We start from the raw sequence: 72,089 nt of genomic DNA, 5'->3' as shown, positions 1-72,089 counted from the left end.
TTCCATGGTTGGGGGGGAGCGCATGGAGAGTGTGGAGGGGGGTGGTAGTTAGATCTAGTTTGCTCTTATCCTGAGAGGTTCTAGTCGCTCTCTCTTTGATAATCCCTGTGCATTGGCTTCTGCCCTCACCTGCATAGCCCAGGAGCCAGACCCCACATTTCTGAATCAGCAAATGAACTCAGGACATGTACAGCTTTGGGGCTCCAAATATTCTGCTTATCTCATTATAGGCATTCATTGAAAAATTAATTACCCTGAAGTTCTCCTCTGTCTATTAAATTCTCCAAAGCCTGTAAGCACTTTAAGATATTGATGTTTATCTGTTATATGAGTTTACATATAGTTGGTTTTAGAAAAGAGATTAATTCAAATAATTCACCATTAATTATTGAATTTGAAACCTCAATAAATATTACATTTTATTTCAAAATGCACAAGCCAATAACAGCTGCCAAGATTTCTTTTAATAGTAACACTAATAATTTAATAATAATAATGAATATAGTGAGCATTTATACATGCCAGACAGGGGCATAAGTGGTTTTATATGCATTAACTTAGGTAGTCCTCATAATTTAGAAAAATGCCTGGCATATCTTATACACCCAAGAACTATTAGTTATTATAGTTATTTTTACACTCACTGCTCAGGTGAAATTTTTTTCACTCCTACCTTCCAGTACCATAAAGCCGCTGTCCAAGTTTCTATTATCCCAGATTTCTTTAGTAGAATATTTGAGTCAACAAAATATGCTTGATTGTTATAACATAGTTGCTTAAAACGTTGCTTCCCAAATAAATTTTCATTTTTACAGGAGTCTTTGACATCTTAAGTGTGATTTGGGGGTTGGTGCACCCTTAAATTACACTACATGCCACTGACTCACAGGCAGTCTCACCCTTTTTGATGTCTCCCCAAAGAAGGAAGACTCATCTCTGGCTCTCAATTTTCTACTTTTTCTTGTAAAAACCACGTAAAATGTATCATTGGATTAGAATTTGGAGTTTCTCATTTCCATCTCAACCATAGATCTTTGCAAGCATCTTAAAATTTAATTACAACAGGTACAGCCAACAACATTAAGAAAAAAATACCCTTGACTTTGATTCTGTTTGTTTAAGCTAAAACTCAATATCATTTTAACAGAGTTGGGCTAAATAATTTAAGTTCGTGTGCCAAGAACCAATTATCTGTAGCGAGCAAAAAACATGATTTTATTCAGAATGAATCATGCGAGGAGCTTCGAAATTCTCAGCAGGCAAATTGACTCAGATAAGATGTAATACTGTTTGCGTTATAGAGATGAAACAGCCAACTTAAGTTTGCTATTTTTAGGGGCTGAAAGGGGTACAAAACAAATATGTGGAATTTCCCAAATTTCATCATGATGCAGGGATTCTATGTACTTCTCTGATTTGGGCCTAAGTGACTTTTATTCTCAAAGATACTTATTTTTACTTGCCACTCTATTCTCTTATGGTTCTTCTAATTAGTCATCACTAATACTGGTAGTGTCCAATATTGTCTGAGACTAAAGAATGAAATTATATTCCCAAACAAATAATAGATATTTCTTCTGAATTTATGACTCCAGCAGTTCATTAAGTTGGGAGACTTCACTGGTCCTTTGTTTTCATTAACTTCCTAGATTTACTCACACACACACACACACACACACACACACACACACACACAAATCCATATAATGTGGTTTTTAAGCTTATTAAATTATCAACTTTTTTTATAAACCAGTGAAAACTATGACCCGTTTCCTAAAAAATTCTCTCTCACAATATTATACAGACCTACACTTGTACACACAACTTTGCATAGACTTTTAGGAGATTCACAACTCTCTATGAAGCTCAGTTAGACATAAAGTATACCTGAATCTGAGATCGAGAAACTTTGCCACATAAATCTTCTCTGAGAGACCCTAAGGACTGTTGACTTTTAGTTTCAGACCTAGAAGAGTGACATGACAGATTTCAAATAAATACATGTTTACCTAAAATAAGTAATCTCTAAACACACCAGCCACTTTTTATATGTGCATGCACAGGCTTCTTGTTTTAGTTTTCTGTGTTTTGTACTATATCTACCTCACATTGACTCTCCAATTGAAACCTGGCTGACAAAACAAAACAACTATGATGTGACACTTTAACAACATATTTACATGGCAAAATGTCAATAGTGATGGAAATCATTGGTCTCAGTGCGTTTCTTAAAAGTACTCAAGAATCCTATCTGAAGCTAACTAAGGTAACATCTAAATTTAGTTCATCAACACATATTATCGAAATACATTTAATTATTTTGATCAATTGTCAGCTCTATATTTACTTAATCTCTTGGTTGTTTCAGTCTTATCAATAAACATCTTAAAGTACTGATTTTCTGCAAAGAATACCTTTGATTCTTAAAATATGTCATGTCACTTGGGTTTTACACTGAAGAAAAGAATTTTGATTTAACATGGGAGATACTAGTTCCTGTGTTTCAATCTTTTGGAATGGCTCGTATACATGGCCATACTCTGCTTTTATGCAGAGCACCATGGGGTGTTGTCTTGTAGTTGGTTGTGAATTTCCCATACGGTCATGGGTGTTTTCTACTAAAGTTTTGCTGAGGAACAAAAGGTCTGCATTGGCATTCTTCTCATCCATGTGGCTGCTCTGGTGCCAGGCTAGTCTATGCCCCATGACAAGAGCTCATGGGCAATGTCTGGAACTGGTTTGGGGTTATTTAACTCAATAGGCCCATTTTAACTTAAATCAAACACAATTTACACTGAGAAAGAAGGCACCTTCCATTTTCATTTCTTTTTAAGCTCACTTAGTGGAAAAGAAGACAAGCTAACAGGCCTCTATTGTCACTTTTTAGAAAACTATAATATTCTGTTATCCAGGATATATTTTTTCATAAGCATGAAATGCCCTCCTCCATTATTTAATATTTCCAAATTAGGTTGTGAACTGTGAGTCAGAAGAGTTGTGAGGATGAATGAAAGATGCTGCCCTCCTAAGAAACTGGCCACCAAACATGCCGGAAGAAAGAAACCTCTAAACTCACAAAGGAAAACCTAGAAAGCAAGGCAGACACCTACATGTCGTGTTTCCCCGAGAATAAGACTGGGTCTTACATTAAGGCTTATGTTCAGGGGATGTCATCCTGAAAAATCATGCTAGGGCTTATTTTCTGGTTAGGTGTTATTTTCAGGAAACCATGATAATCATCTCCAATCATCTCCAGTTCTCATTTGACCCTAGTGGAGCAAATCATTTATTTTTGTTGTTAATATTTAATGATTTGAGCTTTTCTTAAGGGGGTCCTGGCTTACGGACTTAAATTGAACGGGATTTTTATTAGTCGTGGTGTTTAATGAAAGAGAAGAGCCTCATCAAGCATGTGCTTTGAAGTTGGACTGATCTGGGTTTAATTTCCATCGTGCTTAAACAAACTATGTGACATAGAGCAAATTACTTACCACCCGAGCCTCCATTTTGTTACCTGTGAAAATCCACTCATAAGATTTCTGTGAGGACAACATGAGACAATGCACATATGCCCTGGGCATAATGCATGGCACATATGGCATTCAGGGATAGGCATTCCTATGGGAGGTCTAGAGTCTTTTAGAGTCATCCAAATTATAGATGAGATCTATGGATGGATCTAGGTTGATAAAATCCTTGAATTTAGAACCCAGATATTCTGGGAATCCTTCTGGGCCCAAATATATGCCATTTGTACCCAAGGAACAAACAGTGCAATCTAATTCATTTTACACCTGAAAAATAGATAATGGGACAGAGAAAAACATATTCACTATAGGGCAATAAGATCTTTATTTCATCATTCTTTTTCACTTGTGGTGCTTAAGATGGAGCTCCCAGGGCTCCAGCTCAGGTGCTTGGTGATGGGGGAAAAAACAGAGTTTCTTACTCTTCAGTATCTTGGTGGAAGAGAGGCATTACTAGCAAGTGGATTGAACCCAAAGGATTAATTAATCTCACCAATTAATACCTTTTGAGCGTCCTGTGGTTTGATTTACATATGAAAAGTGAAATGGAATGATCATTAAGATAACATTAATCAAAGAATTTCTTTATCTCAACTAAGATAGCATTTTTTGTACCTGTGATTAATCTAACACTGAAAGAAAATGAGAGTGATTTTCACACACCTCCCCTGATTTAATCAGCTTGTTACAAGACTGTTTTAGTAGCTGTGAAAATCCTGGCTTGATCCTGGAAGAGAATTCAAGGTTCACTAATGAATGTTTACACACACACACACACACACAGGAATAGGAGAAAACAAGCTTACAATTCAGGGTCCTGTTTACAGACGTGATATCAAGACAATTCACTTTGTTTGTTTTTACTAAAAGTAAATGATAATGTACTTGGACTTTTCCCAATCTTGTTTTCCTAGCAAAACCCCAATATTAAGTAACATTTGGTGATACTGACTCCAGTAATGGAGGTAACAGATACGCTTGCCTTCTAGGGTAAGATACAGTCTTGAGGGCAGAAATATCTTCCTTTACTTTGTAAGAATAAATACAAATTAAAAATAGAGGCTTAATTCTCCCCATTGAAAATAAGAAAAAGGATCCACCTCCCCCACCCCCACTCTAACACACACTTTTTTCTTAGAGCATTTACCTCAGAAAACTTGTCATAGTGAGTACCCTTCTCTTTGAAATGTGTATAAATCTTCTTGAAGACTAGGTAGGCCTTTTGTCAGCTTTCTGACCCGGGAATGCCTTTCTCAGGGACCTGGGAGCCATAACTTTGGGATGTAAACCTCACAGGAGCTAGCATCCCTTTTCTCAAGTTTCTGTGAGAGGATAGGAGCCTGCTGTTCTATTCAGTGAGCTGTGAGAAGTTTGCTTTTTACTCTGGATAAAGCCAAGTAAATGACGCAGATGGTCACCCCAAATACAGCAGGGTTAGGATGAAATATGTGTGACAAACAGTGCTGCCAAGTCCTCATCCTAGAGGACCAGTTACTGTTTCTTGACAACAGGTTAAGCAATGGGTTGTGTCTGTTTGGCTTTATAACAGAGTGAGATTTTTCTATTTGGGGGGGATTGTGGATTTCATAGTCCTGTGATCACCATCCCTTTTTGGTTTAATGCTTGTTCAATAATAAAGATGTTTTCTTTCTTTGCTTCCACTGTGGGAAGAATTTCTGCGTTAGAAGAAGATTTTGTTTTTGGTGATATTTCCCCAACAATTTAACAAATGTTTACTAGGTACCTCTTAGGGGCAGTCTTTTAGACATAGGGGATTTGGGAGTAACCAAAATAGACAAAACCCTTGCCATTATGAAGCTAATAGTCCAGTGATGTATTAGCCACAAATCAGTTATTTTAATATTATATAATATTATTCCCTAGCATACACATCTGGGGATGTGAGTTTGCTTTCAGCTGTCACTTTCTGAGTAATTGAAGGCTGTCACCATTTCTCATGTTTTTGATGTATGATCTAAGCTGTTAGGGAACTTGACTACTGTCCCATTTAAGCGACCACTGCCACGTTATATTGGGATGAGTTTTCATGTGGTTTCTGCTGACTTGGAATGACAATGTAGGGGTGCAGAAAAAGTCACCCCTTGTTCTGGAACAGATGTGCCACTGTAGTATGTGAATTATTTCTAGCTGAAACAATCAAAGCCCCAAAGACTCTGGAAGAATCTTTGGCCTTCCCCCTGACTGTCTAAACGAATTTAGATAGAGGACCTGTTCCAGGAAGGAACAGAGCACCATAGATAACTAAATTTGAAAATGAACTATGTATGATACATAGGAAAGAACCTAGTAAGGCTCATTTGATCAAAGTTTTCTCTGTGTCTCACTGTTTCTATATGGCCCAATAAACGTTTGTTTACCAAACATTAACTCTTTTCATCTTCCTGTGAATTGTCTTACTTTCCTTCAAAGTTCCAGATCTTTACCTCCTCCTCCTTAGTCCAGAAGGACATACATACTTCATTTTGCTTAACGGTCTTTGAAATCCTTCATGCATATGCGAGTTCCCAGTATGATTTCTTCCTGTTAAGTTGTCTTATATCATTTTAATTATTTGACTAGCCAAAAAACCAAGAGGGAAAGGGGAAGTTTTCTCTTCCTCAACAATAGAAATAGATTAGTTTATAATTTTCAATGCTACTCAGTACTGTATAGCTTTTATACAGCTCAATGTTTAAACAGCTCAAAGGGTTTTTTTTTTCTTGTCTTTTTAAGGGCTTTTATAGTTCTGAGAAATTGAAAACCTAAGATATCTACTAAAGATGCCCAAAATTGAAACCAATCATGAAAAAAGAATTGTGAAATCTGAAATAATTTAAAGCCACATATAGAATGGCCACCAAAAAAAAAGCAACAATATTATGAGAACAATCACTTTATGAACCAATTAAAAACAAAACAAAAATTCTAGTGAATGTTAAAAATATCCTTTGTAAAAATTTAAAAACATTTCTAAAAGTGGTAAGAAAATTTAATTTGCAATTTAAGAAATGCTTAAATGCTGAGGTGATCACAGACTCCACCCCCTATAATACCTACTGTCCCCCTCAGCAATCCAAAGAAATTTAGATTCAAAAATGACTTTTTTGGAGATTTTTCATCATGCACAACATGAAAATGCACATCATTGTGCTTTTCTTGAGTTTTCTTCTTTTTTGTAATTAAATTTATTGGGGTGACAAGGGTTAGTAAAATTGCAGAGGTCTCAAGTGTACAATTCTATAGTTCATTGTCCGTATATCAATCCCACTGTGTGCTTACCACCCAGAGTCAGTTTTCCTTCCATCACCATATATTGACAGTTTTCTTCTAAATAAAGTTTTTTCAAGTCCCTTTAAAGTGTTTTCAAGTTTACCTAGCAAATGTTTGCATGATCTTAATATATAAACCTATATATTATGAAAAATAGAAAAATCAGTGTTGAGGTTATGAAAGATCATTTTGTAAATCTTATCCTAAATTCTAATTTTAAGAATGCATCTGTGCCATTTGGAGAAGATTGTCTTGAAAATAGGTTGCTTTACCATGAAAGATCATTTTGTAAATTTTATTCTAAATTCTAATTTAAGAATGCATGTGTGCCATTTGGAGAAGATTGTCTTGAAAATAGATTGCTTTACCATTATACTCTTCCATTATCATACGTTTATATTTTTAATATAAAATTTATCAGTGTGTAAATTTACCTACATTTCCCATTTATTTCCTGTAAAATGAAGATGAAGACCAAATTTTACTTGATTTACTCTCACATCAAATGAGAATCAGCTTAACATGCCAAGGGAATCACGTCAATAACCTCTTTGGGATGTTGTCAGCAGGTTGGACAGTGGGTAGGGGATGTCAGTAAACAGTAATTATAATAGGCAGCATGATAAGCATTTCGCATTTAGCATTGTTTTCCATTCTTGAGTAACTCAAAGAAGGAAATGTTATTGTTATCGTCTTCTATAAATAAGAAAATAGGCTTAAAGAGATTGTTCAAGGTGATACAGCTAATAAGTATAGGCAGAGATAGGAGTTGAACCCAGGCAATCTATCTCCAAAAGAATAGGTAGGTGTTTGTATGTGTGTGTGTGTATACCTGTGACATAATAAGAAATATACATTTGGTCTCTACCTCTGGTTCCTGAATGTTAATGGTTATAGGAGCATCTTTTGTTCTAATTTTTGGTCTTTGACTATGGTTCCTGACACAGAGCAACTATATCCCTTGGAATTTTCTAGGTGATGTGAGCATCTTTTATTCTAATGAGGCAACTCTTGATGGGCTCCTGGAAAGCTCCACGATGGGGGTTGGTCACCCATTTATGATGTCACCCATTATGATGAAGCCATAATTAGCAGCTGGGAAATTTCAACCCAGTCCCCATCCTCTTCAGAGGGGAGATGGGCCTGAGATTGAGTTAATCACTGATCATGCCTATATGATGAAGCCTCCTTAAAAATCCTAAACTTCATGGGGACAGAAGGTCCTGTGCTTGGGACACTTCTGGACCTTGCCCCATTTATCTCTTCATCTGGCTGTTCATTTGTAGCTCTTAAAATATTCTTGAAATAAGTTGGTAATAGTAAGTGCTTTCCTGAGTTCTGTGAACTATTTTAGCAAATTATTGAAACCAAAAAAGGGGTTATGGAAACCTCCAGGGAGATAGTGTCAGAATTGAATTCTAGAACACCCATCTGCTGTCAAAGAATTGATCGATGTGGGAAAAAAACCCACACGTTTGGGGTTAGATGTACTAAATGTATAGAGAGAAAACAGTACTTTTTCCTTTTAGTACCCCATTTCAATTGAATCCTCTTAAAAAATAAAACATTTGTAGAGTAGAAAGACCATTAACCATAAAGACGTATAAAGTAAATGAACCACTTTGGGCAAAGGAAAGTTTTAAATGATGCTGGTGAGGTTGAGTCTCCTTTTGATAAGAAATGGGTAGATGTACAGAAAGGATAAATAAATCATAAAAGGATCTACAGGACTTTTTAAAATCCTCACATTTGCTCCTGAATAATCATGCCAGACAGATGACTGAAAAATAAGAAATACTCTGTAAACTTGACTTCCTGTATTTGTATGTCTTTTTAAATCAATCCTCCAACACAAGCTAATGCTTGGCCCTTCAGAAAATCCCATAGAGCAGCTCTTTTCCCAGCTACTCACTGCAAATATTTCTTCCTCCCCCTTCTGTAGGGTCCTCTTATGTCATAGAATCTTAGGGCTGGGGGCTTTTAGGAGCCATCTGGTCCAGGCCTTCAGCCTATGGTTCAATTTAACATGTCAGAGTATGTAATAGATACAATGTCAGATTAAGCCTTCCTTTGCTTTATTCCTACATAAAATGATTTATCAGTGCTTTTTCACTTACCCAATATTAGAAGTATCAGTTTCTACATGTTCATGCATATTTTGAACCTAAGCAAAAAATGATCACAATATTAATGCAATGCTTAATTATCACAGTCATCGTCCCTACATTTGTCTGTGGTTTTATGAACATGCTCCCCACTCTTTATTTTAAACATCAGTGCTTGGGAGCGTTGGGTTGATGTTTTAAATATCAATTGAATTATCCTTGTACCAGGATAGGTATAGATCTGGCAATCCGTTGCCAGAGTAGCTTCTTTTTACACTTGCTGCCCCAGAGATTCCTGTTAAATTCATCCCTGTGACTTTACCTGTCTTCAAACTTGAAATGATTTACATGTTTACTATTCTAGATTCTACAGACCCAGGATCTGAATGCCAAAAGTTAGTCAAATATTAACGTAGAGAGGTCCCTGTGGGTTTTTCTCAACCCATCTGTTTTCCTTTAATATCAATATTTAGGTCTGAAAATCACCTGCATGTTTATCAGCTGGCGTGAAGGTAGAGACAGGGAAGGGCTACAGAGATTGTAAACCACACTTAGCAGTGAAGTTTCAGGGCTTTACAGGGTGTATGTATGTCAGCTGATAAACAGAAAGCCAAAAAAAAAAAAAGATTCAGGTACAGCAGAACTTGTAATCAGGATACTTTGAATATAATTCACATATCAATGCCAATAGGAATTGCTCTAAGATTCAGGTACAGCAGAACTTGTAATCAGGATACTTTGAATATAATTCACATATCAATGCCAATAGGAATTGCTCTGTGTACTTTGTGTAGCAGTGAGCAATGTTATATAGCAGGTAGGCTCCCAATAGAAACACATTCAGTGTAAGGTTAGGAAGAAAGGGAGAGAGGGAGGGAAGAAAGGAGGAAGGAAAAAAAGTAAGAGAAAGATCAATGAAATGAACAGAGAGGATAGAATGGTCAGGAAGGAGAGAAAGTGGAATACTGGGTTTTAGGACTTAAATGATTGTCACACATATTTAATGCTGTGCAAGAAAGGAAAAAGAGCTCTGATAGCTGCAGCTCAGCTAGCTGACCCCTTAGAAGGCCCCAGATTTCTTGTATTCAGTTTCCTGTCTTTACCTTGCTGGAGCCTGAAGGTCAGGGGCATCTTTCCGTTCATCTGCTGTAAGCTGTTGGGGTCCTTCCTACATTCTGGGTTCCAAGTTGTTGAAGAAGGGTTTACAGAGTTGCTGCTAGTTTGCAAATGGAGTCACAGGGGACCTTAAACCCTCCTGGCAAACAGGCTAAACAAACATCCATAACTTGCTCATTTAATCTGGCCAATTGACAGGGCACACTTCCATCTGCACCACTTGCATTACTGGGGTCTCAGCAAAGTAGACAATCCTGAAATCGTCTTGGCTTGACATTCCCATGCCTGTTCATGTGGAAATGTTATTTGTGTTACAGCTAATCAGATACACAGCAGCGCTATTATAAGGCATTGGGCACCAGCCTCGTTTGGGGCTCTCGATACTCTGGCAATCTTTTTATAGCTCCCTATTCATCTCCGACTTCCAATTCTGCAGTAATTCTCCAACCCTCTCTACCTCCCTAGCCCCCGACCCCCTTCCAGCACCAACCCTGAAATGCACCTCTGGTCACACTCTTGTCATCTCCTCCTATGTTTTCAAGGATCTCAGGTTCTCAGGTGAGAACACTCCTGGTTTTCTGCCTCATGACTGTTGGGCAGGAAGATTTTTCCTTCTACCCTTCCAGTTTTTTTGTATGGTCTAATAATCAAATTAACATAGGATAGATTAATAGGAGAAAAAAAGCAAATTTAATTTTCCGTGTAGGGAGGGCTCCATAAGAATATGAGGACCCCAGCAGTCAGGCAATTGGAGCTTATGTGACATTGTGAACTAAGGAGAAGGGCTTAGGGGTCTGGGACTCAAAGGAGAGGAAGGCAGTTCACTTGAAGATGAAAAACAAATGATTGGTAAACAAATGTTTGTTCTGCCATGCAGAAACAATGGGGTATAGAGAGGACAATTTGTCGGGGACAGGGTGAAAAAGTGGAAGGGATTAAGAAGTACAAATTGGTAGGTACAAAATAGTCACAGGGATATAAAGCATAGAGAATATAATCAATAATATGGTAATATCTATGTATAGTGTCAGGCAGGTACTAGACTAGTCGGGGAGGTCACTTCCTAAATTATAGAAATGTTTAATCACTATGCTATATACCTAAAATCAATATGGAATAATATTGTCAAAAAATTAAAATTAAAAAATAAAGAAATAAAATGCACATAACAAGGTAATAATGGGCTCTGTGACAATCATTTCATTCACAAAGGTGGGAAGAGATAGAATACTGATACCAGAATATTAAGCAATCCTATCACTTAACCAAAACACACACTGAAGAACCGATTCTTACTACACTACAGTGTAGGAAGGTGACACTGTAGCCAGAGCTGAGGTGCCTAATTGAGCTGTATTTGCATTTCCAAAACAAACACCTGAGGCCACCTTCAAATTATGCTGCCAGAGGTTACTGTAGGGAATATGAACTTTAGTACATAATTTACAATATAATTTTTTAATCACTTTATCCAAAGAAAAATTTTAATTTACAGCAAATTAAGTAATATTATTTAAAATGATATATGACTGGGTTATGTAATCATTCCCTATCTAAACACTATTACTTTGTAAGCTATCCCAGAAATAAAGTTTGAATATTTGACTTTGGGAAACATCACAATAAATAAATATCCCATCAAAACTCAAACTGATGCTGTCTTAAAAATTAAGCCTCAATAAGTGATTTCAGTACCAAATAAATTCAGTCTGTAATATATTCATACGAGGGTGACACATGATCTATGTACGAGTAAGGTGTGGATTCATGTCTGAGTTGTGTCCATGAATGGAGTGCAGACACATCTAATGATCTGCTAGGCAGCTAACCAAAGACTTTTGGTTAGCACTAAAGACTTTTCAGATTCCTAAGAAAAGAAATGTACTAATGTAGTTGCACGATGTGCCAGCTCTCTTCTAAGCACATCCTGTGTATTAGCCCACAACAACACCATGAGGTGGGTACCATCATAATCCCCATTTTACAGATGGGAAGCTGAGTTTCAGAAAGATTAAGTAAACTGCGTGAAATCATACAGCTAATAATCCTGGCATCTAATCCCAGCAGTCTGGTGTCAGTCTTGCTTTATTTATTTATTTATTTATTTATTTATTTATTTATTTATTTTAAGATTTTTATTAAAATATACCTAGCATACAATATTATATTAGTTTCAGGGGTGCACCATAGTTATTCAATATTCATATACCTAAAGAAGTGGTTGTCATAAATCCAGCAACCATCTGACACAGTACCACGCTATCATGATGTTATTGACTGTATTCCCCATGCTGTACATTACATCCCATGATTTGTTTTATACCTGGAAATTTAGACTTCTTATTCCTCTTCACTTTTCCCCTCCTTTGTAATTTTTCCAATTACAGTTGACATTCAATATTATTGTAAATTAACTTCAGGTGTACAGCACAGTGGTTAGACATTTGTATAATTTAAGAAATGATCCCCCTGACTAATCTAGTACCCACCTGGCACGATACATAGTTATTACCATATTATTGGCAATACTCCCGGTGCTTTATTTTACATCACAATGACTATTTTGTAACTACCAGTTTGTACTTCTTAATCCCCTCCCCTTTTTCACTAACCCCCAACTCCTCTTTCATCTGGTAGCCATCAATAATGTTCTCTGTATCTATGAGTCTGTTTCCGTTTGTTTGTTTGTTTGTTTGTTTGTTTGTTTTGTTCTTTAGATTCCAAATATAAGTGAAATCACATTGCATTTGTCTTTGTCTGACATACCTCAGCACAATATCCTCCAGTTCTAGCTATGCCACCATAGAGGGCAAGAAGCCATTTCCTTCCATGGCCTAGCAATATTCCACTGTATATATGTACCACCTCCTCTTTATCCACTCTTCCATCAACAGACACCCAGGCTGCCTCCACATCTTGGCCATTGTAAGCAATGCTGTAATAAGCATATGGATACACATGTCCTCTCAAAGTAGCATTTTGGGTTTCTTCAGATAATTACCCAGAAGTGGGATTACTGGGTCCTACTTTGTCTCTTGTTATAGCCTTTGTTTTAAAGTATATTTTGTCTGGTATAAGTATTGCTATTCCAGATTTTTGTTTGTTTGATTGTTTCTATTTTCATGAAATATCTATTTCCATCTCTTAACTTTTCATCTGTGTGTCTTTCAATCTGAAGTGATTCTCTTGTAGGCAACATATGTAAAGGTTTTGTTTTCTTATTATTCAGCCAGTCTATGTTCTTGAGTGGAACATTTATTCCATTTACATTGAAAGTAATTGTTGATATATGTGATATATATGTAGCTATTGCTACTTTATTATTTATAATTTTGGTCTTTTTTTTTCCATCTTAAAGAAGTCCCTCTAATATTCCTTGTAATACTGGTTTTGTAGTTATGAACTCCTTTAGCTTTTTCTTTTCTGGGAAGTTCTTTATCTGTCCTTTGATTCTAAATAATGGCTTTGCTGGGTAGAGTAATCTTGGTTGTAGGTCCTTGCTTTTCATTACATTGAATATTCTGTGCCAATCCCTTTTGACCTACAAAGTCTCTGTTGAGAAAACAGCTGACAAATTTGTAGAAGCTCCCTTATAAGTTACTAGTTGTCTTTTTCTGCTTTTAGGATTCTCTTTGTCTTTAACGTGTTCTAATTATGATTTGTCTTGGTGCTGGAACTTCCTGGAACTTTTATGTCTATTTTCTTTGCCAGGTTAAGAAAGTTTTCAGTCATTATTTCTTCGACTCCATTCTCAAACCCTTGTTCTTTCTCTTCTCCTCTGGTACCCCTATAATGCAAATGTTGTTATGCTTAACGTTGTCCCAGAGGTCTCTTAAATTATCCTCAGTTTTTTTTGTTTTTTGTTTGTTTGTTTTTATTCTCTTTTCTTTTTGCTATTCTGATTGGGTGTTTTCTGCTACCTTGTTTTCCAGATCGCCAATTCAGTCCTCTGCTTCAACTAGTCTGCTGGTGATTCCTTCTAGTGCATTTTTATTTCAGTTATTGTATTTTTCACTTCTGACTGGTTCTTTTTTATGGTTTCTATGTCATTTTCTTATGCTTGCTATCTCTCCGTTGAAGTTGTCACTAAGTTTCTTAAGCATCCTTATAACCATTGTTTTGAGCACTGTCTCTGGTAGATTGCTTGCCTCCCTTTCATTTAGTTCTTTTTCTGGAGTTTTCTTCTGTTCTTTCATTTGGGACATATTTCTTTATTTCCTCATTTTAGCTGCATCTCTGTTTGTTTCTCTGTATTAGGTAGGAATGCTAGGTCTCTTAGTTTCAGCGAGGTGGCCTTATGTAGTAGGTGCTCTGTGGGGCCCTGGCACAATCTCCCTGGTCACCTGCTCTGGGTGCTCCGGGACTGTCCCTTGTATGGATTATGTGTGCCCTCATGTTATAGTTGAGTCTTGATTGCTATTGGCACATCAATGGGTGGGATGGACCCTCAGCCTGATTGGCTGTGGGGTTTGGCCGCATCCATAGCTTATAGGCTGCTGTGTAAGGGCCTTACCCCACTGAGTGGGATTGACCCCAACAGGCTCTGGTGACCTTTAAGATTGCCCTCTGGGTGAGGCTAACTGGGTGGTGTTCTCTGTCGTCTGAAGCCAAGTATTTTGGCTTCAAGTATTTTGATTCTGGGGACTCTTGCAAAATGTTCCAGTGCCAGCCTTGGTCAGCCATTGCCTGTGACTGGTTGGGGACTACCTCGTAGGAGCAACAAAGCAATTGCAGTTGGTTGCTGCCTGTGCTAACCCTAGAGGCAAGTGCGAGAGGCCATGCTGTGAACTGAGGACGGCTGCCACTAGTACTAGGCCTGGAGTAGCTCCACTAAAAGCCAAAACACCCCATGGCCTGCTGCCACCTGCTGGCTACCTTCAGGCTCAACCTCTGATAAAGCCTAGTGTAGTACATGAGTTGGGTGAGGCAGGGTCTCAGGGAGTCACTAGAGTGGGAAGAATTGTGGTCAACAGGTTAATTTAGACTCTGGTTTGGTGCCTGCAGCTACTAAGGAAAAGTCTCAGAGCACATGGAGGCTAACTGCCCCATGCTGGGTCCTGCGGACTCTGATAGTTTTTCAAGAAAGAGTACAATGTGGGTGGGGATGGCTGCTGTCAGAGAAAGTGCCTCTGGCATTGGAGGGGTTGGGTAGGGTGGGGTCCCAGTGAGTCAGCAGGGTGCAGCTTCTTGGCTCACCAAGCCAATCAGATTCAGATTTGGCTGTGTGGGGGTGGACTCAATATGGGAAAGATGGTGCCCACCTGCTGGCTACACAGGAGAAGAATCCCACACAGGGAAAATGGCAACTGTTTTGAAACCCTCACTTTGATGCCACATACCTCAGTCTGCCCCCAGTATGCACCTGATGCCTCCCAAGTTACTGTCCCTCTGCTGGAGCCCAATGTGAGTGCCTGCAAGTGAGAGAGTCTGTGTGCTGGCTGTTTAAGAGGACATATGGTTTCCTGTAGCCTTCTGTCCCACCTGGATGGTTGGAATCCCCACTGTTTTTCAGAGCTAGATGTTGTGGTGTCTCCTTTTCCTGGTACTAGTATTCTGGGCTAAGGATGCCAGTGTGGGGCTGGGGTCTCTCATTCCTCAAGGGGGAACCTCCAATGCTGAGATATCCCTTAACCACCACATGGAGGTTTTGGGGCCAACCTGTTTCACATCTCTACCCCTCATACCAGTGTTGACATGGCTCTTTCTTTATATCCTTAGTTATAAAACTTCTGTTCAGCCAGACTTCAGATGGTTCTCCAGGTTGATTGTTCTGTAATTTAGTTGTAATTTTAATGTGTTCATGGAAGGAAGCAGGCCCAGTGTTTATCTACTCTGCCATCTTGGATCTCTCCCAGTCTTGCCTTTTAAACACTAGGCTGTAATGTGCTGAGCTTGATCTACTAACAAAATATGAGTCATCAGAAGAAAGAAGGATTCTTCAGGATGTCAGGAAGCACTATAAAAGGCAATAGTTTTTGTCTATGTTGTCACACAAAATAAAGGACTAATACATAAGATTAGATTGTCAATTGAGACTGGCGTGAAAGCCAAGAAAATGTCCAACATCAAGATTTGCTAATTATTTCAAAGACACAGTCAATCAACAAGCACAGACAATGTAAGGGAGGTCAGGAACACCCACAGGACTTCCCAGGCCCTTATTTCCCTTATTGGACATGTGCTCTCCAGCCCAGAATAACAGGTGAATTCTCCAACTGAGGTTTTGCTGGTTCCTACACACAGTAGGCAACACTTAAGTTATAGCCAAGAGAGGTGCAGAGTGTATGTAACATCCTCCAGGAAGCCCCTTCTCATAGATTTTGGGCTTACATACTGTAAGTCATCATGTAGCCAAGGACATCCAGCTAAAGTCATCCAATAGTTGAGGTCTCTTTTTCCTACTACATATCATTTGTCCATAACTCAGAGGTGTGGGGTGCCTTCAAAGTCTGGGAAGGGAGGCTCCAGGCATGCCTTCAGGGCTGGGCTGATAGCTACACTGCACTGAAGGCATGAATGGCAAATTTCCACCACTCCTTCCACGACACACACTTCACAACTGAGTAGTTTGGAGTCCAGTTACTCATGTAAAGATTGTTTGTAACTTCTTTGGGATTTTCTATGTGTTTTTAATTGCTTGTTAAGCAAGAAAGGAATGACAAAGTTGAAAGGAATCAACTTTGAAGAGATACATGTATGTACTACCACTAACAGCAGCAGATGCTGGAGGCAATGTGAGTGATAGAAAGTCATGTGAATCCATCAGAAAGAGTCCCTGGTCAGGGGGACTGATTTTTCTGGTTTCCTGTTCTTTATCTTCAATAGCTACTGTAGACCACAGATGTCATGTCTGGTGTACAAGGTGACAGTTCACACTTTGAACCAGTCCAAGCAGGCTCCCAGACTGAGTGAACTGACATTCTTATTCACCCATCACACTTTTAAGCCTGCCTCAAATGTCTCCTCTATGAAGCTTTCTGAGAACGTCCCACCTTTAGCATTTCTAGGCAGAATTCCATCTTCTCCTTCCATTGTATTTATTTATGCTTCATATTACTCATCTACAAACAACATGATCAATAAAAAATAATCCTTTAGAAAGCTGATATGAAATGCATCATCTAGTTAGTCTATTTTTATTCTATTTCATTAACTCTCTACAAATAATTTTCAATATCTGAAATATCTGAAATCCCAGTTGTAAGTTTTGCAAAGTAACAGGTAACAGAGATCTACATATTGTATTGATTTATCTCACACTGTATGAGTGGTCCTGTACTCTCTGTGTTAAAGAGATTATCCAGTAAATTTTGTGTGTTTATACATTTCTCTATGTGTGTTTATACATTTCTTCGGGGCTCTTCTCCCCTCCTTTATACCCATTTCCTTCCACCTACCCATCATTAAATCCAAGTTCAAGCTTTACCTTTCAGTCAGCCCTATCTGACTCCCCACTTCCTTTGCAACATCCTATTTCTAGGTGCAGCTACTATATATGCTATGAAAGCATTTGTTATCTACCTCTAATCGCTTGTTTCTCAAGTAGAGTACATTCACCCCCAGGTTACATGATGGAGGGTCCAGACAGAGGTAGTCAAACCAGTGGATTACACAGAATACCTTCCTTCAGTGTCAATTTTACTTGAAGACTTGGGAAACTTTTTCTTTTAATCTCTTAAAAAATTTTGATGCACCTATACTCAAGTACCTATTAGACTTCCAATTTTTCTTTGTTGGTTTTTATCTTAAATTGTATGTCTGCATACGTTTAAATGTGAATGTGACTGCAGTAGACTGCAAAAATGACTATAAGCTCTTCCCCTCCCTGTATCCACACCTTTGTAGTGTAACTTTGTAGCTCTTCTCATGAAGCGGTAGTCTTCTTCCATCCCGTGGGTCTGTGAGGATCCTAATATTCATAAAATGCAATGCTAACATGGATTTTGAAAGTACTGTGTATTAGAACTAAGGCATCCCAATTGTCAGCCAGCCAGCCCCAATTTATCAGCTAACCAGGACACATGAGTGAGCCCCAGAAGAGATTAGTGTAGTCCACATCAGAAAAATTACCCAGCTGGATCGAGCTCCAAATGGCTGATCCAAGAATTGTGCACTAAATCAATGATTGTGGTTTTAAATCTCTGTATTTGGACGTGATTTATCACACAGCAAAAAATAACTGATACAGAGAATAAGAAAGAGAGGGGTAAAGCCCAAGAAGTAAGTCAATTTTATTGGTTAGAAATGACTAGAAAGTGTGTTGTTTTGGGGGGTTATTAGAAATTCCAGTGTTATTGCTTGTCCCAACTATGCTCCTCTACTGTCTCAAACACCCTGAGCAACTGTTGCATGAAACTATCTCTATTGTGGAGATATTTTCCAATCGACATGTGAAATTTTAAAGATTTTAAGAACGTTTACAATGAAAATGAAACAAGTCTTGGCCAGGAGCCATATGTAAAACAATTGAACAAGCACATTAGAAATTATGAAGACTAACTAGTTTCAGACATTTTACAGAATAAGTAGAGTTGGCCCTTGAACAACAGGAGGTGAACGGGTCTACTTACATACAGCTTTATTTTTCAATAAATACTGTAGATATAGTTTCTCTTTCTATGGTTTTCTTAATAACAGTTTCTTTTCTCTAGCTTACTTTATTGTAAGAACACAGTATATAATACATACGACATACAACATATGTGTTAATTGACTGTATATTATCAATGAGGCTTTAGTTCAAGGTGGGGTATTAGTAGTTAAGTTTTTGGGGAGTCAAAAGTTATATGCAGATTTTTGACTGCATGGGGGTGGGTGCCTCTACCTTGGCATTGTTCAAAGGTCAACTGTAATGAAAAAGAGGGAAAAATGATGAAACTGTGGAGCTGATTTAAGCTATTTTAGACTCAAGAAGTAGTAATAAGGTATAAAGGATACCCCTCTACCACCAAATGATCTATTTTGTTGTTCTCCACAGACATATGTAAATGGGTGGAAAAAAATTTAACCTAGTCGTTTATGTTACATTTGAATGAGTCGTGGGTGCAATGAGCTGGCTCATTTATTGGTTTCTTTGTTTCAGATGTTCATAAAGATGATATTTATAGTGTTTGTGTATGTTCAATGAGGTGGACAAAATGATAACTTTTATAAAGGAAAAAAGTGCACTAAATAATCATCTTGTAGATGATCTGCATTATAATGGGAAATAACTTGAAGATTTGCCATTGCAACTGTGTTTCCCCAAAAATAAGATCCAGCAGGACCATCAGCTCTAATGCATCTTTTGGAGCAAAAAATAATATAAGACCCAGTATTGTATTGTATTATATTGTATTGTATTATATTATATTATATTATATTATATTATATTATATTATATTATATTATATTATATTATATTATATTATATTATATTAAAGACCCTGTCTTATGTTATAGTAAAAGAAGACCGGGTCTTATATTAATGTTTGCTCCAAAAGACGCTTTAGAGCTGAATGTCCGGCTAGGTCTTATTTTCGGGGAAACATGGAATATAGCAGCGACTCCTTAATTTAGGCAGTGGGGACCATCTGTCCCAGGGACAAGCAGCAGAGGGATGCCTTGTCTGTAGGGAACTGAAAAATAACTGCGGAGCTTATACAGTTAGGTCTGCTTTTCATTATCGCCACATAGTCTAGCAATTCTAGATAATGTCAGTGATAATGTGTATGGACAGCTCCCCCTACACCCCTCCCGTACCCACTTCTGTGAGATACACCACTGTTATATGTATGAATGCTGCCTTAGCGGGAAGAAGATATTACTCAGAGTTTATGTACTCAAGCTTTCATTGTTATACTTCTTCATGAGACAAAAATTACAATGGGGGAAAACCTGAACAAGGTAAATGAGTTCACTATTAATCATAAGAATAAAGGATAAACCACAAGGTTATAAATGCTCATAAAAATCCTGAGAAAAATTGCTATTAATAGACATATATCTTGGTGGGCCTAGAGTTTAGAAATATTCTGAAATCAAGACAGAGAAAAGAATTTCCTTATCCAGCATCAGCCCCTTTCAATTTAGTCCTATTTTCTGATGATAATAGATGTAATGTAACAATATTTTTGTCCATGAGCCAAAAAGATAAATAACATTTTTATAATGATGACAAGTTATTTAAAACACACGCCACACACACACATATACACACACACACACACACACACACAGATGCCTACAGTTTTTTAAATTACAAATATAAAATAGACCACAGAATTCACATGAATTTTTTTTTTTAATTTAAGGATAGTTGGTATACAATGTTATACTGGTTGTATTAGTTTCAGGTACGTAATATAGTGATTCGCCATTTCTGTACTTTACAATGTGATCACCCCACTAATTCTACTAATCATCTGTCACCGTGTCAACTTATCACAATATGAATTTTAAAGGTAAAACAGGAGATAGCACATGATGTCATTCTTTACAGAGAGCCATTGTAAGCTATACTTCCATTTCTTCCTTGTCTACCGTTCAGGAATATTTTAATGAAAAATTGAGGGCTGTGTTTTTCCAGCATAATATTTACCCTGTTGTCTTATAGTTATTTGTTCATCAGTGTTTCCCTCTTATTAATTCCTTCCAGAACATGCACCAAATCATTTGTCTTTGTATAGTCAGCACCCTAGCACAGCCTGATAAGTGCCCCCACCACCACTTCCCAGCCATTCAAAGGGCTTTAGTCCTGCCATCAGTCTCTGCTTGAAGAGTGTTGAAGTCACTTACGTGTGGTACCACATGACTCTGCTCCCTACCATAGTGCCCCACCACATATTCATTGTTTATACATATTTCATATCTATATTGCATACATACATATACAAATATGTATACATATACATATATACGTACTCATGCAGACACAAATAAAAATACCAAAGAATAAAGATTTTATCAGATGTAAACCATTAGCGCATTGTTTTTAATTTCTTTTCACAGTTCTTTTGTGATACTTTTTGATTTCCTTAAAAAGAGCTATATGATAAGATTATTAGATTTGAGGAGGCCCCTTGTAGATTGGCACTCAACATGCTCCAAATCCTTTCTAGCATAACCTCCTGTGGTGTTGATGCTAGAAAGTTAGAACTACAGTTCCCAGGATCCCTTGAAGTTAGGGTTCAAGATGCAACAGATTTCACTCACCCAAGTGGGAGACTTGACATGGAGGGAAACACACCCTATGTAAGGAGGCCCAGGTAAGGAGGCCAAATGGAGTTCTTCAACCTTATGTGGGCCTCCATTCAATAGGCACGGGTTGTCCTAGAGACAGTGTGGTTTTGTAGTAGGCAGTGGCAGTAACAGCTTCTTTTCCTTTTTGTGCAACAAGCAGAATAGTTCCAGGAGCTGAGAGTTTTTCTTGGAAGCTCAGCCTACAGCCTGCTTCTGCAGACCTTTCAATGATTTGGTAAACCTTCTGTTAGTCTGTAGTGCATTCCTTCCTGTTTAGACCAGCTAGAGTGGATTCTGGCCTTTGCAATTGAACTGTGAACAAAACAGTATAATCGTGTGTGTGTGTTGATTAAGAATAACTGCTGTAAAGTCAAGTTTATAAAATTCTAATAATAACAATCCAGCATAATATCTGGAGATCAGACCTCAAATAACCTCTTTTCAAATGCAGCTTAACATAAAGATAAACGTTAAAAGCTTATGTGCATGTGAAATGATAGTCCAATTTCACATGCCAAAGTCTATTAGCTAAAAAAGTATGTTTTCCAAGTTCATTTTTTATTCATGTCTAAAAACTGATTTCATTTGGGTCATTTGCCCAAAACCAAATCAGAAGAGAATGCAGCTGTTAAAAAAGAGCAGACTTACAGCAAGATGTGTTATCTAACTTTCTGACAGTGAAGAATGAGCCAGGAAATTAAGAAAAATGTAAGAACAAAGAAAGCTTAGTAGCCTGGTCTATTAAGACAGGCCAGGAGGGAACCACGTTCCACACCAGTGGCAAGGACATCTCTAGCTTACAGTTCAACAAATACTGATGTCCCTATAATGATGACACTAAATCAAGGGGGAAAGTTTGAAATTATGTTGCCTTTTCTTTCTTTAATAACAGAGGAATCTGAGTCCCGTACCTATGTATTCTTTTTTTTTTTGTACCTATGTATTCTATCTTCCCAAGAAACTAACTTCTTGTCCCCCAAGTTGAGGACCCAGAGAATCTCCTCTGTGAAGGAGTCTCTCCTACCATATCCAGGGCTTGTTGTATCGCATAGCACACAAGGGGGTGAAGGGTTGTGGTAGAATCTTCTTTGAGGCCACTGAGCTCTTACTGGCATTCTCACTAGGACACAGGTTTTACATTTTATTTGTCACCTTAGCCTTGTTATCTGGGGCACTGACATAATGAAACACAAGAAACAGAAGAGAAAGGAATAATGGGAACAATTGAACAATTCCATTTGGCCTCCTTACCTTGTGACCTGGTTGATGCTTGCACAAGAATAGAAATATAATGTGAAAACCAGGTTTCTCTGGAGAGGATGAGAGTAGAAGTCTAGGAAAAGGGAAAGATGCCTTGAGTTTTGTATGATTTGATTCCAGCATTTTGCAATTGTGGCACAATTTTGCAATTGTGGCAAAATAATTGTAAAAAATGTTTGTTATTTCTTTTTCAGTTAAAAAAAATTTTTGATTCCAATCTCCTTTGATTCCCTAATGGCACAGCTTAAATCATAGACGCTCAGGAAAGAGGTAGAAATCACCAATTCTGGAAAGACGTAGGGTGAGGAGTTTGTAGAACTCTCTGACAAACAAAGATAACACAAGACAATCTCTTCCTCTGAACTTGAGATGGTTACTTTGCTTACCCAGTCACAGCACCGGTCATCTCCATTCACAATTCCGCTCCTTCTCTGTTCTCAGCACAGCACCAGAGGTTCCCAGAGCAGAGCCAGGCATGGAGCGATGCTGTGTCCTTGCTGAGTGGATGATTGGACCCATTAATTGGTATTGCCAGTAGAGTTAAGTTTCCCACTCCTGTGGTAGCTAAGGCATTCCAATCTTTTCAAAGCAAATCTAGGATGTTCTCAGAGCCCATTATGAGGACGAGGCAATTATGTGGGAGAAAGTTTATTCAGCAGCAACAGCTATGGGTCCAGTTATTCAATTTGGACTCTCCAGGCTCAGTTGAACCCCTTAAAATAGCCTTTAACTCTTCTTCCAAGTCTTAGGCAAGCAGGATTTTTCCCTTGAGTTACAGAAAGCCCAATTCTCTCCTGTTCCTTCTTCACATCCCCACACAAAGCCCAGCAGACCAGCCCTCGGTAGGCCCACGCCCACAGAGACTGACAGAGAAGTCCTGGCACCAAGCTCTTTGAGCATAAAACAGGACTAATTAGATGCTGGACTTGGTTCTTTAGAACCTGCCATCTGGATGTGCCCCATCTCAGAGAAAAATGCCAAGCTCAGAAAATGCCAAGCTCAGGAGCTCACCGGGAAGGAAGGGGCTCCAATGCATGTTTGAGCAACATCAACTCATTACTTTATACTCGCTGGACCACAGCGAGAGTGTACAATCAGAAAACCTCCACCTGCCACAAATGCCTTAGCTGGGCAAATATTGACATCGTTGGCATAAATCTTCAAGGGGCAAAGTGAAAGCTGATAGGGTCCTGGGTAGGAGTCCAAGCTCAAGGTCAAGGTTAGAGGATTCCAAGCACGCACCATAGTGCTTGTCTCCCAAACACGCCTGCGGAATGCTATAGGCCTGCTCTCCTTCCTGGCGAAAGTCCTCTGTGCTGTACTCACTTAAAATAAATAAACAGACAGACTGTGGCCAAAGGGTAAGCAACAAACAAGAGCAATAGAAGGAAGACATTACTGAATGAATGGAAATTTTTAAATAGGAAAGTTTTCCTTACGTCAAGCCACACAGAGACAGCATTATTTACCTTTGTTTTAAATCGATGCATTAATAAATGAGCTATCACTTTGCAAAAAAAAAAAAAAGTATTTGCTTCTCCTGAACCTAATTATCAGATTTGTTGGCTCTCATACAAAAAGTGGCTATTGCCTCAAGTGACCTTATTTTGGACCTTAAATGGTTGGCTGCTGAGTAGATGCAATCTTAAGTAGTAACCATTCCACCTGACTTGTATTCTACCTTAGTTTCTAAAGTTTTGCTGAATGTTATCGCTACTACACCTCTTTGAAGCCAGGAGATAATTCTAGACAAAAGCCATAGAGAGGTTAAGCCTGGTTTGCTACCCAAGATCGCAGTCCTGAGTAAGGCCAGGAACGAGACACAGATTCTCTCCTTCTCCTGACCCTGGTCTTACATGGTGGTGTTCACTAGATTGTTCACAAAACGAGAGCTGATTTTCGTTCATCCCCAAACTCTCCCCATTCTCAGCTACTACTGGGCCCCTAGCTGTGACTAAGGAGCACAAACAGAACATACTCAGACCTTTATCTTTGCATTTCCCCCGTGACTTGCTGCTTCAAAAATAGCCAGAATATGATCATCAATGCTTCTATATAATCATATGTGTTACTCTATTAAGCTCGGCTAATAGGAAAGGAGAAGAAATAAAAGCATGTGATAATTAATTACTCTGTACTATAGCCCTGGCAACTAACTGTCTAGGATGCTGCCCTGATCTGTTTACTATACCGATTCATTTCCTAAAAGAGGTCGGAGTTTCTCTTAATGCAGGGGGCAGGGTCCAGTCCAAATCTTTTGTATTTCTACTCTGCAGCCTCCCTGCACCCACATCTCCTACTTTACCTCAGGGCTGCATACAAGAATGCCTTTCATTCAAAACCAAGTCCCTTGACAACTTTTCATTTTCCACCTCCCATTGGTGAGCTGGGCACACATCTGGTGTGTGTGTAGACAATCAGCAGAGGCATTCTGCCTGTTTCATAGCCTCCAGGGTGGCTGTTCAGAGTTTCTAGAACTGTTATTAACAGGCATCATCTTCCTCATTTATTTTGAGATGTCTTCTCTCTCTACTCAATAACATGGATAGGCAGAATGAATACAGTGATAATTAAGTTGTATTTATAGCATTTTTCTTTGCTATCCGATTGTCTTTTCCATGAGCAATGTAATTACCAAATGGGGATAATAGAGCAAAGAGGTGGTGAGCTGAATAAAATCCTCACTTGGGTAAAAGCTGCAGCTAGAACAACACATATACACAGCAGAAGGGTGTGGTTGTGATGGCCTGGCAATGCTACTAGGAAAACTCAAGAGTCTGTGCTGTCCATGTGGGTGACACACAATAGGTGAGAGGAGAACAACATTTAGAGTCAAACTTAATACTCCCAGGATATGACCCAAGAGGCACAACCAAGGATAGAGGGTCGGGATTGACTTTTATCCCAGTTCCCACCCTGACCCGAGGCTTTCTTCCTCTTGTCTAATCATTATTAAAATCCTACCACTCATCCTTCAAGTCCCAGCACAACTCTAATTCCTTTCACCAAGCTTCTCAGAGAACCCAGCCTTCAGTTATTAGCACCTTCAGCTGAATTTCCATAGCATCCATTGTTCTGAAAAACACATTTGACTCCTCCCTCAGTGTTATATGTTCTTGATATGTGTGTGTGCATACACAGATATACATATGTATTTTTAACCCTGCATTTATTTCATTCACAAAGATTTTTGAATATCTATTAACACTATATGCAATGCTGAAGACAATAGAAAATAAAAATCAATATTTGATCTCAATAGGACAGTCAGGAAAGAAAATACATGATTTCAATGTAGTATAATAAAGGATCTGAAGAGGAAAAGATAAAATTCCGTGGGAAACACAAGTTTGTAAAAGGGCAGAAACTGTTTTTCTGGGAAAAGTGAGGTTTATGCTGAAATGTGCATTATCCAGAGGAAAATAGTTCCTTCACACTGACCAATAAGTGATCTTGACCTACTGTGGACTCTGGCTGCCGTGGAATAAGCAACTTTTTTACATTCATCTATTCCCTTCCTGAACCCAGCCATTGGTATATAGTCAAAAGTTTCTATAAAAATGATAGATTGCTGCTAGGAAACCCTAGTAAACTAACACACTTAATTCTCCACTGTCAGTTTGTTACACTAAATAGTTTAGCCATAAAACTATCTTTCTGTACACTCAGCATATTTTTAAATTACATACATTTGCTTCTGTCCATGTTTATTAAGATGAAAGCTCTGGTTATACCACCATTTATTGCTTCCTACGGTTTTAAAATAAAGATTCCAAAACATAAAAAGTGAAACCCAATCAATAAGTTCCTGGATTCTTTCCAACAAAAAGAGCTTTCAACAATTCCTTCTACTCTAGGGGCTCATCTTGAAAGGTCAAGCGAGATCACCAGAGTCTTTAGATTTTGTTTCCAGATTTGTAAATTTGAAATTGAACCCCAACACAGAAGCTCCCATTTTTTCAAGTGTATTCATATTTTTCAAAATTCAATCTTTGAATAAAATTTTGATACAAATACATAGTGAATTCAAATGGATTAATAAAAAACACACTTATATTTCAGTCCCCTAGAAAAGTATATATGAGCTATAGTCAAACCCAAATTGCAAACACCTAACAGTCAGCAAATGCCTGTGTTTCCAGAAACTTCCATGGTTCAATCATATGCTTATTAATCTTTGGCAAGTCCCTGAAGCATGTAGTTAGCCTGGAAATGTCCTGTCTTGAACCTCTGCCTACCATGAGGCCAAATTCATTAGCACATATGTGCTACATCAAGTGTAGATTGATTCTTCCTCTAGGAATGGATTGTGAGAATCAATAGTCATTTAAAAAGAACAACATGGTAACATAACTGTGTACAAATCCACCGGGTTATATGTGCCTAAAAAAAGACATATAGTAGGTTCTGCAGTTCGATACACATGAATGAGTCTACATGTCAACACAGTTTCTTTCCTCTTCTTACTGTGGTCTGAAAAAATCAGAAAATCTCAGTATAATGTGAATATATCACTAAGCAGTTCTGTGACCTAAGCAAATTACTTCACCACTCTGAACCTCAGATTATTTGTTTATAATAGAGGCATTGGAAAGGGAAGTAATTCCGCAATACTTAAGACTAACATTTTGGACTAAAACTAACCTAGTGTTGTCTTTTCTCTCCTATTTACCAACCTTGTTAGCTCTATACTCCATTTATTCCATAATAGGAGAAACAAGTAAAAAATTCTATGAAGAGATCAATAATTTTGAAATTCAACAGAATTATTATTTTGTGCACTATTTGTTGTCTAGCCTTTTGTCTTGAGTGTACAAATGAGGTGAAATATTATAATCTTTCAGGCTAAAACATTCTCAAGAAGAGGTGGAGGGACCTGGGAATTTCACTCAACAATATTTATTGTATGTCTGCTACGTATCAAACACTGTTATAGCAGGGAACAAAATAGACTAAAGCTCTCCTCTAATGAAGTTTGTGTACTGATAGAGGAAAACTTAATAAAGGTGATGAATTAGTAAAATGCATAGAATGTTAGGTAGTAATAAGTGAAAAGGAGAGCCAGGTAATGGATCCAATGTGAGACATGAGGAAAAGTGAGGAATAAAGATGATTGCCTTTGTTTGTTTGATCTTTGCATTTGATATATGTATGTTTTGAGCTTGAGCAATTGGACTGATGATGATAGTTACTGAGATGGAGAAAAATAGGTGGAGGAAGAAGGAATACAAATTAGTGGTGGATAGAATCAATCTGTTTTGTAAATATTAAGTTTGCAGTGTATATTTAACATCTAAATATTACATGAAGTGGGCAGTTAGACAAATGAATCTGGAGCTTTAGAGAGAAATTAAAGACAAAACTTCAATTTAGGAATCATCACCATAGGTGTTTGCTAAAGCATGGAGTCTAGAGAGTGGATATAGGTATCCAAGAGGATCCAGGATTGATCTATGAGGGAATCTAGCATTTAGAGGTAGGTAGAGGAGATGAAGTCAGCATAGAAGACTGAGAATAGTCAGCCAGAAATGTAGGAAGAGAGAGTGTGGTGACCCAAAGCCAAGAGAGGAGAGTTTCTCAAACAGAAGTAAATGTTCAACTGTGTAAGAAACTACTAAACGGGGTGGATAGACAAGAAAAGACATCTGTCCACTGGATTTGGCAACATGAGATTCACTGGAGACATTATAAAGCATAATTTTAGTTGAATGGTAGGATCAGAAACCAGACTGGAATGAGTTGAAGAATGAATAGGAAGTAAAGAAATGGAGACTTACGGTTTAGTCAACTACTTCAACAAGTTTTGTGAAGAATATCAGCAGAAAACAATGGTGCAGTAGAATGAAATAGTCAAAGTGATAAAAAGCAAGGCCCTACAACCAAGATTAATCTACCCAGCAAAGCTATTATTTAGAATCCAAGGACAGATAAAGAGCTTCCCAGACAAGAAAAAGCTGAAGGAGTTCATCACCATCAAACCAATATTACAAGAAGTTTTAATGGAACTTGTTTCAGAAGAAGAAAAAGGGTATAAAACATATGAATAAAACAGCAATAACTGCATACCTATGAATAATTGCTTTAAATTTAAATAGATTAAATGCTCCAATCAAAAAACATACTAAGTGGATAAGAAAACCAAACCCCGACATATGTTGCCTGCAAGAGACCCACTTAAGACCTAAAGACACACTCAGACTGAAAGAAAGGCATGGAAAAATTTATTTCATGCAAACGGAAATGAAAAAAAAAAAATTCTGGGGTAGCAATACTTGTATCAGAGAAAATGGACTTTAAAACAAACGCTATAATAAGGGACAAAGAAGGATATTTTATATACAATAGCTAAGATATGGAAGCAACCTACCATATTTTGTCATGTATAATGTGCTCCTGTGTGTAATGCACACACATGTTTTTGGCCCAAACTTTTAGGGAAAAAATGTTTCGTTTTAACTTTTGAATTCAAATTTTTATTTGTGTACATTTAGGTACTTGTTTTTTGTATTATAAAAAAATGTTAGCATTTATTTTGTAATATATTATGGTACAAGAAATTTTGTGTAACAAATAATTACAAAACACAAGAACAGATACAAGGTACAAGAAATTTTATGTACCAATAACAAATTTATGATATTTCTGCATCATAGATGGCCAAGAACTCTTCCTCATTACAAATTCATCAAAAGTTCAACAAAACCAATTATCATATTCCATGGTATTATTTTGCATACGGATATCATTATTGATTTCTAGAGTCACACTTTTAATTCATAAGCATAAATAAAAGAATTAGAAACATTTATGTAGATACGGAATTAGTATAATGTGCATCCTTATTTTTTCCTCACAAATGTGGGCAAAAAAGTGTGCATTATATATGACAAAATACAGTAAGTGTGCATCAATAGATGATTGGATAAAGAAGATGTGGTACATATATACAATAGAAAAATTACTCGGCCACAAAAAAGAATGCAATTTTACCATTTGCGACAATATGGATGGACCTAGAGGGTATTATGCTAAGGGAAATAAGTTAGACAGAAAAAGACACATATCATGTGATTTCATTTACATGTGGAAAATAAAAAACAAAACAAAATAAACAATCAAAACAGAGACAAACTTATAGATACAGAGAACAAACTGATGGTTGCCAGGTGGGAGAGGGATAAGAGGATAGGCAAAAAAGTTGAAGGGATTAAGTAGTACAAATTAGAAGTTACAAAACAGTCACAGGATGTAGAGTACAGCATAGAGAACATAGTCAATAATGTTGTAATAACTATGTGTGGTGTCAGGTTAGTACTAGACCTATTGGGAGGGTCACTTCATAAATGATATAAGTGTCTAATGACTATACTAAACACCTGAAACTAATACTGAATGTCAACTGTTATTGAAATATAAAATAAATTTTTTTGGGGGTATTTTCTTTTTTTTTTAAATTAATTAAATTTATTGGGGTGACAATTGTTAGTAAATTTACATAGATTTCAGGTATACTGACTCTGGGTGGTGAACACACAATGGGATTTATAGATGATGTTATACATTTTTTTAAAAATGGTGCAATAGATGAAAAAGAATGTGAGGCCACAGAAGATACTAGATGATGTTTATGCACAAAAAGGGCTGATCCAGCAGGACTGCTTGTTTCAGAGTGGGAGTGAAAGAACACTTCTTCATAGTAATGGGAGGGGAGAGAAAGAAGGTGTGTACATATGTGAATACTTTGTACACTTAGAAGTGGAAACAGTTTTCGTGTCTTTTTTTTTTCTTTTAAATAAAGTAGAAAGCAAAATCATCAGCAGGGAGTTGAGGCAAGAATGGAACGGAAGGGATGTGGGAAGTTTGAGGAAACCGAGTATGTTAGGAAAAGGTCATCTCAGAAAATGAGACGGCAAACTAATGAGGGAAACAGCACGATTGAACCCCAAGCTGCTTGGTCGCTGACATTTGTGGCCAGAAATTTCAAGTGAAGTCAGCACAGTGATGCCATTATGCTCAGCAGCACTCCATTTTTCAGTGACTGGGACAGAGAAGGGGGAAAGTTCTGACAACAAATAGAGATTTCCCCAGGTGACTACGACGGAGAGAATGATAACACGGATGGATAATGGAATGTAAGTGATGTATAGAGGAAAGTATATGAGAAGAGATGGATGTCAAAAAATGGAGACATTACTGGATGAGTGAGCTCAGTGGGGTGATGGGTTTGCAGGGTGACCTTGCTGGAGAAAAGGAATTGCTGGTCGGAGGATGGGATGCTTAGACTTTCTTCGTGCAACTAACGATGATGACATCGTTTAAAGGAGTGAGTGCTAAGTTTGGGAGTGAAAAGAAAAACGTAAATGGAGGTGAGAAAATCAAGGGCCTGATAGAGTGAGGTCGTCCCATGTGGGGTCAAGTTTACCACGAATGGTGATAGACAGGTACGGAGAGGATCACGATGAGCCAAGAGCAAACACCGGCCTTGAATGACAGAGAATGGCCAGGAGGTCAGACGATGACAGTAACAACGAGAAGGTTCGTGAGTCTCAAGGGAACTGAGGGTTTTGGAGGCAGGAGAACCACAAACTAGAAACAGATTTGTGGTATTCAAAGAGAAACACAGTAGGCAGTGGTGTCATTGGAGGTTTCAATCAGGCAAGGAGTTCAAGGGAATGTTCTAGTCATACGATTACAAATGGTGAATTCAGTCACTGAACTCAGGTCTTCAGAATCCACATACAGGCCTTTTTCTACTTTATCGGAGTTGCTACATGGCAAATGTATTTCTTCTCTTGGACTTTTAGATTGTTTTGAGGCTTTCGTGACATTCCTGGAGGTAAATGGGAAATCACTGAAGATGGCCCTGAAAAATCTCTAAGGTAGACATCAGATTTAGATTTTAATTGCTTTCTGATAATATATAAACTTATGTTCTCTTTTGAGCATTATAAATAGAAATAAGCTAAAATAGGAATACTTAATTTTTTTGATTGACCTGATTTTGATTTAATAAAAGAAGTGTCCAGAATGCCCAATGTTCGTATTTTCCCTTCTATTTCTTTCCTCCTTTAATCACATGTTATCCTTCTGCTTAGACATTGATATGTCTTTCTTCCTGATACCATAACTGCTCCTTGTCATTTTACTTGCCCTGAAATCCTCATTTTCCTTGAATCAATGTCTTACTCCTTTTCAGAACATCCATGAAAAATTCTCCCAATATGATACAGTGTTAAGTATTTAATGTGCCAAAGTTTTGGAAATATATGGCCATCCCCCACCCCACCCCTCACACAAAATCCAAGGTTTGCTACTTACTAGTCGTATAACCTTGGCCTAATTTCTTAACTGCTTAATTGGTCTATAAAATAAAGATACCATAAGGTAGTTATGGGAAACTAAATTGAAAAATGCATAGAGAAGAGGTTAGCGCAGAGTGTGAACCATAATGAGAACTCCATTAATGCTAAGTTTGATGTGCATTACACATGTACTACCCAGTAATTTCACACCTGTGTGCACACCCACAGAGAAGGAGGGACTTCTCCTGGATTACAGATGCGTAAGTGAATGCTCTTGCTGTGAACGGCTCTGTCGTCTTTCAAGATGCTATTCACAGCCATCCCTGTCTGGAGATGGACACATGGCTTCCTACATTCAGAACAACCATCAGATCCTTGCATCTTTTCTCAAATTTCATTCGAAAGCTCCTTTTTCTTCCTTTCCTCTAGTCCTTAAAATTTTTGTCCTTTGATTTTTTTAACCCCTTAAACTCTAAAATAAAAGCCTACTAGAACAAATGTGATCCAAAGAGCAGTTTATTTAGCCATCACTTTTTCAAGTTCTTTTTAAATGAACCCCTTACTACCTCAAGGAAGATTGAAAATTAATGTTTCTGTTGTTTTCCCCAGACGTTCTTTAGTGACAATGGTCATCTAATGAAGTGTGTCTTTCTTATTCAGATGCCTCATTCTGCAGCTCAGAATGAGCATAGATTCTGGGTGGAAGCAAAACTTGAGCCGTAAGATCCTCTCACAGGTGACATAACCATGTGAGAGCTCTTCTTAGAGGGCTTTGCTAACCTAAAATTAAACTTCAAGTTCACAATTCTAATACGTACTTCTATGAAAACAACTTAAAAATTGTTTTTTATTGAATAAATGTATGAGATCGGGTTTGAACCCAGGCTGTTAAACTAGAACCTGGGAGCTTAACCACTGTGCTATGCTGTGTTACACCTCTTCTCAAAGATCAATTAAAGGAGCTATGGAGAAAAGATGGAATAGTTCTATGAGATTAGTACCAATTTAATTTAGAATAATGGATGCCAAAAGCACTACGGTAAATAAGCTATGAGGCACTATTCTACCAGAGAAATACTTCAGAATGAGAATTATTTTCATGGGTTGAAAACTTTTGAGACACTGGATAATTCCAGACAGTTTCCATTCTTCAGATGCTGTGGTACAGTAATGTTTCTCCTTTCCACTAGAAAAAGGGGAAAAAAATACACAGATTAAACTACAGTTATTTTCCCCAATACACTGACCCATCCCTGAGGGAGTAGTACATTTCCAGGATGGAAAACAATGCCAGGGGCTATACCCAGTCAGGAGAAGCCAAGGTAATGGCATAGCTCAATAAAGAACAATTAAAGGAAGTTCCATTTCACATGACTCTCAAAGCTTGTACCAAACCTGCTGAAAAGACCAATATGATCCTGTTCTCCTTCCACACTGCTTACACATACAGTCTGCTCGCGTGCCAGTGGCATAAGATACTGAAAGCTGACCTCTCCCCTAGGAGTCAGCTAATTATATTTTAGCCCAGTCCAAACGAAACCTTCCCTGGCCCAGGCCTTCTTCTGACAATAAAAGTGTCTGGTAGATTAACTTTCTCTTAGCCTCTTAAATATACTTTGCCAAAGCAATTATTATTTTTTAAATAACAGGTCTTTTTCTTACTGCTCAAGTAAAACATTGCAGAAAATGTAGAAAATATTGAAAACCATGTAGAATGTCATTACCTAGAATCAACCACTATGGTGTATTTCTTTCATATGTGTAGAAATCCCAACTTTATATTCAACATATATGCATCGTTTCAAATGTTTAAGAAACAAAATTGTGACTATCTTGTTTAATACAATGTCTTTTAAATTTAATATTATACTGCGAGCACATTCCTATATGATGAAATAGTATTTTAAAACGTGAAGTTTTAGGAATTTCTTCAGATTGTAATGGAGAAGGTTATATCCAATCAACCTTTTGCACAACACAATTATAAAAGCTGGATAAGAGATCAGAAATATATCTATAATATAATACATGAAGGTATTGGGGTACGACCAAGGCAGTCAGGCCCTAAGAGGCCAGTATCTCAGAGAGAAAGGAAATGCACTGTTGTAAGATCAGTATTTCCCCCATAGTTCCCCTTGAGGCGTTTATCTATTCCTAAGCACTCCAGGGTACATGGGCCAAACAAAGCTGGGAGGCAAAAATAACTATGCTCCAGAACTTCAGGAGTCAACAAAGTCTAGTACCCACCTGGCACAATGCATAGTTATTATTGTATTACTGAATATATTCTCTATACTTTATGTCACCATGACTGTTTTGTAACCACCAATTTGTAGTTCTTCATCTTATGCTCAAGAACTTCAGGAGTCAACAAAAACTAAAGATAAAAAAACAAAATGGCAGAGAAATATGTCTAACACTGTGCTGCTTTTCCCTCAAAGCACATGATATTTCTTAAGTTGTGAGGAGAAAGAGGCTAAACAGCCAATCAGGGCCAGGTTAATAAAAACAAGAAGGGCTAAGTACATTTGAGTTTTTCGTGTTTTTATGGTGCCGGTGAAGTAAAAATTGGATTTCAGAACCCCCTAAGGCGAAGGGGTCCCAGTAAACAAGTTAGGCCTTCAGGTGAGACCCAGAAATAGATGCGTCTTAGGAAAAAGGCAAACCAGTAAAAGACCTACCATCAGAATGATTTTGAGGCAGTCTCACACCATCCAATGTCGGATTACATCAAGGTAATCTGGCCTTATTCTCACTGCCTCCAGAAGAAAATTAATATTTATTTCAGGAAGAAAATAGGAAGGATCTCTATAATTATTCATACGATAATGGAAACAATGCAACAATAAACTGTTGTGACATGTTACAACATGGGAAAATCTTGTAAATGTAGTTTCTTTGAGCAAAAGAAGACACACAACAGGTATATACTGATAATTCCATATAGTATATAAAGTTAAAGAGATGGAAAACTAATCTATTATAATAGGATTCAGGATAGCAATCACCTTTGGAAGGCTAATGACCAGGAGGGTGCATGAGGGAAACTTCTGGGTGCTGCTAATAGTCTATTTCTTGGTCTGAGTGGTGGTTAAACAGTGTGCACTCTTTGTAAAAATTCATGGAACAGGATACAACATTTGTACACTCTTCTGCATGAAGGTTATATTTCTATTATTTGAATTTTACTTAAAAACACAGTGTTTCAAGACCATAGATATTTTTTTTTTTTGACCATAAGATATTTGATCATATGGATATTCATTGTTTAACCCACTCCCTCTGGTTGTTCATTTTAGATGTTCATTACATTTTTGCTATTATAAAATATGCTTAACTTTTCTTTATTTTTTTACAATTATCTCGTTGTACTTTTCTAATTCAAATTTTGACTATTTTCTAAAGCTATATCCCTGGCAGTAGAAGTGCTGAGTCAAAGAATATAAACATTTGAAAGACACTGAACACACACAGCCAGCTTGCCCTCCAGAAAGATCATCTCACTGTAAAATAGTGAAGGTCAATCTTATCAAGACAGATTTAAATGTTCATAGCCCTTATGCTGCTTGACCTTTATAATAGGACACCACCTCTTCTTTCATAAAATCTATTTTCTTTGACTTTCTTGGCACCACCCTGCTAAGCTTTATCTCCTTTTCTTCCTTGTGCTCCATGATGCAGGTGGCCCAAGGTTCAGTTTCTGGCTCTTTTCTTTCCTCTTCTTTAGAGGAATCGTCTCTTCTATTTTTATGTTCCCCTTAATGTTTATCGTTTCCCATTGTCTTTCCTGTTTCAGTTTCATATCTCTTTCTGTATTTCCAGCAGCTAAGCATTGTCTGTTTTCATGTCCTATCATTATCGCAAATGTAACTAAGTAGTGTGAACAATGGTTAATGAGCTAATAAATATTTGAAAAGGCAGAAAGAATCAGTGATAATATTCTGAAGCTCAAATACCTCAGGAATTGTAAGACATGTCTTCAGCTAACATTCTCTTTAGCTCCTCATTTATCTCTCTTTTTTCTTCTTTTCTCTCTACCTTCCTAAACTCTCTTTTTCATCACACAATCATTATTTTTTCCTTTTTGTTGTATTTTATCTTCTCTCCATACTAAATTACGCAAAATACCATTTTTTTCCCATTCAATTTTCCTTTTGAATAATGTTTTATGATCTTATTTTTCCAATTAGAACCACTAAAATTTAAAACAGGCCTGCTAATTGTCTTGGTTTTTAAAAGAAAGTAATTTATTTGTTGTTTTGAATATAGCTTCTTCTTTTTTTTTCTTTAAAACCATTTTATTTTTTTACACTTTGTTTACTTATTTATTTTGACATTCACTATTATATTAATTTCAGGTGTACAGCATAGTGGTTAGACATTTATATAATTTAAGAAGTGATCCCCTTGAAAGGTCTAGTACCCACCTGGCACGATACATAGTTATTACCATATTACTGACTGTATCCTCTCATGCTTTACTTTATATTGCCATGACTATTTTGTGATTACCAATTTGTAGTTCTTCATCCCTTCACCTTTTTTACCCTGCTCCCCACCTGCCTCCCATCTTTCACCCAGGGAGAGGGAAGGGCTCAACAGAGAAACAGTGGCTTCTGCCAGCTCCTTCATCCTGGAGAAAGCTGCCCCTCCAGCCCTTGCTCTGAATCCAGACAATTCAGTTCTTCCCCCTATTTCTCTGGCACCTTTCAAGCCACTGTCCCAGCACTGGAGCTCAGAGTGAGTGAGTCAATCAGTAAGTAAGCCTGTGTGCGGTCTGTTTAAGGAGTGCCTGGGACTTCAGCAGCCCTCTGTATCACTTAGTCACAATCTCTGCTGGTTCTCACAGCCAGGAGTTTTGGAGACTTCTCTCCCAGGCACTGGAACCCTGGGCTCCAGAGCCTGGTATAGGCCTGAGACCCCTTGCTCCTTCAACGGTGTACCCCCACAGTTAAGATATCCCTCCCAATTTTTAATGGTCACAAGTGTGTGTGGGACCAGCCCATTCCACGCCTCTGCCCCTCCTAGCAGTCTTGATGTGACTTCTTCTGTATTTCCTTAGCTGTAGGGCTTTGGTTCAGCTAGACTTCAGGTGACTCTCAATGATGGTTGTTCTGTAATTTAGTTGTGATTGATGTGGTCCTGAGAGAAGCTGAGCACAACGTTTACCTACTCTACCATCTTGACTGGAAAATCCAAATGTGGCCAATTCTTAATTGGAAGAAAGTATTCATTGATTAGAGTCATGTATAGTATAGTGCCATTTTGGTCAATGACGGATGACATATATGATGGTCATCCTTTAAGATTATAATGGAGCTGAATTTCCTGTAAGACATTGAAGGATTTGTGGCTCGGAGGATTTTTTTTTTCTTTCTGACAGGAGCAATATCTGTGCGGCTTGGTAATAAATGCCCCCTCCCTCACAGCACCTCAGTTCTGAGTGCACAGATTACATCCCAGTCACTCAGCCCCTGACCTGTCTCAGCACGGAGGAGCCTGACCCCCCAGCGTTACACAATTGGAGGGAGCTGCAGCCCTCCCAGAGCTGGCTTAATGGTCTTCAGAGGACATGGCTGTAATTCTTTATTGAGAACCTGAGATCCTGTACAAGGACTCAGGTCGGCAGGAGCCACCTTCACTAGTGTCAAGTGCCACTGCCACTTTAGTGACAGCTTTCTGTGGTGGTGTGGGACCAGCCTGTTCCTGTAATTTGGAAATATGTCAGGTTGTAATGATATAAAGCATAAATAAATTTTATCCCATTAATTAAATGCCAGAGAGAGCCCTTTGTACCAGATAGCGTCAATAGAACCAAAAACAAATATCAAAGTCAAAATACTGAGTGCTCAGTTCTCCACCCTCTCCATGATAAACACTCTCTTTTTAAAAATAAATACCACAAAGTTCTTTCATCTGGTCACTGCTCCAATATGTAATAGCTCAAACCACGTTTATAACAATCCCCTATGTTCCTTTATCTCTTGATTTTGATTTCTTATTCCTACTGGTCCTCAGGCCCCTTTCACTCCTTCCCGACAGTCACTATTAAGTGAACTACGCGTCACCCAGCCAGTTTCTCTTCTATATTTCCAATCAATCCAGCCCACATCTTTGTTCATGGAGCAGCATTGACAGGCTAGATGTTCTATTTCTGACCCTGTCAGAAAGAAGCAGGGGAAGCACTTTGGAAACAGTGTTTATAAAGTCCCCAGTAATGGACCCCGATGTCCTAGGCCTTCACACTAATTCCTCACTCACTCACTCACTCACTCACCCACCCAGGACAACTTCCAGTCCTGTAAACTGCATTTACAGTAAGTGCCCTATATAGGTGGACCAATTTTTTATCTTATACACTGTCTTTTTGTTGTACCTTTCTATGTTTATATATGTTTAGATATACAAATACCATTGTGCTACAGTTGCCTACAGTATTCAGTACAGTAACATGCCGTACAGGTTTGTAGCCTATGAACAATAGGCTACACCAGAGAGTCTAGGTGTGTAGTCGGCTGTACCACCTAGGTTTGTGTAAGTGCCTCTCATATTTTCAAAGTGAGAAGATCACTTAACAATACATTTGTCAGAATGTATCCCCATCATTAAGAAATGCATGACTGTATATTGCTAACAGTGTCACACTAATGCTATTGGTTATTGCATATTTACGGCCTTAGTTTAATTTTCTTATTTCTTAGAATATTGCCTTGAGGTAGGTTTCTATTTTCTCAGGTGAGAAACTGAGGCAAAGGCATCTTGTCCAGGTCACCAATCTGGTAAGCTGCAGTGCTGGGATTCAAACAGGTCTGTCTGACTCCTGAATCTGTGCTCTTAACTTCTCTATTGGGAGCTCAGTGAATGCTGTGAATCAGAGAGGCAATAATCTCTCTGATTACCACTCAATGGAGGAAAGGAACAGACAGTTATTATAGAAACAGAAAGATGTTTAGGATATCTTTCTCCTGGACCCTTGCCTCTCTATAATCTTATTCGTGTATCATAAGAGAAATTAATAAAGGCAGAGTCCTATTGGACATTTGGGGTGTGGACAGGGTCATCAGAGTAGAGGCCTTCCTGTGTGCCCCAAGGCATGTGCTCAGAGTAGAGGGTGGAGTGTAGGTCATAGGTTGGAAACCTTTGAAGCTGACACAGAGGCAATACAGTACTCCGTTTATGATCTCTATTTCAGCCCTCATCATCTTCACCTTTAAGTGCAAAAGAAAAAAGAGAAACAATTCCTTCTTATTTACAAGTTTACGAACTGTATAAATTAAAGAGCATATTGGGCAGTGACTAGCTGAAATCACATTTTTATTATGTAAGCCAGTGTCATCTGATTTATTATGCTTGGAGCATAATAAATGGGTTCCTGTCTTATGTACATTGGCTGGCTGAGATTTTAGGGCTGGGTAAGGCTGATGTTTAGGAGGCCCACAGACTCTTCTTGAAACCCTTCCTTTCCTTTGTTTGTCTTGTTTTATTATAAAGATAACGGATCATCGATTTTGCTTGCCTACATTCTACACTGTATAGTAGAACAGTCACGTTAATTTACTCAACACCTGTCCCATATAATGCAGAATTCTGTCTCTTTTCTTTAACACACACACATTCGTTCATCACATCTCCATTCCCATAGTAACATTCAAGAAATGTTTGTTGGGAAATTAAACAGTAATGAGGCATTCAGTGAAGAGAAAGCTTCATATGTGGCTGAGAAACCAGAGAATTAAGGCTTGTTGGTCTTGACAATGAGGTCTGAGGAAAGGGTGGCAGTACATTATTGCCTTTGTGGAGAATGGGATCTGTGCTTTTCAGGCACAGTATTTGACATTTGACAAAGCTCTTACTGATTCTTCAAGACCTGGATCAATCATTATTCTCTGTGAAGTCTTTCATGATCTGCAAGAGAAGTAAATCACGCTCTTTCCTTTCCTGGTATGTACTTTTGAATCCCAGTAAGACACAGACCTAGAATTTCAGAAGGCCTGGATATCAGCTGGCTCCCAACCACAGACATAAAACTAGAATTTGTTTGAGACTCTGAAGAGGGAAGGAGGTCTTTGGGGGTCCACGTGTATGGAACTGGAGAAGGGAGGAGAGGGGTGAAGCCAATATTCCCAGGATCACCAACAGTCAGAAAGGACTAGGTCGTACCAGATCGTAGCTCTGTTATTGCACTTCAACAGTATTTTCATCATTGGCTTATATTTCCGTCTTTCCTACTAACAAGAGAAACCCTGAAAAGCAGGGACTTTGTCTTATTCACCCTTTCACCCCATCACCAATAGAGAGCTGGAACAGAGCTGGAACATGTTCGCCAAATGAGCACACATAGGTAGAAAATCACATTTGAGCCAGAAAAACACTCATCCACACACAATGAGACAAGTCAAGCTCATTATTGTCACTTCCTCTACAGAGAACACAAAATAGCAATCATTAGCTATTCACAGATGTCACAACACCCTTTCCAATCAGGGCTTCTTTTACCCCAAGTGGAGAGTTCACAACATTGTACAAAGCTTAGTGCTGTTCCTGTGCCCCCAGCTGGGTCCCTGGGAAAACTACCGTGTGACTAGCAAGCTGTTAGCACTGTGACACTCCTTAAGAATATAATCCCAGGAGAAGGGGAGGACTATGCATTAAATCCAGATTACATTTTCTTAACTGGCTTGCAGACCTAAACACTTTAGAGTTAGCAGGAAATTTCTCGGACATGCTATAGCAGACCAAAGTGAAGCTGAAAACAAAGCCCTCTTTGCCTCTCTGGGCCATGGAGCTGAACTGCAGCCAAGGCTCTCAGATGTCTGGGGCCTCCTTTCTTCTGCTATTGATTTAAAAACCTTCTTGTAGGAAAGGCAAAAGGACACGGGGCTGGAATATTTAAACAGAATTCACTTAGGAGCGCTCTTTCATAATCAAAGACTGTAATTGCTTTTCTCTGAAGTCCCTCTTCCTGCAGGGAAGCTTGCTTTCTGTTTTGCTTTAGAAATTTCTAGCTAAAAGGCACAGTTTCTGGACTCAAGGGGCACTATGAGGAAATGAGTAGGGAAAGCAGCAGGCTCTGGGCAGCCTGACTACTGTAAGATGAGGGGGGCATCAACCAGAAAGTATCATGCAGTGAAAGAATCTCCGGCTATGGCCTGGCCCATTCACCCAGGTGAGGAGCTGGGGAACCAGCTGGTTCTTTCATCCCAACAAACAAGAAAAGAAGCTGTTTATTTCTGAGCAGATTATGCTTCTCTTGAAGCAAAAATGGAGCCTAACAGTGGGATGAGAGAGTAGTTAATCATGTGAGAGGGAAAAGGATATCAGGACACCGGAAGATTCTCTGCAAACATTTAAATTAACGAAACCATAACCATCCCTTTATTATTACCTTGTTCCTTTCTCCTCACACACCCCCACCTCACCCCACCTCACCTCACTTTACCCCTACCAATATCCACCCTGCTTTCAGGACATACAGTTCTAAGCCACTTTCTTCTCAGCAAACTTCAACCAAAGCCTTTCCTCTCCAGGGATCAGTAGCATCGGAAAGCCTCAATGTAATTGTGAATCATGACTGTCCTGCTCATGAAGAGACTTTAAGTGTCAGGGAAATTGTGAGTGAGATTCATGTGGTGCCACCTTCCCCAGCCAGGATGTATAATGGCTCCCACCCATTCTTCTGGCACTGATACAAGATTGTCCTCAGAGGACTTCACGCTTTCTCATGTCCAGATAGGACATGCCCTCAGGGCAAGCTCTCTCACTGAACCTTAGGAAACTGCTTTCTCAAAAAGTCCTACTACTTAAAACAATAGGTACAAAGTTATATACTCTTTGAATTATCTATGAATATTTAAACCATGAGTTACTCACCAAACAATAGGTGAAAAATGTTGTATTTATTGATTAAGAAGAGTGTACTGAGGATATAAACTATATGCCAGGTACTGGGCTGGATGCTTAAAGAAGTTTAATATAAATGAAGTATAGTTTTATCTTGTTCACTCTTCAACTGGCTTTCATTTCACATGACTTTATTCATTAAAACATTTTACGTTTCCACCACGCACCTGGCACGTACAAACTGACTGAATAGCCTAACTCCTCCCAAACTGCAGAATCTACCAAAGGCTGTCTAGGTTTAAGTCTGACTCTTACCAGTTACCGTCTGTTATGTAACCCTTCTAACCCTCAGTTTCCTCATCTTTAAATCGGGCATCATAATAGCATCTGTTTCATTGTGTTGTTAAAAGTATTTAATAAGAAAATCCAATAGAGTGCGTAACACATGATAAGCATTCAATAATCATGACTTACTTAGATGGATATAAGAAATGATGTTGGTACTCATTTGGGAGAAAAACCCTAAAGTTCAATTTATATAGCAGATCTCGAGAGATGCATTTCAGGAAGAGGTATGGCCATTGGAGGCCATGTACTTAGAGAAACAGCGGCTGAACTCCAGTGAATGTAGTGAACACTACCCCATCAGGAATGATGGACCTTCAAGGAAACTAAGCAACAGTCTAGGAGCACTGCACCTGAAAATGATCGCTGCCACCTCTGCCACTACACCCATCATCACTACTGTCACTTTCCCCAGCCCACCGGCACCATTACTACTTCTGCTTTCTCCACCAGACACCTTCTTGGCCACCGCCCTTACCATCACCCCTGCTGTTACCACTTCCACTAATCTCCAAACATGGCCGTCACCACCACCACCCCCTGCATTACTCCCTACAATACAGTTATTACTAACGTATCCCAGGATTTCTCAAAGGATGGCCCATCACCACCTGATTCCGAATCCTCTGGGTCTCCTATGAAAATTAAAGCATGCTATGCCTCCCCAGACATTTACTGAATCCAAATCTGTGGGTATTCTCTAGAAATCTGCATCTGAACAAGCTCTCTGGTGATTTGTAGGGAGCTGAAATAAAAAAATCACTGAATTGGAAAACATGTGTGACAAATGAACCCAGGCACCTCATTCGCAAACGGGGGCTGCTTATATTTCTATTGAAGCCTCTACTGGGTATTTACCTGATTCAAGCTTGGGGAGTGTTAATGAGGAGAGTACACAGGCATCAGTGCATCCGGGTAAAACTACATATGTGAATAAAGGTGAAACTGTGCCAGCCAAGTGCTTATGTGTTCTACGAAGTTGTAGCTGATCTTCAGCTCTGTAACCTGTACAATGAGAAAATGCCCAAAGTCACATGGTTGGAATGGCAGAGTCTGGACTAGAAACTGTACCTTCTGACCCTCGGTCTGCTTGTTTGGTTTTCCAAGAGGTTGGTCCAGAAGAGGGAGTCAGAGGAAAACAGCATTAGGGGCCAACTATGAATCAGCCCATGGAAAGATGGAAAGTGTAACATTAGGGGAGATAACGATGTGGAGCTAGGGACCAGGCCTAGACAGACAAATAGGAGAGAGAAATTTGTCTTCAGACACTGATTTCTCTCTTCTGTTTCTGCTTTTCCTTATAATTCACCCTCCTCCTCAGTCTCTCACCCGTCTGTCTAGTGCCCACAAGCTAGTGGTCTCAGGGCCCATCCTCCCATTCAAATCTGCTGGTGTGTTTTCCTTCTTGATCTTCTCTTTCCTACCTGGGAAATCTCCACTACTACCCTCTCCTGGATCTCTCTGCTCCAGCCATACTGACTCTGCCATGTTTCTGGACCACATCCAAAGCCCCGCCCACCTCAGAGCCTGGGCATTCCCTGACCCTACTGCCCAGATTGCAGCCTGTCTCCATCACTGGCTTTAGTCTTGGTTCCAATGTGGCCATATTGCAAACTCTTTCCTGTGTACACGTAGTCATGCTGCCTCCCATTCCTCTACCCTGACTTATTTTTCACTATCTAGCACACCATATAACTTTTTCTAGTTGGTTTCTCTCTCTCCCCTCTCACCAGAATGTAAATTTTTGAGAGCAAGGAAATAATGTCTGTTTTATTCAAACAGTGCCTAACACGTAGTAAGCCTGTGATAAATAACCTAACAAGTAAATCCCCCACAAACAAACAAATACATCTCCCACTCTGTTGGAAAAGATCTCTAAGCTCTGCCCACGTAGGTAATGGCTAATGCCATCCCCTTTTCCAGATGATACATTGCATTTGACAAGGATCTTCAGGAGAAAATTTTCTAGTCTAAAGAATTGTCCCAATAGTAGACATTGAGGCATTTGTGTCAGCCCACTGGAAGTGATATTTTGAAGACCATGCTCAGTCACCCTACAGTTACCCTACAGTTACAATTCATCACTGTAAATTCAGCACCCTGCACAGAGCCTGGTACGTGGTAGTTGTTCGATGAGTGCTTATTGAACTTGATGGAGTGGGAATCTGCTTGCCACATGGATGGCCTGCTCTGTGTATAATTCAGCTGTCACTTCCATGAGTCTTTCTAATTGATTATGATTACCCCTTCTGCTTACAAAACTAACCTCACAGCCAGTCTGACTGCCAGGTACAAATTCAAGGTTTGCTTCTCTTTTTGCTGGTGACCTTGTGACCCGTTATTACTCCACATGACTTAACAGATAACACAAGGTAGTCGCCCAAAGAAACCAGACTTGGTTTATCTCTAAATAATTGCCTAAGTTCACGGGTACGTTTAAAAACTTTGAGATCCAACTGCATGTTTTACATCAAGCTTTCCTAGTATGTCATTTCCCTAAGCAGAAAAGAAAACAGTTGTGCTCAGCAATTGTACCTTAATCCATCTTTAGCTCAAGGATTCAGTTTTTAATCAGTGTGAAATTTATCCAGTCTGGCCCAGATTTGCAATAGAACAGCTGCCAAGCAAATGGAGAAGGAACAGAATGTGTCAATGTTCAGCTAAAAACAGCAAGGAAATCCTTCCTATCAAGACCATGAGTCACAGTTAAAACAAGCACACCCAGTGCGAATGCCTCTGACCAATGAAATCCACTCACCAAAGCTTCTGCAAACACACTACACACGTGTCCACGAGCAATTTTTCATCTGTAGTAAAGCATTTCCATTCACTGCCTAAAGATGCCAACATAAGGAATCCATTTTTAAATGCATCTTAAGTTCTATTAATGGTTAACTCCCCACTGCCTGTAAGCTTTACCCACTAGAAAGGCTTGTTTTCAAGGTCTTGTTCATTTTACCATTCACCTCATTTAATTAGTATGATTTAATACCTTCTGATTTAACAGTATCTTTCTGTATTCCATCCAAGGTTTTGTTTTCCCCACAACTTAGCTAAAATATCTGTTCACCCTATTTACATTTTAATAATGTCTGTTCATCCTGTTTAAATTTTAACTCCCCCCAATATTTTCTATTATTTTTTCTCATTTTATTTTTCTTCAGAGCTATCACTATCTAACAAACTACTTCTTGCTTACATATTTTATTTACTATCTACATCATTCCTCCCCACTTCTTTCAACTAAACTGTCAGTTTCATGAAGACAGGGATTTGGTTTGGTTTGATTACATAGCGCATGCCTGACCTATAGAATGTGCTGAATAAATATTTGTTGAATTAATAAATCAATGAATAATGGTTAAGGATGTGGGCTTCGGAGTCAGCCTATTTAGAGGTAAACCCAGGCTCTGCCACTTGAGGAAGACAGTTAAATTTTTAAGCCTCGGTTTCCTCTTCTGCAGAATGGCAATGATTGTAATCATACGAATACTACAACTAATAATGATAAATCTCATAGTGTTATGAATAACAAAGGAAGGATACATGTGAAAAGTGAGCACCACTCTGTCCACGGAGAAGCCCCTTGGTATAGAGGTGGAGGCTTTCAATCAGTTCTGTGCTTCCCTGAACATCCGCAGAGCTCCCAAGAGCAGGGGTCTGTGCCTGGGGGCCATGGGGTTGGGGGTCCAGGCTCCACTCACAAGGCCCTTCTGTCAGAGTAGCATCTCTGCTTTGTTAATATTTTTGCTTTTTTCTAATTTGTGACTGTTCCCGGTACAATTTTATTGAGAAATGAATGTGTTCTATATTGTTAAGTTGTTTGTGGTTCATTGTCATCAGTAGTTAGAAGAGAAATACTTAAGTTTCACTCTTCTAGGACTGGGCATCTGTGCTTTAGATAATGGCTTTGTGTCTGTCTAATGGATACTGTTGTCCATTCCAGTCGAAGGGACAGAAAAGGACTAGAAAAGTAGATTGCATGGAGAAAGAAAGAGAAAAGAGGGAGTCAAGTTACAACACTCACCAAGTACAAAACCTGGCCCATAGCAGGTACTCAGGAAACAGCAGTTCCTGTCTCTTTCCTTGTGAATGCAAAAGGCAGCCAACAAACCCACATCCAAAAGAGCAGCAAACATATTCCGAGCTTCAATGCTCATGATGTGAGGATTACCTTTGGGGGTCATACATAGCAGAGGTCCCACGCATAGTGGGAGCTAAAAAGGCACTGTGATATCTTGGAAAGATGTCAGGAACTTAAGCCTGGTCTTTGCTTCTACTTCTTCAGATTAAAGCACAGAGGGGAGGAAAGGGATGGGGGAGAGGGAGGGAGGAGGGCCACGTGGTCTCTTGGGCAACCAATGGTCAGAAGCGAGTCCTCAAATTCACATCATTGGTTTTCCTTTCTTCAAGGTCTCTGCAGACTTGAATCTCTGAGCCCCAATATGGCCTGACTAACCTTGCCTTCACCCTCAGGCCTGACTTTGAACACTGTTCAGCCTCTCTGTATCGTGACCCCCTTCATGAACACCACCAACATGGTCTCCACAGTTGGGCCGTACTGACATGGGCTGGGCTTGCAGGCAACACTCCTGATTCTTACCCCTGCTGGCAGCCTGCTCACCTCCTCTGGCCTCCATCGGGCACACACACGTTCCCCCCCACCTTCCTCAATAGGATGCATTTAGATCAGTAGATCAGACATCGCGTGAAGTACTAGATGTGAGGCAACAGACGTACAACCATGAATTAGGCTCTCTCCATATGTCTCCGAAAGTTTAGTCCAGTGCAACTTTTTTGAAAACCTTTTCCAACCCTAATTCACAGAAAGATAAAATTCTACATCATTACTTAATGTACACACACACACACACACACACACACACACACACACACATATTATTTAGGTATGTGTGTAAAAATAAACTTTCACTATATAATATCAATTAAGGAATCATAAAATGAATTGTGATATTTTCTATGCTAGGGTACTCATTTTTAAATGCCAGTCACAACCCACTAAGTTGATTTTATGACTTGCAGTTACAAAAGACCTAAATTAGTGGAGACAGACAAATATACCAGATTCTTATAATGCAGTTTGGGAGATGTTATCATAAGGTCACAGCCAGGGTACCCCTGGAGCACAAAGGAGAAGTACCAGCCCTAGGGCGGTTGCCAGTAACCTGCTGACAGAGGCCTCACAGCAGAGTCTGTGCTCTGAGCCACTGTGCTCCCCTGGCTCCCAGAGGCTCCAGGAAGGTGTGACAGCAGGCATGACACGTGCATGACTATGGATGATAGGAGTGGGATCATCAAAGAGATGAATGATGGGAGGAAGTATTGCTGGCTGAGGGAGCAACATGTGGACTAGCCAGAGGCCTGCAAGGCAGACAGACAGTTGGGCCTAAGTACAACGCAGAATGCGGAGAGGAAGGAACATTTCATGTGCACAAAGCCCTGTGCAGGCATGGCTGTCACTTCTTTCCTCCCAGAAACTGCTATCAGGGCCATCTAACAAGGTTACATAAATGGCACACTGCTGGCCCTGGGTGCTTTACGGACCTCTGCAAAGGGAAAAAACTCACTTCTGCCAGTCTTCAGGACAGCAACAGATTGCTGCTGCTCCTAAAAGAATAATACAAAAATCAAACAAAATAAAATCTTCTGGTCTGAAAGGGCAAGACAGGGGAGGACAAGCACCTTGGGATTTTTTTCAATGCACATTTAAAGTGACAGTTACTACAGTACTTATTATCACTGCAGATTGTGTCTTCATGTGTTTAATTTTCTAGTTCTCAGTATGATCTCCTTACTCAGCTCAAATGTTTCCATGTATTGTGCAGGCTTTTCAAAGTTTTATGTCATTTCTGAGACGTGAATAGGATTTTTGCTTTTTTCCTTTGCAATTACTGTTTGAAGTAAATTAATAAAACCAATGCATCATTTATCTTCTGGATGGATAGACAAGAGACCAAAGAACACAGTGCCCATGGCCTCAGCCTGCCCCTGGGAAGGTGCTAGAGCACCTTTCATTGCACTCTGGCCTGAGGTCTTCCCCAGACTCCCCATAATTTGAATAACTGTACTGAAGGAAGGAAGCCGGTCATATCACATCAGTTGTAACAGGGCCAATGTTCCCTGTCTAAACATACAGTGTTCACTGTTTTCAGAAACAGTGTGGCAGAGGGTCTGGGAAGCTGAACTTCTGAACGGCACACAGGGCTGCCTCAGTGCTCTCCTTCTCCCGTAAGGACCTGTGATCTTCTCAGACAGGTTATTGGGAACCTGGGTACGAGAGACGCAGCTGCAGTGGGGAGGAGTGTAGATGAGCAGGTGGGGTTCACTGCTAACCCTGCCCATTCCACCTCCACCTGGAGCACAAATGAATCTTTCAGGTGTTCAACGAGGAATCAGTCACTACACTGATCAGAAATTATCATGGCTTAGGATTTCAACCATTCTTGTCTTTTTGTTTAAGCACCAGAACTTTTTCCAAACAATTTCTGTGGCTTCTTTTTTCATCACTTACTTCACCATGTAGCACTGGTGACTACTGGGAGAGTTTCGGACTGACTCTGGTTTGCTCTTCTGGGCTCAAACTTCACACCAGTGTTAGTTTTCTTCCCCAATAATTTTTTCCTAAGGAACCGAGTATCCCATGGAAGATTCAGGATGACAGGCTAGGGCCTAGAAACCTGCCGATCCTACAACCCAGAGAAGCATGGCCCTGTCCACGAAGGCCAGGGGGGACAGGTATATATTAGTATATCAGGTAGTAAAGGAGGAGATGGAAAAGGCACGGTTGGTTATCTGTTGCTCTCAGATTTAGCAGAAGTTTAGAGTTGCCAGATTTAGCAGAAAGAAAGAAAGAAAAAAAAAAACGGGAAGAAAGGAGGGAAGGAAGGGAGGAAGGAAAGAAGGCGAGAAGAAGAGGATACCATAGGATATATTTATACTACATTATTTATTGTTTATCTAAATTTCAAATATAGCTGGGCATCCTACCCTTAACACTGCCCTTCTCTCCATCCTTCCAATGGATCAGCTCTTCCATTATCCATTCCATACAATGAGGTTCTACATAAATTGTTTTAAAGGCGGGGGGGGGGGTTCTGATTCTTTAAAGAAAAACAAAAAGAGAAAATAGTTGAATGTCACCACTGTACTTTAGGAAGCAGATTTTATTCCTGGGTGTATGAGACAAGAAAAGGGTATATACGCGTATGTGCTACTTCATGGTAAGAAATTCAATTTTTATTTTATTATAATTTGACAAACTGTTTTCAGAAACAGTGTGGCAGAGAGTCGATAAACTTGAATTCAGTAGATAAACTTGAATTCTTCATCCTTTCCTGTATTCATACCAGCTGCCTTGTGTTTTTGCTGTTCCTCCCACTAGAGGCAGAATATATTTTCCTGTCCCTTGAATGTAGGTTGGGCAATGTTTGCTTTGGCCAGTAGGGTATGGTCTGTTGTCCTTGCATGATTAGGCTTGTCCTCTCGCACTCTGCCATCACCATGGGAAGACATGCCTCTGGGGTTAATCCACTTGTTTTAGAAAAATGAGGTACCTGGAGCAGATCTAAACTGAACCCGTGGCCCGGAGTCAAATCCCACAAAGCTCAGGCAAGTTGACCCACATATTCATGAATTAGGAATAAAGACATTTTGTTGTATTTTGGGGTGGTTTGTTATGCAGCATTACTGTGGCAAAAAGTGACTGATACAATCTACCTTGTCACTTTCAGGGTATATATCAAGGTGGCCGGTTCCTTCAGGAGCCCAGACTCACAGTAGCATACATAACACAGACTTTTCTAATTAGGTAAGAAATTTTTGAACACAAAGTTTAGGGGCAATGAGTTCCCAGGACCTCCCATGATTCACAGAGAAGTCATGTACTAAAGAAAAATTATCATCTAATTTTCTGTAATAATCTGCTCAATTAAAAAGCCAAATGTCCTTTCCAACATTTTTAAAAAATGCATTTCAAAGATGGAAATGAGGACTAACCACCATGAGAAATTATGAAACAGAACATCTGTGCAGGCAAGTAATTTATTAGAGTAAACATTCAGCTGGGCAGAAGTTGATGATTGTTACTGGGTCTTCAATGTATTTTACATTCAGGATGTATGTTTCATTAAACTTGGTATTTGCAGGAGAAATCCAGTATGTAGCAGATGGGAAAGTTGGAGACTGACTTTTTAATTTCAGTTGGCGATGTTCTCCAAAGATGCCTGCCACCAAACCTCCTCCCTCTAGCTCCTGCTTTGAAAAATATGTCAAAATTCCACTTCAATTGCTATGCTTTTTGCCTCCTACAACAACACTTTCAATGTGATAAAGCCAAATATTTGTACTAATATTTCTAAACACTGCTTAGAGGGATTGGAACTCTTTAAAAGCCACACCATAAACTGCATTATACAATTTACCCACATTTGGAAACCAAAATGTATCTTCAATGGGACCCTTGTGCCAGAGACAGCATTGGGAATTACAACAAAATTGCCCCTGCAAAAGAGGAAACAATAATTTTTAAACATGAATTGTGAAAAATACTGATGCCAAAGAACATCAAGTTAAATTAAGCAAAAAGCCAGCATGATTCCAAAACTACCAGGTGGTTTCAGGAGCTTAAATCTTGCTTTAACATGATAACATTCAGTCTCTGTTTTAGTGTCAAGTAAAGGATGGTAGATTATTGAATTAAAATTGTGTTTCTCAAACATGTCTACGAAAAATATTATTACAGGTGGACGAGAAAGGATCTCATAGGACAGATGTCTGTTTAGACTAATGTGATTTCCTCCAAGTTAGGTGTTCCATTTTCAACATTTGTAATTTTTTCATTCTATTTCATACTATACCCATGTAGTTTAACATAAAAATGACATTTCCAATCACCATCAAAGACAAGAATTTTCTTCAAAACTCATTGGTTAACAAGAAAGATACTATGATACGGAATCTATCAAACTTAGAAAATTGGGCTGCATTCAAGAGTGAAAATAAACTGAAAAAACAAACAGAACTTAAGAAACCTGTGGGACTATTAATAAAAGATTTAATATTCATGTCAGCAATGTATAGGAAAGACAAAAAGAAAGGGAGAAGGACTGAAAAAGTATTCAAGGAAATAATGGCTGTGCTCCCAATGTACAAAAACAAACAAATAAATAAATAAACCCATCGAAGTCCAACCAAGACATTTTTTAGCTATGGCAAGATTATTCAAAAATGTATATAGAAAGGTAGGGGAAGAGTAGCTAAAGTAGTTTTGAAAAAGGGGTGGGAATAAGCATGTACCCAATTATAAGACTACTTATATAGCTACATTAATTAAGACTTAGTGGTGTTGGCAGAAGGACATACATACCAATGAAATGGAATGCAGAGCCAGAAATAAAGACTTTCAATAGAAGGAATGATATCCTTTTCAATAGAGTGTTGGAGCAATTGGATATGAAGAAGGAGGAGAAGGAGGAGGGGCAGGGGCAGCGGGAGGGTCGCGGGGAGGGGTGGGGGAAGGGGAGGAGAAGGGGGAGGAGGAGGAGGGGAAGGAGAAGGAGAAGAAGAAGAAACTTTAACCTAAACCTCAGAGCTAATACAAATGGTAATTCAAAATGGGTCATAAACTTAAATATAAAAAATGTAAACATGTGAAACTTTTAGGAAAAATTCATGAGAAATCTTCAGGATCTAGGGCTAGACAAAGAGTTGGTAGACTTGACACAAAAAATGTGATCCATAAAAGGAAATATTGATAAATTGGATGTAATTAAAATTCTACTTCAACAAAACTTTTGTTCTGCAAATGGTTCTGTTAAAATGATAAAAAGACACCTACACACTGGGAGAGAATATTTCCAAACCACATATCCAACATTAATATTTAGAATACATAAAGAACTCTCAGAACAATACCAAAAGCAGAAACCAGTTAGGAAATGGGCAAAAGACATGAACAGACATTTTATGAAGAGGATATGCAGATAGCATATAATCACATAAAATTATATTTTACATTAGAGTGACCATTAGCAAAATGCAAATTAAAACCATGTGAAATATTGCTATGCACCTATCACAGTGACTTAATAATAGTGACAACAAAAAATGCTGTCAAGGATGCAGAGAAACTGTATCCCTCATTCATTGCACATGAGAATGCAAAATGACACAGACACTATGGAAAACACTTTAGCAATTTTTAAAATAAACTTAATATGTAATTACCATACCACCCAGCAATGGTTCTTCTGCATATTTATCCCAGAGAAATGAACGATTACATTCACACAAAAGCCTGTACACAAATGTTTATAGAAGCCTTATTCATAATAATGAAAATTAGAAACAATCCAGGTGTCTTTCAACGAGTAAATGGTTAAACTGTGGAATATTACTCAGCAAGAAAAAGGAATGAACTATTGAAATATGCAACAACTTGGCTGAATCTCGAGAGAATTATGAGTTAAAAATCCAATTTCAAAAGATTATATACTACATATTCACTATATGTAACACTCTTGAAATGATAAAATCATAAAATGGAGAATGGATTAGTGATAGCCAGAGATTAAGGTTAGGGGGAGGGTGTAGGAGGAAGTGAATGTAGCAATAAGAAAGCAACAGAAAAAAATCCCTTTGGTGATGGAAATGTTCTGTATTTTACTGTATTGACATCAATGTCTTGCTTGTGATATTAAGTTTTACAAAATGTTACTATTAAGGGAATCCAAATAAAGAGTATATGAGATTTCTCTGTATTTCTAATAGCTACGTGTAAATTAGAATGATCTCAAAACAAAAATTTTAATTAAAGAGAGGGGACTTCCCAACTCATTCCATTAGGCCATCTTATTCCATTATGCCAATATAACTTTGATTCCAAAACTGGACAGTAACAGCCTAAAAAAGAAAATCACGGGCACATTTAATATATAGTTTAATAGCTATATATTAAACTAAATAAAGTAGTGTATAAAGGAGATATTACACTCTGAATAAATTGAATTTATCTTATCTAGTATGTTCATACAATAAAATATTATATAGTAGTGAAAATAAACTATAGCTACCTAAAACAAAATGGAAGTCTTAGTAACAATGATGAACGAAAAAATCTAAGTACCCAGAAGACTACATGTAGCATAAAAACCTTTTATAATTTTAAAAATCTACTGAAACCAACATGTATTTCAGACATGTATTTTTACATGTTTTTTAACGCAAGGAATCAATAACCACAAAATCCAGGATATTGAAGAGGAGGTAAGGCGATGGGACAGACAAAAGCTCATTGGTAGATACAGGTCATTATGAGTGTTCTAGTTCTGATATTGGGTGGTGAGTTTAGAGGAGTTTACCATATCATTAAAAAAATATTTTTAAATAAATAATATAAAAGCGATTTATGGGTAAATTAAAGATGACAGTATGACATGAAACAGGCTAATGACGCACCTAAATTCTGACCCTTTCCCTTGGCTAAGCCAGCTTACATCTGTGCAGTACAGCCAGCTTTCAAAAACATTTTCTGTTTTCTGATAAATTTATTTTTTAAAGATGAGAATTTTAAGAAATGTTTTTTATAAAACTCATAATTTTATGTCCCCCAAGCCCCATCAAACACACAGAGAAAGTGGCATGCTTTCTGAACTGAGGTGTCTTGATCCCGCCGATGCTGGTCTTTTCCTGGGTGGGCTAACAGCCTTGGTGTAAGGTATTCCTTTTCTCAGCTTTGCCTTTCCAGATTTAGCTTTCCATCTGTGCACATGGTCATGCATTTTTTTTGGTAATTGGTACAGTGCTTGCCAAATGCCTTATGCATCTTGTTGAGAATGTCCTCACCAGTTATTTTGCCAAAAGTCCTTTTTCTGTTAACATCTTCACAGACAACATCATTGTAAATATGCTAAGCTAAGACCAGTAAAACACGTATATTATTCATACCCACACCTTCAGCCATCTGTGTAGAAGGAACAAAGTCAACCCAGTCACTCTGCCAGCTGTTTAAATGTTCTTGTTGAGCACATTAAAATGTATCATATAATAGCGTCACTTAATAATTACCTCCTATAAGTTTGGTAGTCATTTTAGACCCCAGACAAATTCCAGGTGTCATCTAGTGGTCTAATAGGGGAGTAGAACCTAGAGAAAAATGCTGCAACTGACTTTATGGAGACTTTAAAGAGCTCTTTTTAAAATACATATTTTTTAATTTTTCAATTACAGTTGACATGTAATATTATATTAGTTTCAGGTACACAATACAGTGATTAGACACTTATATAACTTACAAAGTGATCACCCTGATATATCTAGTACCATCTGACACCATACATAGTTATTAGTAGTGACTATATTCCTTATTACATCTCTGTGACTATTTTGTAACTACCAATTTGTACTTCTTAATTCCTTCGCCTTTTTGACCCAACCCCCCAAGCCCCTCCCATCTGGCAACCATCAAAATATTACTTGTAACTATGAGTCTGTTTCTTCATTTATTTTGTTCTTTACATTACCCATGTAAGTGAAATCATGTGGCATTTGTCCTTCTCTGTGTGACTTACTCCTCTTATCACCATACCCTTTAGATCCATCTATATTGTTGCAGGTGGCAAAATTTCACTCTTTTTTATGGCTGAGTTATATTTCATTGTACACGTGTACCACTTCTTCTTTCTCCATGCATCCATTGATGTACACCCTGGCAACCTCCACATCTTGGCCATTGTAAATAATGCTGCAATGAAGTAGCATTTGGGTTTCTTTAGATAAATACCCAGAAGTGGGATTATGGGGACCTTTTTTGTCTCTTGCTATAGTTTTTTGTTTTAAAGTCTATTTTGTCTGGTATAAGTATTACTACACCAGGTTTTTCTTTTCATTTTCATTTTCATGAAATATCTTTTTCCATCCCTTTACTCTCAGTCTGTGTATCTTTCAATCTGAAGTGAGTCTCTTATAGACAGCAAATGTGAGGGTTTTGTTTTCTTGTTCATTCAACCACCTTATGTCTTTTGGTTAAAGCATTTAGTCCATTTACATTGAAAGTAATAGTTAATATATATGTAATTATTGTCATTTTATTCATTTTTTAAAATCTTTTCTTCTTCTTTTTAAAAAAGTCCCTTTAACCTTTCTTGTAATACTGGTTTGGTGGTGATGAACCTTTAGCTTTTTCTTATCTGGGAAGCTCTTTATCTCTCCTTCAATTTTAAATGATAGCTTTGCTGGGTAGGGTAATCTTGGTTGTAGGTCCAGCTTTTCATCACTGAGTATTTCATGCCAATCTCTTCTGGCCTGCAAAACTTCTGTTGAGAAATCAGCTGACAGTCTTATTGGAGCTCCCTTATAGGTAACTAACTGCTTTTCTCTTGTTGCTTTTTAAGATTCTCTCTTTGTTGTTAACGTTCGCATTTTAATTGCAATGTATCTTGATGTGAGCTTATTTGGGTTTATCTTATTTGGGACTCTCTGTGCTTCTTGGGCTTGTATGTCTACTTCCTTCACCAGGTTCAGGAACTCTTTTATCATTATTTCTTAAATAGGTTTTCAATTCATTGCCCACTCTCTTCTCCTGGTACCCCTACGATGCAAATGTTGGTACGCTTGATGACCCAGAGGCACCTTAAACTGTCCTTGTTTTTTGGATTCCTTTTTCTTTTTGCTGTTCTGATTGGGTGTTTTCACCTATATTATTTTCTAAATTGCTGATTCAGACTTTTGCTTCATCTAATCTACTGTTGATTCCCTATAATATATTCTTTATTTCAGTTATTGTGTTCCTTCATTATTGACTGGTACTTTTTTGTGTTTTTTTTTATCTCCATTTTATATTTCTTATCTCTTTGTTTCACTGAGATCATTGAGCATCTTTATATCCAGTCTTTTGAACTCTGCATCTGGTAAATTGCTTGTGTCCATTTTGTTTACTCCTTTTTTTTTGTTTTTTGGAGCTTTGTATTGTTCTTTCATTTGGAACATGTTTCTTTGTCTTCCCATTTTGGCTGCCTTCCTGTGTTTGTTTCTATGTTAGGTAGGGCTGCTATGTCTCCCAGTCTTGGTAGAGCGGTCTTATATAGTAGATGTCCTGTAGCGACCAGTGGCACACTCTCCCTGGTCACCTAGCCAGGTGCTGCAGATGTGTCCCTTGTGTGGGTTGTGTGTACCCTTCTGTTGTAGTTGAGCCTTCATTATTGTTTGCATATTAATGGGAGGAATTGACCCTCGGGCTGATTGGTTGTTTGAACTGGCTGTGACTATAGCAAAGGAGCTGTTGTTCGGGGGTGACCCTACAGAGCAGGATTCACTTTTACAGGGCTCTGGTGCCTGTGCAGTCTGCCCTTTGGGTGTGTCATCTGTGGAGCCAGCCAGGTGGTGCTCCGGTGTCGTTTGAAGATAGCCATGAGGTATGCCAGCCCCAAGGCCTCCTGGGAGCAGCTCTGCTGCAGCCCAAGTTCAGCTATAGCCTGCATCCTGTCTGGGGCCAGTTGGCATGAGCTCCACAAAGTGATCCACAGATGTCATCCATGCTTGGTTTGGCGGTGCCTAGGAGAAGCTTAGCTGTGAACCGAGGCTGGCTGTTGCTAGTACTGAACTTAAGGCTGCTTAGGAAAATGTATGGACACACTAAAGCCAGATACTGCTTGGTTGAGAGATTTTAGGAAAGTCTGAAGCATAGGCCAAGACAGGTCATTTGTATGGAAACACCACTGGAACAGGCTTGGGTGGGTCTGCTAGTTGGGTGAGGGCAGGTCTCAGGGAAACACCAAAGTAAGGTTAATGGTGTTATCCAGGTTGATGCAGACTCAGATATGACAGCCTCCTGTGTCTTCATACTGAAACTGGGGAGGACTCAAAAAAGAAATAATGGAGTCTGCCAGCACTTCTGTTTGGGAGAAAGCTTCCCCTCCTGCTCTTACCCTGAAGACAGACAATTCAGTTTCTCTTTGTATGTCCCTGGTTCCTTTTAAGCTGCTGCCCCTGCATTGGAGCTCAGAGTGAGTAAGCCCATCAGTGAGTAAATATGTGCATGGGCCCTTTAAGAGGAATGCCTGGGACTCTAGCCACCCTCCATCTCACTCAGTCACAGTCTGCACTGGTTTTCACAGCCAGAAGTTATGATGACTTCTCTTCCTGGCACTGGAACCCTGGGCTGGGGAGCCTGGTGTGTGGCTGGGGCTCCTCTCTCCTCAGAGAGGAACTCTGCCACTGAGATATCCATCTCAGTTTTTGGTTGTCACACCCTGGTGTGGGACCAGCTCATTCACATCTCTGCACCTCCTACCAGTTTCAATATGGTTTCTTCTGTATATCCTTAGTTTTAAGGCTTCTGTTCAGCTAGTCTTCAGGTGGTGTTAAATGGTGGTTGTTCTGTAACTGAGTTATAATTTTGATGTAGTTATGGCAGGTGAACACAGCGTTAACTTACTCTGACATCTTGACTGGATATCCAAAACACTTAAAAAACTGTTTCCCCGAAAATAAGACTAGGTCTTATATTAAGGTTTGCTCCAAAAGACGCATTAGGGCTTATGTTCAGGGGATGTCATCCTGGAAAATCATGCTAGGGCTTATTTTCGGTTAGGTCTTATTTTCAGAGAAATACAGAATTATTTAACGGTACTTCTCATTGTATTGTCTAATCAAGATTTGTCTCTTTCGATTACAGGCATTTTATTCTAAATTAATGTTATTAATTTTGAAATGATGGGTTTCATGCTGTTACTGCAATAGTTTCTTACTTGGCTTAGTATTCTTTGCATCCCCATAAAAATTAAAAACTGGCTCAACTCCCAGTATGAACATTGATTCTGCGGGAGGGGTTGAGGGTTGCTCCCATCTGCACTGTCAGGTGAACTGTGGGGGAGCTCCTCTGATGATATCTGACCCAGTATGATCTTGATCATTTCTTTTGGCTTCAAGCTAAGGCCTCCAACTTCTTGTTCTTAGCCACAATTTTATGTCCCCATGTATAAATAGAATTTTGAAAGTTATTTCTCTTTTAGAAGATAAAGACTGACACTAATTTGTGATAAAAAGAAAGTTTTGGGGGAATGGGTTCTTATGGTATTGGCAAAATCAGTGAATAGGAAATAGACTGAAGTACAGTTGCAAACTTATCAATAAATAATTTATTGTAATCCAGGCAAGAAAGTTAGACTGATTTATGATAGCTAATGGCTTTCTGGTCTAATGCTTAAAAAATCACTTGTTTATATGGTGAAAAGTACATTGAAACAAACAAACAAAAACCAAAGCCTACCTTACAAGCCCCGGTATTTCTGGGAATGCTAATATTCCAGCCCTTCCTCTCCAGCAATGCAATGCACCCTGCACCATCCAAACATCATTTGTCCTCATAGTTCTTATGTTACTAGCAGGGCTAAGAGCACCAGATTTCCTGAGAATTCAAAACAACAAAAACGTCCACTCACTTTCTCCCCATGAAGTGTTCAACATATATAAGCTGCAGTCTGCTAAATTTATCTGCATATTCATATTACAAACTGTTTTCATGTCATAAGAATTCAAATCTTAACTTCCTCAAATTATCAGGTAAAATTAATTCTCCAGGACTATATACCACATTCATGCTGGTGTTTTAGCTTCCCTTGACTGGACCAGTATGAGATGCCAGATTAAAGAACTCGGTTCATAGAACTGGACATTCATTCTAAAAAGTACCTTGAAGACATGAATAAATGGAAATCTCCAAAGAAAAAAAATATTTTTAAAAGCTCTGCAAATCCTAAAGAATAGATCTTAAGACTAGTATACTTCACCTTACAGCTTATATGTTATTCTGATAAATTTTTAATTTAATTTTGATAAATAAAATATTTTGAATGTACTAGAGAGATCACTCTTTAAAATGATGAAATCTTTGGCAATCAAACTAATCCCAGTGCAGTATCACTGTATTAATTAATCTATTGCTGTGTAACAATTACCACAAACTTGGTAGCTTAAAACAACACTATTTTTTCAGTTTCTGTGGATCAGGATCTAGACACAGCTTAACTGGGTCTCCCTCCTGCTGCAGGATCCCACAGAGTTTTAGCCAAGATGCCTACAGGGCCACGGTCTCATCAGACAGTTGGACAGTGGCCAGATCATGTAGTTATATATCCCTGGAATTCAACTTCTGTTGTCCCCAGTAAACTGCTCTTGCTTCATCCTCCACATCACAGTTAATGGCAACTAACTTCTTCCAATTACTCATACCAAAATGGTGACGCATCCACGACTCCTCCCTTTCTCTTAGGCCCCTAATCTCTCAGCAAATCCTGATAACTCCTCCTTCTTGGAGTTGACCGCTTGTCTCACCTTCACTGCTTCTACCCTGATGCAAGCCACTAGCATCTCTCAGGTGGATTATTACAACAATCTTCTAATTGATCTCCGAGAATCTGACTTTGTCTCCTTTAGTCTGTTGTTCACATAGGGTCCTCACAGCTAGCCATTTCTACTGCTCAAAACCTTCTAATATCTTCACATCTTGGATTAAAAGCCAATGTTTTCAGTTTGGCCAATGATGCCCCACATTTTTTATCTCCCACCCTTCCCCTGCTGGGTTAACACTCTAACTTATTCCTATAGCTGTCCCCTTGTTCACATCCCCTTGCTAGAAAACGCTGGCTGCCTGGCAATTTCTTGACCCCACCACAAGCCAACTTTCACATCAGGACCCTTGCAATGAATGTTCCTCTGTCTGGAGCACTCTTCACCTCAGATGGCTCCATGGCTTTCCTCTTTCCTCCTTTAGGTTTTTTACCTTCTTATAGAGGTCTTTATCTGTCACCTTACTTAAAACTGCACTATCACTATGTCCTTCCCCCACTCACTGTTTTATTTTTTTCCCAAACACTTATCGCCATCTGATATCCCATATTAATTTTCTATACCTTCCTCCCCATTAGAATGTAAGCCTCATAAGGGAAGAGTTTTCATTTTGTTCAGTAATGTTCTCACGATACCTATCTGGCTCGTAGTAATATACTTTGTTGAATGACTAGAAAACATAGAGTCCTATAGAAAGCATGGTGAGATCTTTATACTATTCTTAATTAATTGAAATAGAAAGCCAAAGAAGGATTTTAACCAGATGAGGCACTGAGAGTACTGGATGTATTCTTTAACAAAGGTTACCATGGTTGCTTTGTGGAGATTGATTTGAAGGGGTCAAGACTAGAAGGAAGTAGAGGGGACCAAGTCTGATTCAGTACTCCAGGTGAGAGGCAGTACTGGCTTGACCTACAACTGTAGCAATATGATGGTGAGAAGCTATTGTGTTCAGGATGTATATCGCAGTAATGTTGACCAAACTTGGGATAGATCAGATATTGAGTAGGAAGAAAAGAATGGAATCAAAAATGACTTCTAGATTTTTGCCAAAGGAGACTAATGAGGAGAAATCTGTGACAGAAGAAAAACCAGAAATCAGAGGAGCCTAAAAAAGAAGGTATTTTTTAAAAGATGAACATAATCCACTGTATCAGCCAAGTCAAATTAGATGTAAAGGAAAGAACAGAGTTTTGACAGGGGAGTCTGTCAAAATGGAACTTATTAGGGACCTTGTTAAATGATACTTCAATGAAGTTGTGGTTAGGATCGATGGTGGAATGAGACAGGACCATTAAAAAATTTGTGATAGCTGTCAGTCAAATCTTACAAAAAGTTTTGCTGTAACATGAGCTGAAAATGGGTGGTGGAAGGAGAAACACATGGGATCAAAGAAGGGATTTTAATATAAACTAAGAAGATATGTTTATCTACTGAGAGAAATAATCAAGAGGAGAAAGAAAACCTAATGATGCAAAAGGAGGACTGGGGAAGTTGTAGAAATGATGTTCTTGAGAAATGGAAAGGTAAATGGGATCAAAGTACAAGTGGAAGGGTTGGCTTTCGATAGAAGCCACATGTGTCTTCCAGCACAGCAAGTGTGGAAGTAAAACCTGCAGGTGGGCTGCTGGACTATTTGGTGGCAAGATGAAGGGTTTTTCATCTGAGTGCTCCTGTTCTGACAGTTGGAGGAGAGACTTGGAGGCTTAAGGAGAGGAGCGGGGAAAAAAAGATATGAAATAGTGGAGTGGACAAGGGATGCTATGATATTCAGCAACATTGAATATCCACATGCAATTTGTGACAATAAATTAAAATTTGATCTGTCAACCTAGTGTTGTGGTTTTTGTCTAAAATATTTCACTGCTGGGGTGCAGGCACAAGATAGGAAGGTGATTAGACAAAAATCAGAATTTGAATTTTTCTAAAAACATTACATGGAGGGAAAAAGATAAGAGAAGAGGGAACAGATGTCACAAATTGATGTTGCTGAGTTGGGGTTTCTAATAGGGTAAGAAGAAAAGGAAGGACATGAGGGGAGACAGGGTTGGAGGAAGAGCAGTGGGGTCAATGGAATGGAGGTCTCTGTGCTTATAGATGCCTGGGGAAGGGATTCTAGAAGATTTGAGCAAAGACATTAAGTGGTAGCGGTCAGAGAGTAGGATGCCTGGTATTTAAATAACTCATCTGGAGAGTCTATTACAAATACAAATTCTTGACCCAAACCTTAGAGAATCTGATTCTGTAGATCTGGGATCTGACCTGATAATCTATAGTTTTCATAAGTGACCAAGGTGATTCTGATACTGTCTGTCCAAAGAAACACATTTGGGAACCATTAAGAGGAAATAAACACGAAAATGCCAGTAAAAGAATATGATGGCTTAGGGCTCAGGTGGTGAAAAGAAAAATAACATTCCAAGAAGAGGGGGACTGGAGGACATTGTCATACTTGCTGAGGGGCTCATTTATTCCATCATAAATGCTAGTTGGTTAGTTTCTCTGGAAATGAGATCTTTGTTTATTGGAACACACAAATGAAAGGAAAAAAAATCAGAACAATACTTAGAAAGGCTAAGAAAGTTGACCAAATTTCCATAGATGAGAATATATTAAATCATTCACCCGGACACTCTAATGGAGAGGACAAAAACTACTGGAAAATCATTTAAAAGATATTGAGCAGAGCGAAAGTATCTCACGTGGGCCCTAGAATTTTGTCCAGTTGGAGCTTTGTTGACAGTTAGACAAATGCTTTCTTCTCTATGAAGCAATTTTCTCCCTCCGTATTCAGATGTCATGAAACCTTGACCAGGCCTTCTGAAAGGAACTGCCAGGCTTAGCAGAAGTTCCAGGTCAATTTGAGAAAATTGTTTGGTGCAGAATTCTGACTTAACAGAGTCTAAAAGAGGAAAGTGGCATGCCAGCAGGGTTTGAAAGAAATGAACAGGTGTTGTCATTGCAGGAATGCATTAACCCTGAAATTATAATATTGGCTACTTCAGGCTATTACGAATGGGTGTACATTTCTACAGGGATTAGATACTATGAGAGACACACCAAAAAATGAATAAGTCTCTTAGAGATGTGTCTACTTCCAAAGTTTTTATAATTGTGCTTACTACACAATTTTTCCAGTGATAAGAGCTGGTTATAACAAGGAAGGTAGTAGTAGAACGTGCTGAAGAACTGTCTTTCTGATTCAATTCAACTCAGTCACTTACCAGCTTTATAGCTTCACTCAAATTATCTAATCACCGTCTGTCTCAGTTTCTTCATCTAAAGAAGGTTGATAGAGCATTTAGTTCATAGGATTGTTTTAAGGATGAAATGGCATGAGAAAAACCAGTAAGTGTGGACAAATTCTTTTTCTTTCTTTTTTCTTTCTTTTTTCTTTCTTTCTTTCTTTCTTTCTTTCTTTCTTTCTTTCTTTCTTTCTTTCTTTCTTTCTTTCTTTCTTTCTTTCTTTCTTTCCTTCCTTCCTTCCTTCCTTCCTTCCTTCCTTCCTTCCTTCCTTCCTTTCTTCTTTCTTTCTTTCTTTCTTTTCTTTCCTTCCTTCCTTCCTTCCTTCCTTCCTTCCTTCCTTCCTTCCTTCCTTCCTTCCTTCCTTCCTTCCCTTCCCTTCCCTTCCCTTCCCTTCCCTTCCCTCCTTCCCTCCCTCCCTCCCTCCCTCCTTCTCTCTCTTCCTCCCTCCTTCCTTCCTTCTTTCCTTCTTTCTTTTTTTTTTGAGCTGTAAGACAGCAAGACTGAGATGAAAGGGTAAATGACTCCCAATATAGGAAAGAAAAGGACTTTTTAAGAGGAGAAATGAGAACAAAAATCCAGTCTTTTGGATCCAGAAAAAGCCCTTATCATTAACTATATTTCAATGACTTAAAATTCCCACGAAGCAGGTGCCCATCTTGCCATCTAACCCATTCAGTAAGCATGTTTTCTATTCTGACCAAGCTATTGTGTCTGTAATGACCGAGAACATCACAATAAAGAGGGAGATGTGGGTACAAATAAAAGAATGCAACAGAATATATATAGTGGTTTCTAGGTTATACTGTAATTGGACAAAATAACCTCACTAAGTACCCATCTACAAAAATGGGGATAATCATAGTACTTACCTCTATATAATTGTTGCAATGAGTAAATGAGGTGATGAGCATGATGCATGTGGTACAGTGGGGGGTTTTATTGTTAATAATGAAAAATGCATCTTCCCAGCCCACAAGTTAGGGCAAGTCTACCTGGAGGATTGATGATAGAGAGAACCGGCACACAGAGAGCTATGACATTAAGTCATTTAGCAAGCGTTATGTATTGTGCCAGGGGCTGATGATATGGTGGTAAGTAAAACAACTCCTGAGATAGCTTAAAATCTAGTGGAAAAGGTAGATACATGAATAGGACAATGTGAAAGGAGCTATGCTAGGGCTGGCATGGGGGGCTATGGCAGCATTTAGGAGAAGCCCCTAACCAGATATCAGGTAAGTCTTAATAAGGAGCAAATTAAAACTGGAAAGCAGGAGAAAGACAACCATTGGGGTCTTTAGCTTTAAAGGCTAAAATTAAAGCTTTAAAACAAAAAAAAGATAAGGCTTTTATGTAACGATCAGAAATTATTAGATATTCAACAATCCTTTCTAATGAAACATTTTAATAAACTGGCCATAGGACTATATTGTTATCCCTTGGTAAAGAGCATCTATTTCCAACCAAGAGATAACGTCCTGATTTTAGCAACACAAGATTATAGGAATAACTATTAAAATAAGAAAGAAAGCAAAGATGCCTACCATCATCTTCCTCTAGAAGTTCTCTCCAAGGTCACATAGCATGAAACAGGAACAACAATGTGATAAATTGTTATTATATGCAGAGGTGACAGGTTGCTTATCTGGGAAATCCAGGCATAGTGCAGAAAAATTCCTGAATGTGATGAGATCAGTAAAGTGGCTGGATAAAAGACAAGCCTGCTATCCCATGCACAGAAACCCACTTTCTGTCTCTCCAAGATGACCAATTCACATATTATCCTTTCTCCTCGAATTTCCCAGACCTCTTCCCCTCACTTCCCATTTGACATCTCACCTCATGCTTCTGTGAGAACACAGACACAATCACGCTAGAGCAACCTTCTTTCTCAACTAACCCAGAAATCCCCTTGTCTGTAGCTGCATACTTTGTCTTTGCTTCTGTCCCGAGGAAGGAGATGCCCTGTCCCTGCCCCAGGCCAACACCTCCACGTGCGGGGCACACGCACCTCACATCTGCCTGAGGACTCTGCTCTTACAAATCTCCTCTCTCTCTCCTGCTACCATCGGTGTCTTCTTGTCCACTGAGTCAGTTCTACGAGCATGGGAACATACTCTAACATCACCCATCTTTAAAGAAAAAGCCCTCTAGCTACCACTCCATTTCTCTGCTCTTTTTTAGAAGAAAACCCCTTAAAATTGTGAACTTGTATTCCTCATTTCCCATTTTCTCCTCAACCCACTCAAATTCTGTGATGGCACTTCCATATCCCCCATTTGGTCCCAGCCTTTCCCTGACTCCAACAGGGTTTCTCAAAGTCTCAGCACAGCGTAGCACTATGCTCTGTCCTCTCCTCTGATCTACAGAATTGTGTCTCCAACTGTATTAGTCTGGGTGAGCTCTTGTAACAAATACCTCAGACTGGGTAGCTTACACACAATAGAAAGTTATTTCTTACAGCTTGGGAGGCTGGGAAATCCAAGATCAAGGTGCTAGCATGGTCATGTTCTGGTGAGGACCCTCCTCCTGTTTCCTAGACTGCAGTCTGTTTGCTAGTGGAAGCAGTGAGAAAGCTTTCTGCAGCCTTTTTATAAAGGCCCAAATCCCATTCATGTGGGCTCCACCCTCATGATTTAGGCACCTCCCAGAGGCCCCACTCTTAAGACCATCATCTTTGGAGGTTAGGATTTCAACATGTGAATTGGGGGGTAGCACAACCCTAAAACCAGATCCTAGCACCAAATGTCCACTAGACATCGTCCATTGCATATATAAATGGCGTCTCATACTTAGTAAGTCAGAAACGGCTGCTGATTCTCCATCACCACCATTCCCTCCCCACCCCGCCCCCATGCACTTCTAGTCTTTCAGTCTTTCCTGTCTCAGAGAACCACACTGTCATTCACACTCGGGCAAAAACCTAAAACAAGAATCCATCTTGATTCCCCTTTTCTTTCACAATCCACATCCATCTATCAGCAAGTGCTGTCAACACCAATTGCGAAATTTATCTTGAATCCACTTCTCACATCTCCATTACTGTAAATTCAATCTAAGCCACCATCACTCCACTCTCAGCCTTCAGCAATCACATTTTGACTGCCTTCCCACTCCCACTATTACCCTCTCTCATAGAAGCCAGAATGCTTAAAGGGTCATTCCCACACGGAAGACACAAAGCACTTCCACTGTGATTAGAAATGAAACCAAACCTTGGCTTCCTCGTTCACCATCTGCCTGTTCACCACAGTCCAGCAATGCTAGTCTTTCTTCTTTGTTTTAAATGGGAAAGGGCACTGAGTGGCTTCCCACCTCGTGACACTTGCACTTGTTATTACTTCTACCTGGAATGTTGATTCCTACATGACCCCATGGCTCACTCCTCTCTTATCTATATCCCTGGTTATGTCCCATGTCCTAGAATAGGCCTCCTTTCATCTTTCTTTTAAAAATAGCAACCCCCTCCTCTCCCTACTACCTTATTCACTCGTTCCCTTTTATAGCATCATGACTACCTGATATGTTGTATATTTACTTGTATGTTTGGTAGTTTTCTATCTCACTGTTAATTGTCTGAGGGTAGAGACATTGCTGCATTTACTGGTGTAGCTCCAGAGTGCACACACCAATACAAAAGAAATGGATTAAAAATTAGATGCTTATTAGAGCTGTTTATAATAATATAAAATTAGAAACAATTTAAACAAAACTTTGGTTAAATCTCAGGCTTTGTCTAAGTAGGATAAATGTTCAAAAAATATATGTTAGTATACACAACTGTACACGGTGTATGTATTTTAAAAAGTTTAAAATAGATTAAAAACCAGTATTAACTATGTCTATGTCTGACTAGGGAAATTAAAGATCATAATTTTCTCTTTTTTCCAGTTTCATGTATTTTTCATTTTTCTTTATTACTTTTAGATTGTCGTTAGTAAATAATTGATCATTAGAAGGCTTTGGAATAGAAAAATGTTTCTGTTAAGAATATTAGTAAAACTTTTAAAGCATAGTCATTTTATGGATAACTGAGTAGAACTAGCTAGGTAATTATGAAATAAATCTATAATTTATAGTCATTCATGATATATGTTTTTAATTAAAACAGGAGAATGAATTAGGCTAGTGACTGAAGAGGGTGACAGCGTAAGAAGGCAGTACAAACCTTACTCGATGCCACCATTTTTATACTCCGTGTGACAGAAATCTGGAACCATGAATTAGTATTAAGAGCATTATGTTTCTCCCAAGAGATCCCCGTGTAGTGTTGCCAGATAATACATAAGATGACCAGTGAAATTTGAATTTCAAATAAATAACTCATTTTTTTATTACCTGTATGTCCCCAATACTGCATAGAATGCACTTTTAAATTGTGTTGTTGTTTATCTGGCATTCAAATGTAATGGGCATTCTACATTTTTATTAGCTAAATCTGGCATCCCTATAACTAAGCTGATTTTGAAAAGAAACCATAGATAATTAGAGGAGTAGAAGAGGAAGAATATAACTCCAGAAACCAGGGCTTCCCATTCCCCAAATCCTTCCTATATTGGGAACATAAAGAGATATAGCACAGATTTATTTACTAAATCTTTACTAGGCAATGTGAACACCTGCTCTGTGTTGGCATGTGCTGTGGATACTATGGAGAGTATGGAAAACATTGTTCTTCCCTCAAGGAGCTTATATTCTAAGCAAGAAACAAAGGCTCTGGAGTTCAGCCATGGACTCAGATTTGAACGGCACCCTTTACTATCCAATGGGATCAGGGTCAAATTATGTAACTGCTCTGTGCCTCAGTTTCCTTATATGTGAAATGAATCATAGCAAGTAGAACATACCCCATTTGTGTAGAATAAAAACAAAATTCATATAATTTCACAAAATTCACTTGGAACAGTACTCAGTAAATGTTTACCATTATTTTTAAGTAAACCAAAATCTAATGCTTACAATAAATACTAAATTGGAAATGCACAGGTTTCTGAGATAGAAAATTGTGGGAGAGGGAGGTATTACATATAATAAAAACTCACAGACATTTTTAACTGAAGGGATTGTTGTTTTTGTTTTTTAAAGTCACTATCAATTTAAATGAGAGCAAAACAGACCAAAGAGAAAAAGTGAAACTAATAAGAAACAAAAAATGACATGATGAAAATAAAGCCAAAATAGCATTGTCAAAATAATTGCAAATGGCCTATAAAATCCAGATATACCATGTTTAAAAGTGTCAATGCCAAAACATAAACTTTCAAAATCAAGTGATAGGAAAATACATATCAGAGGCTACAAAGGCATGAGCTGAAATCATTCATGAGGATGTAATGATCAAAATCCAGAATATGGAACAGTCTGCAAGACAGACAATGCCGTTTTCAATAAATTCATGGGAAAATAGAAGTTGGGAGCAGACATTTATAAATTAAAAGAGACTTGACAGACATATTAATAAATTGCAATCAAAGGATCTTATTTGGATTGTTCAAACTAAGCATTTGAAAAAAAATGAGACAATCTGGGATATTTGAACAATGACTGGATAGTTGATGATGTTAATAAATTAAGGTCGATTTTTAAAATGCAGTAATGATATTGCTATTAGGTGTTTTAAAGTGTCGTTTTTAAAAGAATATACATTGAATATTTGGAAATGAAATGATAAGGTGCCTGAGGTTTACTTCAAAATAATTTGCGGGGAGGGAGGCAGGAGAGGCGTGGATGGGTATAGAGGAAATAATATTAAAAGACTTTTCAAGATGGTGGGTTAGATTTTTTTAAAAAAAGAAATAACATTGGCATAAGTTCACAGTTGTTGGGGCTGGCTGATGGTTAAATAGGATAAATATTCATGTATGTATAATATGACATGATATATATTTGAAAATAAAAGAAAAATATGTATCAAGCCAAAGAGAATTGAAGTAGCTATACTAATATCAAATAACATAGATTTTAAGGTAAAAAGTTATTATGATAGATCGAGGTGCCTGTGACAGAAGAATTAATTCCCTTGGAAAATATAATGATCCTACAATGGCACCCAATTAATAACATAGTATCAAGCCATGGAAAACAAAAAAAAAATCAACAATTTAGGAGAAATTGACAAATTCACCATCAAAGTGGGTAATTTTAACACAACTCTAAATAGTTGACCAATCAAGGAAATACCAAACTGAATGAATGTATGGAAACACAATTACTGGTGTAATAAACAGAATAGAATCCGGCCACACAGACATGAATAGCACACATTGTCTTCAAGCATACATGTAACCTTCATGAACACTGGCTGGATGTCAAACTTCATGAACACTGGCTGGACGCCAAGCTATAAAAAAAGTCTTAAGGCATTTTTATAAATTGGGATAATATAAACTAAACTTGCTGATCATAATATAATCAACTTAGAAATGAATAATGAAAGATAAGTTTCAACCCATACATTCAGATGCATTTTAAAATCACCTTTATAGGTCAAAGAGGAAATATGAGTAAAATTGGAAATTACTTACGACTTAACCGCATATAAAGATTTGTGTGATGCACATTGTGAAATAATAGAAGATATATTTTGTTCTCTGCCCCTGGTCCCTGGCACAGAATTCCTGAATCTTTTGTAATTTCTTAAGTGAAGAAGCACAAGGAGCATCTTTTGTTCTAACAGTTCGTCTTTGACCCTAGTTTCTGACAGGGTTTTTGAAATCCTTATAATTTCCTGGGTGATAGGAGTATTTTTTGTTCTACAGAGGTGACTCTGGGTGGCCTCCTGGATGGCTCCTGGATGAGGGCTGGTCATTGGACAGACCAAGTCATGATTAGAAACTTGGAATTTTCAGCCCTGTCCCTTATTCTTGAGAAGGGCTAAAAGTGGAGTTAATGACCTATCATGCTTATATGATGAAGCCTCCATGAAAGACCAAAAATATTGGGTTTGGAGAGCTTCTGAGTTGGTTAACCTATGGAAATGCTGGGAGAATGGAATGCCCAGAGAAGGCATGAAAGTCCCTCACACTTTCCCATACACTTTGCCCTATGTGTCTCTTCCATCTGGATGGTTATCTGTAGCTTTCATATTATCCTTTCATAATAAATTGGTAATTTTTTATATGCACCCCCATGTTTATTGCGGTGCTATTCACAATGGCCAAGATACAGAAACAACCAAAATGTCCATCAATAGATGATTGGATAAAGAAACTGTGGTATATCCACACAATGGAGCATCACTTGGCCACAAAAAAGAATGAAATCCCATCACCTGCAACAACATGCATAGACCCAGAGAATTTCATGCTGAGTGAAACAAGTCAGACCGAGAAAGACAAATACAAAATTGATAAATTTTAAGTCTATATTTTCCTGAGTTCGTCATGAGAACCCTGGATTTATAGGCAAGTTGGACACAAGTTATGGGTAACCTGAGGATCCACTGTGTGCATCTGAAGTGGTGTGGTGGCAGTCTTATGGGACTGAGCCCTTAACCCGTGGAATCTGACACTATCTTCAGATAGACGGTGTTGGAATTGAGTTAATTTATAGGACACTCAGCTGGTGTCATGGAGAATTGCTTGGTATGGTAACCACCCTCCCCCTCATATTTGGTGACCAGAAGTGTGCGAAGTAAAGTGTTCTGTGTGAGTGTGGTAGTAATATGAAAGTAAAGAAGCCTCATAGTAGGGAATAATTGTTTTTTTCACTACATAGACTGGGGAAAAAACTTGGAAGGTTTTTCTTTATACGGTACGGATAAAGAATTACATAGAAATTTATAGTTTTATAAACTCAGAGAATGATAATAGCTAAAAATTCATGAGCAGAGCATTCATGTTAAGAGAATACCCAAGAATTTGAAAGGAATGAAGAAATTACGATAAGAGCAGACACTATGAAATAGAAAGAAATTACAATAAAACCAAATTTGAAAAAGACTAATAAAATTGCTAAATCTCTGGTGAAGAGAACATGTATAATGAAAGAAGGCACAAATGAATAATTCTAGGCATGGACAGGAAGATACAGAAAAGAACCATCCAAGAATAAAAAGAAATATAAGAAGATTACGAACAACTAGATGAAATCTAATTGAAATAGATAAATTCCTAGAAAAATAATTTGTGAAGACTAATTTGACAAGAAATAGAAACTCTGAATAGTCCTGTAACTCAAAATTAATTTGAATCAATCATTTAAAATCTCCCCACAAGTAAAATATTAGACTATGATGATTTTATGGAATTTTTGAATTCTATCAAACAGTTGACAAAAAGATCATTCCAATATTTCCTAAACTTTAAGGATGGAAAAAGAGGGAATGATCCCCAACTCACTTTATGAAGCTAGCAAAGCTTTCACTAAAATCACCCCACACACACTCCATATTTATACACAAAACCACACTCGGGGCTTCTGCCCATGGCCAAATGCTAAAGACCCCAAGAGAAGTCATCTCTGGCCACAAGCAGTCTAATTTCTTTACCCTTGTGTGACATAGAAATATTCCATTTTTTCTGAGTGCTAGGATGACAAAACCACAAATTCACATGAATAAATCTCATAAACATAGTATTGAGGGGAAAAACATAAGTTGCTGAACAGTATAAATACTTCAATATCATTTGCATGAAGTTCAAAACTAGGCAAAGGTAAATGGTGTTGTTTTGTATAATTTCACATGTAATAAAATATAAAGAAATGAAAATGAACAATAAAGATAAAATTCACAAGACAGGTAACTGTTGGCAAGACAGAGAAAGGGGTACATTTATGCAGAAGGAGGGGACAGTCCACAGTTTTGCTAATGTTCTGTCTCAAGTTGGATGATGGGAATAGAAATTTTTGTTTGCCATGCTTTATAATTGGAATATTTATTATATTACCTGATGTTTACCTTTTAGTTATTACTTACATGTAGTATAAGGTATACAAATCTCAAATCTTAAATGTACAGATGGGTGAATTTTCATGTATATATATATCCATATCACATTCTTTTTAGTATCAAATATTTCATAATACAGATGAAAATAAAATTTATTCTGTAAATTGGACTTCTTTTTTAAACTATATTTATTACTAGTAAATCTGTTGCCACTTAATTCTTTGCTCTAAAGATGTGGCTGCTCTAAACAGAAATCCAGTATTTGTGTTTAAATTACAGTGTCACTTGAGGGTTATTAGCTCAAAAGTGACTTTCTCAGGAAAAGTTTTTCATCCTTAAATAAAAGTTGTCTACACACTGTAACTTTTCATAAATAATCTTGCTCCAATTTTGACGTGGTTGTATTATACGAACCCTACACAGCAGCCCACATCGGGAGAAAGACTCAAGCAGCAGAACCCAATGGGTTTTGCAGGAACTATTGAGTTTCAGATTCTTCCCAAAGGCTTCATACACCCTCTGTGGATGGGCAGGCAAGCTTTCTAAATTTCACACACATTCTTAAAATCAAACCCATAGCCATTTTTAAAAACTATGTTCCCATTTA

This window comes from Rhinolophus hipposideros, assembly GCF_964194185.1.
Source record: "Rhinolophus hipposideros genome assembly, chromosome: 26".
In the NCBI taxonomy this organism is placed as follows: Eukaryota; Metazoa; Chordata; class Mammalia; order Chiroptera; family Rhinolophidae; genus Rhinolophus; species Rhinolophus hipposideros.
The sequence above is the reverse complement of the archived record's forward strand: the minus strand, read 5'-3'. Positions refer to the sequence as shown.